At 32.7% G+C, this 69,308-nt stretch overlaps 2 protein-coding genes and 1 long non-coding RNA gene across 3 annotated transcripts; 1 reads left to right on the forward strand and 2 right to left on the reverse strand.

Moving 5' to 3' along the window:
• Positions 1-753: 753 nt before the first annotated feature.
• On the forward strand, positions 754-15,177 carry LOC127709382 (integrator complex subunit 15-like). Its single transcript, XM_052214888.1, has 7 exons — positions 754-867; positions 7,477-7,700; positions 8,287-8,496; positions 10,026-10,194; positions 11,857-12,306; positions 13,688-13,739; positions 14,842-15,177. Exons 2-7 carry the CDS (start codon positions 7,500-7,502, stop codon positions 14,912-14,914), a joined length of 1,155 nt encoding a protein of 384 aa, XP_052070848.1. The 5' UTR covers positions 754-867; positions 7,477-7,499; the 3' UTR covers positions 14,915-15,177.
• A 5,552-nt stretch (positions 15,178-20,729) lies between these two features.
• Positions 20,730-53,583, reverse strand: LOC127709383 (ribosomal RNA-processing protein 7 homolog A-like). Its single transcript, XM_052214889.1, has 8 exons — positions 53,433-53,583; positions 33,507-33,646; positions 32,592-32,714; positions 30,243-30,366; positions 28,673-28,770; positions 24,230-24,382; positions 23,459-23,507; positions 20,730-20,846 (listed from the first exon to the last, which is right to left on the reverse strand). The coding sequence occupies exons 1-8, from the start codon at positions 53,488-53,490 to the stop codon at positions 20,761-20,763; spliced, it is 831 nt and encodes a 276-aa protein (XP_052070849.1). The 5' UTR covers positions 53,491-53,583; the 3' UTR covers positions 20,730-20,760.
• Positions 25,345-26,727, reverse strand: LOC127709387 (uncharacterized). Its single transcript, XR_007985624.1, has 2 exons — positions 26,325-26,727; positions 25,345-25,801 (listed from the first exon to the last, which is right to left on the reverse strand). It is a non-coding gene; the product is annotated as an uncharacterized LOC127709387 (long non-coding RNA).
• Positions 53,584-69,308: the final 15,725 nt, after the last annotated feature.

Consider the following 69,308-nt stretch of genomic DNA (forward strand, 5'->3'; position numbering starts at 1 on the left):
TATATCTAGAGCTTACTGACTGGGGATCACTATTCCGCAATATTATTAATGGGCTGGGACGTGTGGGGTTAAACATGTTTTCGTAGGTAAATAATATTGCTGTGGAAAATTTTTTTTTCATGAGAGTGTAATAGAGTATTACTTTCTGTTGGGTGGAATTGTGAAATAGAAGTCAATACGTTCTTGCTCGATACTTTGTCGCTTTGAAGGCGTCATGCTTGTCATCCTCAGCCTAAGCAATGTGTTACTGTAATTTGAATTTCAAAATGACTGAGTGACGATTTTTTCGACGTACTGGTCAACTCCACCGTAGCGAATCACATGACTTTGACATAATCAATAATATATTACAGTAAATACGAGCGAAAAATATCTTTATAAGTAAAGAATTATCGCATAAAAATTAAATACACTGGAAATGGCAAAGTTCGCGAAGTCTAGTCTGATTAATCATTTTACAAAAAAAAAAAAAAAGTGCAGGCAAAGGGGGGGCGTACGCCCTCTACGCCCCCCTCTGGATCCGCCACTGGAGTTGGCAGACCTGAAATTATATATTCATCTAGGTTTACATTATTTCATTAAGTGGGGCGAGTTGGCAGGAGAAAAATTAACGGGATTTAATTAACCCTTTTCACAAGTGGGGCGATTTTTTTAAAAGTGGGGCGAGTTGGTAAACCAGTTTGGGGCGATTTTTTAAAAGTGGGGCGATTTGGTGTGGGGCGATTTTCCAGTGGGGCGATTTGTCCTGCTTCCCAAGCATGTCATTCACGGGACCAGTTTAATTGTGCTGGAAAATTATATCTGACTGTAGCCAGTAGAAATAGTTCTTAACGAAAGGACACAGTATTACAAGACTGTCATCGATGAGTATGTTTGGGGGAAGTGTCCCTTTGCATTTAATTTTCATATACATGTAAGAGCAACTCTGAATGGATTCGCTGTTACTGTTAGCATCAGCAATCTTACCCAATCTCTTTTTCAAGTTTTATGATTATAACAGCAACTTGCACTTGTAAAATAAAACCAACCTAAATGTATGATTACATTTATCTAGCACAAGGGTCTATCACATGAACAGGATACAAGACAATGTCTTCATAGACCACAATGAAATACTATTTGTGCTATGTGTGTGGTCGTTTATTTAAGGTTCATGTGGAACCTTTGGCTAAAATGACTGGTTTACACCACAAAATTGAGATTCACTTGTTGTCGAGTATCGAGTTGCGAGTAACAAAAGTTGAGTTGCGAGTTATGAAAGTCGAATTGCGAGTAACGCAGGGCGAGTTACGAGTTACGAAAGTCGAGTAGCGAGTTACAAAAAAAGATTTGCGTGAAAATGGGGAAAACTATTTTAATTTTTTGGTGTACCTCTTTAAAATTTTTGAATGGTGATTGTTTATAGAATTGTATACAGTATTGTTGATTCTTTTTGTTGTTTGGACTTCATCTGAGTCTTGTGTAAAAAAAAATGAATGGATTGCTTACATAATCACTACGCAAAGTATGGTTATTTTCTGCACCGTCATATTACACGTAAAGGAAGATAGAAACTAAACTATAGTACATACATGTATATGTAAAAGACCCCTTCTGCGGATTCCGTTAAGAGTGGGCTCTTTGGGGCAGCTGCAGAGGCAATATTTGTTAGGGACCCTAAAATTTATTCTTTGGCAGTGACACTCAAAACTGTAGACGTTTAAGTTATATATGTCTACATTGGCTTGAGGTGAAGGGGGAAGTTTGAGTTCTCATAGTCATAAAACCTGTTTAACCCCCGCCGCATTTTTGCGTCTGTCCTAAGTCAGAAACCTCTAGCCTTTGTTAGTCTTGTTTATATTTTAATTTTGGTTCATCAATATGTTTCGGAGCATAGAATGGCGTCCATTTTATTGATCTAGTGTACATTGTGTTTCGGGGCCTGCCTCTGGGTGTGGGATTTTTCGCTGTGTTGGACCCATTGGTGGCCTTGGGTTGACTTGTATATTTTGGTTGGGTTGTTGTCTCTTTGACACATTCCCCGTTTCCGTTCTTTATGCTATACATGTAGCTGTCAAAAATACTTTTGTAAAAGAGCCAAAAGAGGCAGTTTTGGAATATGTAACTTCTTTCTAAAAATTGGGTTAATCATACGAAAATGTACAATACCCAGCTGATATCTGAAACGACAACATTTGTATCAAGGCTGCGTGCAGGTAGAAAAGTAAACTTGTGACACAACATGGACAAGGCTTTTATTTTTTGTAACAGCGGTATATATAGCTTATTATCATGATTATAGAATAACGTCTTTCCAAATTAAAATAAAATGCTCCGCAGGGCGCAGCTTGATACGACCGCAGAGGTCGAACCCTGAACAGTTGGGGCAAGTATGGACACAACATTCAAGCTTGATACAGCTTTGCATTTGGATTGTGATTAAATATTTGACACAGCATAGGTTTCTGACACAGAATGAATGTGGTCTAAGAACTTAAAAATTTTAAATTGGACATTCACCTATTATGGTCCAATATCCAAAATCTAAATACATGGTTAGATTCAGCATATCAAAGAACCCCAAGAATTCAATTTTTGATGAAATCAAACAAAGTTTAATTTTGGACCCTTTTGACCTCAATGTGGACAAAGTTGATAACGGGGACCAAAAATCAAAAATCTAAATACATGGTTGGATTAAGCATATTAAAGAACCCCATATATTCAATTTATGTTGAAATCAAACAAAGTTTAATTTTGGACCCCGATTTGGACCAACTTGAAACTGGGCCCATAATCAAAAATCTAAATACATGTTTAGATTCAGCATATCAAAGAACCCTAAGAATTCAATTTTTGTTAAAATCAAACTAAGTTTAATTTTGGACCCTTTGGACCTTAATGTAGACCAATTTGAAAACGGAACCAAAAATTAAGAATCTAAATACACAGTAAGATTCAGCATATCAAAGAACCCCAATAATTCAATTTTTGATGAAATCAAACAAAGTTTAATTTTGGACCCTTTGGACCTCAATGTGGACCAATTTAAAAACGGGGCCCAAAATCCAAAAACTAAATACACAGTTAGATTCAGCATATTAAAGAACCCCAAGAATTCAAGAATAAAACCCCATTGAAATTGGTCAAGAAATAAGCAATTTATACGAAGTATCTTCTTTTGCACAATACTGTGCAATAAAATATTTCTTGCTATTGCGCAATACTGTACAATTGACAATTTCTTGCTATTGCGCAATATTGTGCTATTGGATATTTCTTGCTATTGCTCAATACTGTGCAATTGAAGATTTCTTGCTATTGCGCAATACTGTGCAATTGAAGATTTCTTGATATTGTGCAATACTGTGCAATTGAAAATTTCTTGCTATTGCACAATACTTATTATATAATAATTTACACCTCCTGTTTGGTGGGTATCTCCTACCATATCATTATTATTTGCTTCTAAGTATAAATCAGAAATAACCAACTTAAAATGGAAAATTTTAAAAGAAAAAAAAAGGAAAAAAAAAGGAAAAAAAAAATCTCCCCCCCCAAATTTTTTGAACCCCCTTATGATTCATCACCCCCAAACTCAATCCCAGCCTTCCCTTTGTGGTATGGTACCTTGCAGTACAATTTCAGAGAGATCCATACACTTGAACACAAGTTATTGTCTGGAAACTAGAAAAATGTGTTTTTTGGCCCCAAATTCCTAAACGTTTAGGGCAATTACCCCCAAACTCAAACCCAGCTTTCCTTTTGTGATATGGAACCTTGTAGTACAATTTCAGAAAGATCCATACACTTACACACAAGTTATTGTCCTGAAACTAGAAAAATGCTTGTTTTTTGCCCCTTTTTTGCCCCTAATTCCTAAAATATTGAGGCAATTACCCCCATCATCAATCCCAGCCTTCCCTTTGTGGTATGGTACCTTGCAGGACAATTTCAGAGAGATCCATACACTTGAACACAAGTTATTGTCTGGAAACTAGAAAAATGTGTTTTTTGGCCCCTTTTTGGCCCCCAATTCCTAAACATTTCGGCAATTACCCCCAAACTCAATTCCAGCTTTCCCTTTGTGATATGGAACCTTGTATTACAATTTCAGAAAGATCCATACACTTAGACACAAAAGTTATTGTCATGAAACTAGAAAAATGCTTGTTTTTTGCCCCTTTTTTGGCCCCTAATTCCTAAAATTTTGAGGCAATTACCCCCAAAATCAATCCCAGCATTCCTTTTGTGATATGGAACCTTGTGGTACAATGTCAGAGAGATCCATACACTAACACACAAGTTATGTCTGGAAGTTACAAAAATGCTTATTTTTGGCCCCTTTTTGGCCCCTAATTCCTTTACTGTTGGTACCAAAACCCCCAAAATCAATCCCAACCTTCCTTTTGTGGTATTGAACCTTGTGGTAAAATTTCATAGAGATCCATTCACTTAAACTAAGTGTCTTCGGACGACGCAGGACGACGACACCAACGTCATACCAATATACGACCACAAAAATTTATTTGAGGTCGTATAGAAAAATCCACATTATGATCTCCTATGCCAGGAAGTTACCATAATGCCATAGAAACACATCTATAGCATGCTTATTTTTATACGACCGCAAAAAATTTTGCAGTCGTATATTGGTATCACGTCGTCAGCGTCGTCCGAAGACATTTGGTTTCCGGACAATAACTTAAGTAAATGTGAATAGAAATCTATGAAATTTAAACACAAGGTTAATAATAACAAAAGGAAGGTTGGGATTGATTTTGGGGGTTATAGTCCTAACAGTTTAGGAATAAGGGGCCAAAAAGGGGTCCAAATAAGCATTTTTCTAGTTTCCAGACAATAACTTGTGGAAAGGTGTATGGATCTCTCTGAAATTATACCACAAGTTTCCATACCACAAAGGGATGGCTAGGATTGGCTTTTTAGGGGTTATGGCTCAAACTGTTTAGGAATTAGGGGGAAAACAAGTGTTTCCTGGTTAATGGACAATTAAAAGAAAGTAAAATGTTATGTTTGGATTACCTCCCTTACACTGCATTTAAATAATGTATAAAGAAATGTTGTACTGTCTTGAGGTGATTAGCTGTCAATTTATTTTTAGAAGTTACTATTTAAAAATGATGATTAAGGAATATTAATTTTAGCCATGATTATGTATGTCATTTTCTATTTTAAGACTTTTATGATGTATTTAAATGGGTAATTATGGTTGCAAACTCCATTGGAAAATTGAATTGAGATTATGACCATATCTTGAGGGAAAGTTCGGTTTTTTTTGGAAAAAGGGGGGGGGGGGGGTGAGGTGAAAAAAAATTGGAAGGGGGGGTTAAAAAGAAATTGTGAGGGGGGGACAATTTTTTCTCATTTCAGATTTCAGAAAAATGGGGGGGTTAAATTTTATTTTTTGGGGGGGGGGGGGGGGGGGGGGAGTCAATTCGCAACAGCATAGTGTATTGCACAAAAGCAAAAAAAAAGGGGGGTAAATTTTTTTTTGGGGGGGGGGGGGGGGGGGTCAATAGCAACAGCATAGTGTATTGCACAAAAGCAAAAATTGAATATAAATTCAAATCATATAACCAATTCTAAGTTCTTTGACTACAGTTATTCTGTGTCAGAAACCTATTATGTGTCAAATATTTAATTACGATCCAAATTCAGACCTGTATCAAGCGTGAATATTGTGTCTATTTTTGCCCCAACTGTTCAGGGTTGGACCTCTGCTGTCGTATCCAGCTGTGCTCAGTGAAGCAATTTATTGCATTGTAGTATTCAGATATACATACATTGAACAACTCGATTATTAACTATTTGGTATATATATATATGCACTCTCCGCTTGGGGTGGAATCACAAAGTTAACAAAGTTCTAAATTATTTAATTTATCACATAAAGCACATAGCATATCACATTTCTGACTAATTCATGAGATATTTTCCTAAGTTAAATGTGCAATTGTACCTATATCACCCTATTCCCTAAACCTTTGCGAAAGACGAAAAGCTAGCACTTGGTATGCTAATGAATATCCTTTATTCATTCGTCACTGATGAGTCTTGTATAGACGAAACGCGCATCTGGGGTAGAAAATATTATAAGCCTGGTACCTTTGACTATTTACTTTAGGCCTAACACAGTGCCATATTCTGTGAGATGTCTAGAATTTGCAAGTATATTTCATTTGTCTACTTGATTTATTTTCTTATGCTTGATTTGTTCAGTACGGTATACATTTTGTCTTATATCTACAGTATATCCTGTTTTATTTTAGAAAATGAACAATGTCGCTCTCTTGAAAGAAATTTAAGCGTGCCTGACTTTGCAACATATAGACTCTTATAAATAAGTATCACATAACTCTTTCAAATCCTGCAATCAAAATACAGGGACCCTTCCTCATGCAGTGTATAACTAAGTTCGGGTACATGTATGCTTTGTTTATTAAATGCAAAGTAAACCTGAAAAATTCTGTTTCAAAAATCAGACGACATGACTATTTATATATGTGACCGTTTATAGATATATAAATCTTAAGAAATTAGAGAAACATAATATTTTTGTAACTCGCAACTCGACTTTGTAACTTGCAACTCAGCCTTTTCAACTCGCAACTTGCAACTCAACGATAAGAAACCATCCACAAAATTAACTCGGAATGCAGACAAACCTGTGCATCTTGAAACATTTTAATGCATTTTAGTGCATAGGTTTGTTTGCACTTAGTAAATTTTGTGGTGTAAAGAGTCATTTTAGCCAAAAGATCCACCTCATGTGGACCCTGTGACTCAAAAGGCTGTGTTGACATATAAAAATTTACTCTGAGTACAGACAAACCTGCATCTGGAATAGTTTGAAGGCAAACGTGCATGCCCTATATAAATAAAATTTAAATGCATTTTAAGTTTTAGAAAATCAAACTGGATTTTACTGTGCACTTGTTTTCACACCAATACAGACCCTGTGCATGCTGTGACTGTGTCCATGGTTTGCTTACAAGGATTTGACAAGTCTCTGTTTTACTTTCTGTAATAAAGACTTATCAGGATCCTCTGGTTTTGTTGTAATGAATGATAAACACACCTTAAAAATCATAAGCAGGAATGTCATAAGCTGATCAGATGTCACGTGATAATTACAAAAACAGACTGGAGTGTTGTTAGATCCTTGGATGCAGGACCTGTATTTTAATCAGATTCATTCCCCACTTTGAGGTTTGAAAGTTGATAGCTTTACCATGTGTTCACAGCTGATTACATTTATTTTTCAATAGTTTCAGTTCCATCAAAACATCCAATCTTTATTTAAGATAGGCTATGATTAATCAAATTCCAGTTTTGGTCTTGTAATGAGTTGAAGATACAAATTAAAGTGGCTGTTGATATTCGGGGTAAATCTAAGTCCGAGAGGTTTTTTAATAGACATATGTATCTTTAGCTGTTTAGCAGAACTATAAATGCATTCTTTCAATTCTTTTTCAGATAAAGGAATGTAACAGCAAAAGATGACAACCAAAATTTTACAGAAGTTAAGACCTCTTGACTTTCCAGAATGCTCCAAGCAGGCTATCAACTATCTAGTTTCCTGTATCTCATCAGATGACCATGGATCTTTACCTGGGTTATCAGGGACACCAGAAAATTTGGCACAGGACGTTGCTAAAGATTATATTTTATTTACATCTCAGAACCAAAGAGGCCATAGAGTAAGCTGTACACACATATATATATATATATATATAGCTCATTCTCGCTGTCACATGACAATGCATGACATTTAATTCATCTAAGATGCAATTTGTTTATCATGATTCATGTAAATTTTAGTCTACTGCAAAAAATTTTTTTTTTGATTTATTAGAGAGGTGGATTAAAAAGGAGGAGGGGGCAGTCCTCCCTTTGAAACTTTGAAACATAATTTACTGTTATAGTATGGATTTTGAATGTCTAAGGTTTGTGTCATGTTTTAAAATTGCAAATCATAAAGGGAATGTTGTATTATTGTTATTGGGAATACTATCCATAAAGATAAACACCACCAGGAACAAAATGTTTCTGCTTGTCTGCAATCCTCTTTGAGGGTTCTTGTATATTCCTGAGGCCTGACCCCAAATATGCTTCGATATAAAACATAGTCAAAAGGTATAAAATTTATAGTATAAATGTACATGTAAAACAAAAAACTGAAAATCCATTTAGCAAAACTTGAAAAGCATGTATAGAGCATTTTCCTAAGTTTCAAATAATCAAATGTACATGTAGTTTACATAAAAGTGTTTATGTGTATTTCAGAGATTAAATGCCATTCAAGAATTACATATGTTAGAGATGTTATGTACAGCTATTGATGAAATCTCACAGGGATCCAGATATAAATTATTTAATGTTATATTTGGTGGTAAACATGAACCTGTCAAGACAAGTTTACTGACAAAATTAGTATCATTAGCTCTGTCTATCAGATGTGGAGCTGTGCTTGACTGTGCTGCCCTCTGGATGCAGGTAATTTACTTACAAAATTAGTATCATTAGCTCTTTCTGTCAGATGTGGAGCGGATGCAAGTAATTTACTGACAAAATTAGTTTCATTAGCTCTGTCTGTCAGATGTGGAGCTGTCCTTGACTGTGCTGCCCTCTGGATGCAGGTAATTTACTGACAAAATTAGTATCATTAATTTAGGTCTGTCTGTCAGATGTGGAGCCATCCTTGACTGTGCTACCCTCTAGATGCAGGTAATTTACTGACAAAATTTGTATCATTAATTTAGCTCTCTCTGTCAGATGTGGAGCCGTCCTTGACTGTGCTGCCCTCTGGATGTAGGTAATTTACTGACAAAATTAGTATCATTAATTTAGCTCTTTCTGTCAGATGTGGAGCCGTCCTTGACTGTGCTGCCCTCTGGATGTAGGTAATTTACTGACAAAATTAGTATCATTAATTTAGCTCTATCTGTCAGATGTGGAGCCATCCTTGACTGTACTGCCCTCTGGATGTAGGTAATTTACTGACAAAATTAGTATCATTAATTTAGCTCTCTCTGTCAGATGTGGAGCCGTCCTTGACTGTGCTGCCCTCTGGATGTAGGTAATTTACTGACAAAATTAGTGTCATTAATTTAGCTCTCTCTGTCAGATGTGGAGCCGTCCTTGACTGTGCTGCCCTCTGGATGTAGGTAATTTACTGACAAAATTAGTATCATTAATTTAGCTCTCTCTGTCAGATGTGGAGCCGTCATTGACTGTGCTGCCCTCTGGATGTAGGTAATTTACTGACAAAATTATTATCATTAATTTAGCTCTCTCTGTCAGATGTGGAGCCGTCCTTGACTGTGCTGCCCTCTGGATGTAGGTAATTTACTGACAAAATTAGTATCATTAATTTAGCTCTCTCTGTCAGATGTGGAGCCGTCCTTGACTGTGCTGCCCTCTGGATGTAGGTAATTTACCAATAGAAGAGTCATTTACTAACAGTGTAGCATCATAATCACTGATTCATCCTCAAAATCCATGAAATATTTGCTACTGAATGTAATGTAAATACCAATCAATCAACCTATCATTTGCAAAGATAAAAAAGCCTCCTGTTTTGAAAACAAACTGACAATGCTATGGCCAAAAATAACAAAAAAGGCAAACAATAGTCTACAAAACACAACATAGAAAACAAAAGACTGAGCATCACAAACTCAATTAAAATCTGGGAGTGATCTCAGGTGCTCAGGAAGGGTAAGAAGATCCTGTATTGGTCATGTAAGTACAAACCATTTTCATTGGTGAATCAAAATTAGAAGGGGAGAAATTGATAATTTTGGGAATTCTGCAAAATTTAGAAAGAATTCTTGTTGGGGTTTAGTCCCTTTACCAGACTCTAAGGATTGCTAGTGAAATTCTTACCAGAAGCTGATATGTGTTTGACAAATATTGCAATAGTTCTGTAATCAACAGCTTTATTTCTATCATTGTTCATAGTAAAATAGTTAATTGCAGGGTAAAATATGATGTGCTAAACAATATCATTTTCTATTTATTAGGAGCAAGGTTGTCATAGTGATGGAGTGTGTAAACTTGCCCATAGTTTGGTAGAAGAATATTGTATGTTGTACCCCAGTGTCAGTGAAGCTTTCCATGGTCTACCCAAAGTGTCTCCATTGTTTACATGTAATTTTATATCAGCAGCCGTCACCATATTTTACTTCAATGGTAAGTTATATCCCAGTGAACCTTAAACTAAGTGTCTCCATATAAAAATAAGAAGATGTGATATGATTGCCATGAGACAACTCTCTACCAGAGACCAAATGACATAAAAGATAGTAACTATAGGTCACCATATGGCCATCAACAATGAGCAGAACACATACAGTATGCATAGTTTACGTGTAATTTTATATCAGCAGCAGTCACCTCCTTTTGACCATGTTTATCATTTTTGCCTATTAACTTTAAAACTAACACAGAAAGAAACTTTAAAAAACAGAAATATGATTAGCAATACAAGATCAACAATTACCGGTAAGTCTCATTACAAATACTGCCAATAGACTGTTTTTATTATGTATTGCCCTTTAATGACTATTTAAAATATATTAAAAGCAATCTTCAACTTTGATTAAACTGATAAAAAACCTAACTTCACATAAAGAATTAAAAAAAAGTGTGAGATGTGGTATGATTGCCATTAGACGACTATCAACTAAAGACCAAAGGAACAAGGCTGTAAACATCTACAAAGCATGTAACCCCCTTCAACAATGAGCAGGCGACATACTGTACAGTAAGCTGTAAAATGTCCTTGAATAACAAAATGTGAAACAATTCAGTAGAAATTCGCAGGAAACTAGCGGTATGAATCGATTTAGTTTAACATTATCAAACGTCAAACAATTATAGCAGATAGGAAAAAATATAAATTTGGTTGTACATGTTGTACTTAAACCCCGAAGTACACCGCTTTTTGATCAGTTTGGTGATGAAGAAAGTCACTGTATGGTTTCTCTTTATCTATGAACCATATATTTGACAACAAGAAGCTGATGACTTGCAGATGCCTAGCCTTTTTATACTTTTGTTACAAATATTTGAAATGTCATTAGGTAAAGAATGTATAATGAAGGTCAGAATTTTTACAATTTTTAATGTTTCCATATCTTTACATGTAACTTCATTTCAATTGATCATGTTGATTTGTAATCAAAATTCATGACAGGTTGTAATGCTATGGTATAAGAAAATTCAGGAATAAGAAAGGAAATTTATAAAGGGTTTTGGAAGATAATGGACAATTTACATGATTTAGGGGTATGGTATACTGAGGAGTACTTGGATAGAAAGAAAAATATAGGTGGTGAATGGGTAGTTTATCACAGATTGGAAATTATGCCAAAATGTGTTTTGGATTTAGCTAGATCCAAATATTCGTATCCTAAAGACATTTCATACATTGGACATCAGTGGGAATGATGTAACAAAAACAAATCATTATGTGTGAATATCCAGTGCATATGTCTATTTTGATAATAAAACTTATTTCTCTAAAACTAAGGTCATTGTCTTTTCTCAGTTTTACTGTTATCAGATGTGAAACCACAACCTGAACTGTTCGGCAATTAAATCTGTCACAAGATGATAACATACTGAAGCTGTTACAGATCATACAAATTCAGTCCGGACTGAAGATTTTCGGGGTTTAAAGATAATCAATAAATTAGTGGTATGATTTAGACTAATGTACATACCGATACGTTTAATTTCAATTGATTGACATATGAAGTATTTTGCTTTATTAAATACAGTTTAGCATTTTAGATAAGTTTTAATACGTTTTGGCAAAGGAGACAGTTAACTTATCTTTCTATTTTATAGATAATCACAACATCCCACCATTGGGACTATTAGATGCCATAACAGATTGGATCTCATCAGATTCTTGTTTGTGTTTTGAATCAGTCAGACTTGTCAGAATCCAGTCAAGTTTCTCTTGTCCAGTTTTTGGTTTATTCCGCTGGTGCATTCTGGGACACTTAGTGACTGCTTGTAACCATGACAAAAAAGTTGACATGGAAACATCAACAAAGACATTTGCCTTACTCTCTAAACTTCATTTGTGTATTCTGCAGAATTTACAGTCTTACAAAAGCATGGAACTGAATCAGATTTTGTTTCATTTACAAGACTTTATTAGCATTGCCACTGCTGTGAGACAATGTTGCCAGAACTGGAAAATAAGTGAAGAGAACTTTTACATGTTAATAGAAAGAATTGGTCAAGTTTTACAGGTTGCCATAGTAACAGAAAGTTTAAAAATAGATCAAGGTAATTTTTATTAAAAGATGAGTGATTTTGTTAAATTCAAATTTTGTCTTGCCTTGACGGAGTCAAAAAGCGAGACATAGGTATGCTGTTTACGGCGGCGGCGTCGTCGTCAAAAATGTATTAGTTTGTGATTAGGTCTAGTTCATGATGAACCACTAGTGGTAGGTCAATGATATTTGGTATGCAGTTGTATTAGCATTGGCACATCTCATTACCATGGAGATTATTTGGCCCCGCCCCCTCAGTCAAGGTCTATTGACTTTGAAACTTTTCATAGTTTACATGTATTAGTTTGTGATCATGTCAATTTATGGGGAACCACTAGTGGTAGGTCAATGATATTTGGTATGCAATTGTATAAGCATTGGCATATCTCATTTCCATGGAGATTATTTGGCTCCACCCCCTTAGTCATGGTCTATAGACTTTGAAAATTTTGCTAAGTTAACATGTATTAGTTTGTGATTAGGTCAGTTCAAGGGGAACCATTAGTGGTAGGCCAATGTTAATTTGTGTTCAGTTGTATAAGCATTAGCACATCTCATTTCCATGGAGAATATTTGGCCCCCCCCCTCAGTCATGGTCTATTGACTTTGAAACTTTTGCTTAGTTTACATGTATTAGTTTGTGATTAGATCAGTTTAAGATGAACTGCTAATGTTAAGTCAATGATATTTGGTATGCAAATGTATTGGCATTTGCAAGTATAGTTTCCATGGAGATTATATAGCCCCACCCCTGATCATGGTTCATTGACTTTGAAACTTTTACATAGTTTACAAGTTAATGGTTGTTTTTAGGTTTGTTTAAAGGGAACTACTTATAATAAGTCAATGGTATTTGGTATGCAGTTGTATTAGCATTGGCACATCTCATTCCAAGGAGATTGTTTAGCCATGTACCTTCAGTCATGGTTCATCGACTTTGAATATTTGCATAACTTACATGATGAAATATTGCTATTTTAATTTCAAAATTTGCATTATCAAAATTTCAAAAAGGCGAGACATATCTCTGTGATAACAGTTTATTTATTGTCTTTTTTAATCAGCCTGTTTCTATTGTTTTTTATTGTGTACATATCCTTCCTAGCATAATGTCATTTGCATGTCAAGAAGCATAATAATGGTAGCAAGTCTTCTTCTGGATTCGTAAAATATTGTTATGAACTCAAATGTATGAGAAGTTTTAGAATTTCTTCTATGGATGGGTATCAGATTTTCACGATACAATCAAGTTTACATGCTTATTTGGAACAGCGATTAAAAAAGGGTTAATAACTCAATTGCTCTAAAAGGTTAAGACCACTCATGGTCTTCTTATATTCATTATATATATACTCTCAGAATTTAAGGTAAATATTTGTTATATTTTTTTTCAGTGACGGGAACAGAAGGTTTAAAAGAATTATGCAGCATACTTCCACCAAATAGGTATTTATAGTATTGTATTATTATAAAACAGACACACATAAATATACGGCAGTCAGTAGAAATCTTGTTTTTGTGCATGTTTGCATCATTTTAGTGTCTAAATTACAAAACTCTTAATCTCATTTATTCAAGAAAATGAAAGCTGAACAAAAAGAAAAAAATCACTAAACAAGAGAAACATTGGCTAATTATATATTTAATGTGAATTGTTTATAAGGAGAAGGTTTGATGGGGAGGATCAAAATTTTGTGGTAGATACTGTTTTGATCCGACATTAAAAAAAGTTTATTTCCAAGTTTCATAATATTCAATGACGGTTTGACAAAACAATTGTATTTTATTTACTTCTTAGTATTGCTCTGCACTGCATTGGACCAGTATTTATACTAGATATAAAACATCCCAACAAGGGGAATATTTTGTATTCAATAGTAATTTTAAAACTGAATTGTTTCTAAGAAGTGAGTTTCATGAAAGTCCCTTATCATTCAATTTATTTATCAGTAAAAACTACATAATTTTGAAAGGATTGAGAAATTTAAATATTTTTGCAATATCAGGGTCAAAATAATTGGTCTAATCCTTCAGACAAAGCATAAGGAAAAAAATTCAGAGCTCATTTCGCCCATTTTGATTCCTGCCAATCATACTGAAGATTTTAAAATCTGTTTTTGCTGTTTCTTTGACACATGAGATGGAAAGAGCAAACACCTGGCTAGGAATTAAAATGAAAATAGGTCCAGAAAGTGTTATATATATAAATTTGTAAGCTAGCACATTGAAAATCTGTAATATGTTGGTACATTGTAGTATTTGATGTTTAATATTAGATATTGATCATGATCACAAACTCAATTTTGCCTATTACCGTAAAGAAAAAAGATAGAGCACAACTTATTTTTATATCTTGCCTGATGATCATTTATCATTGTTTACTGTCCCTGTCAAATGATCTTGTATTGCTGATTATTTTTGCTATTTATTAACCAACAATACAAGATCATATGACTGAAACAGTAAACAACAAATATGATCAAAAGTTATGATATAAAAATAAGTCATGTTTTAATAATTGATAAATTATTTAAATTTTGTTTTTCAGACTACTCAAAATAATATACAACCACCATTCACAGAGAGGAAATCAACATTTTCAACCTATGGACACATCATGAACAATACAAACATACATTTATACTTTGGTGCTTTTATCTTGTGAAGAACGAATAGAATTGAAAGTAAAACAATGTTTATGTATGATCAGACTGATTTTTGTCAAAAAAATTGAGGTATTGATGACTTGTCAAGATTGGATTATAGATCTTGTGATTCAATTGTCAAAATAAGTAAAGAAAATTTCTTTGTTTTATCTGAAAATATCAGTGAATATTCAAAAGTGCATAATAAACAAATAAATAAAAGATGCTACAACATTAAATATGAGTTCCCTGTAATTTCATTCAAATAAACTCTCCCTAGATACCAGGATTAAAATTTTGTATGCCAGACCAGCATTTGGTCTACAAAAGACTCATCAGTGTGACACTTGAATCAAAAAAGTTAAAAAGGTCAAATACGGTACGAAGAAAATAGAATTGCTATGATTGGATATCCCTGCACTGCAGTAAAAAGTTTTTTTTTTTTTTTTGGCTTTGTGCATTTCGTGAGTAAAGGTGAAGCTTGAATTCAAATGTTTAACTTAAGGAGGCTCGAGGGTACAAAAATTTCATAAAAAATTTAAACATTATTTTTTTCATTACAAATTTTATTTATTACACTATTAGTTGTTACTTTATGATATGGTACAAAAATCAACCACAAAAATCAATTCGTTTTGGCCCCAGATGACTTTTAAAATGTTTATATCATTGAAAAAGCTCCAAATTATCTCCCTTAGATGCAAAAACACCATTTTTTGGCATTAAAATTGAAATAACTTTTTAAACTCATCGGTGACCTATATTTTTTATTATTTTTTTTAAATAAGCTGTATCTAAACTAAACAATTGTAAAATTTAAGTGATTTCTGTAATTTAGTTTTTTTTTTTTTTCGATATTACCTCTATTTCTCCTATTAGTTCAACAGAAAAAAAGCACCTTAACAAAAATGCATGCTTCTTTCAAAGGTTGATTGTGAGCTTAAATGAACGGTGACACCATTTTTTTATTTTATTTTTCTATTAAGTATATGATAAAGATAATTTATAGAAAAAAATGGGGAAATCCTATATTTAAAAAAAAAATGGATTTATACCTGCAAGCCCCCTTAATACAAATTTTCCATAGAATTGTTTGCAGAATATTTAAAAACCACAAAATCAAATATCCACGAAAAAACAACCCATGAAAGTTGGTTCCAATGGAAAAAAAAACCGAATTCAGATTTATTGTCAAGCCTGCGACTTCTGTCGCAGAAAGCTTGACATATGGATAGTGATCTGGCTACGGCGGCGTTAACAAACTTCTTAAAAGCTTAATATTTCAGAAGGTAGAGGACCGGGATCCTTATGTTATGAAGTTTCCGTCTGTCATATGTCCATTGTCCTCAAATAGTTAAGATTTTTAGTATTCTTGATTTCTCTCTTATTATGGGTAATAGGATAACTATATTTGGTATGTGCATACCTTGCAAGGTCCTCATGCCAGTCAGACAGTTTTACTGTATTTGGTGTATGGAATGATTGCAAGGTGAATATGTCTGTCTGGCAATTATCATCTAACCTTGACCTCATTTTCATGATTTATTGGTCAATCTTAAGGTTTCCTGGTTAAGTTTGTTTCTTATATACTATATGCAATAGGTCAACTATATTTAAAGCATGTAATGATTGTAAGGTGTACATGTCTGTCTGGCAGGGTTCATCTGACCTTGACCTCATTTTCATGGTTCTTTGATCTATGTTAAGTTTGTTTCTTAGATACTATGAGCAATAGGTTATCTATATTTAAAGCATATTTGGTGTATGGAATGACTGTATGGTGTACATGTACTTCCAGTTTGGTTTATCTGACCCTGATCTCATTTTCTTGGATCATGTTAAGTTTAGTAAGGACTATCCACATAAAATCAATGGTCAGTAAAGGAAAGGCGAGACATTTCAACGTTTGCACTCTTGTATTTTGTATTACTTAGCTTGTACTTGTGTTTTTTGTCATTTATTATACTGGTTTTATAGAGTTGTGCTTTCACTGTACAGGTATTAATTGTACAATCTTATATTTTACTTTTTTATTCCTTTGATCAAAATTGAAAGTGGGTGGTTGAGTTCAAAAAACAATAGTTAAACCTTGCCACATGTTTGTGTATCTGTCTGGAAACAGGAACCTGCACAGTGGTTAATGTTGTCCTTTGTTATAATAACATTATTTATACTGTAACTGTGCTATTTCCAGTCAAATTGCATTGACCTTATATTCATTTGTGGTCAAGTCACCGACCATCTTTTGGTAATACAAGTCTCTATACATGTACTGTGGATTCATTTATTTTTGTGGATTAAGGCAAACTTACATGTTCGTGGATATTTAATTTTGTGGTTTTGCTGAGGTCTGCATACAAGCCTATAGAAATTTGTTATTCATTGAACATTTAATTTCGTGGTTCACCTGTACCCACGATATCCACGAAATCTGGTATCCAACGAATAATAATGAATCCACAGTATTTGCCATCTGTGACTTTTGCCTCTGTCTCTGACCACTTCTGATAAAGAGCAATCTAGAAATTTGCATTTACGGCAGAATTTTATATCTGTACTTTCAATTATTGCTCACCACTAACAGCTAAAATATGGATTCATTCTTGCTTCACATTTAAAAATCGCATTGGAAAATTTTGTTTACATTGTTAGAAATTAAAGATGTTTATATCCTTTTATGGTACATGTCTAGATCTCTTAACAACATTATCTATAGTTGAATGATCTGATATCTAACGCCATTCTATCATCAGAATGGTATGTTGCTCTACAGTATACAACAGATGCTGCATCAGGCCCCTCCTATATAATGTAGGCTGGACCAATATAATTTATTCCAAAAGGTTAATGTTGCGACTTCAATTTTTATAGCCTAATAATGGTTAATAAAAGCATAAAAGACATGGCTATTCTTTGCTTTATTAAGAGGTATAAATCTAGATAGACTAAAGTAAAGTCTTGGAAACATGATGTGATTCTGTGTTTAGTGGTCCTGAACAACATTTCCAAATTTCAAATGATTTGTGCAAGGCATTTATCTTCAGGAAACCAAAAATTGACAATGTTTTTTTCTACCAAGGGGCATTACTCCAGAGAGACATAAGTTACAACTACTAATTGGAAATGGATTTGTGTTAATTAGTCCATAACAAAATTTAAAAAGTTAATTGATTTGGTCAAGAAACCATTGGATATTTTATGTTTTACCAAGGGATATAACACTATCTGGAAAGACAAGTGAAATCAAACAAATTCTGTGTTTAGTTGTCTTGTCAATATTTCCAAATTTCAAATGATTAAGTGGTTTATTACACAAGTAATTGTGCTTTTAACTATGGAAAGACAACAGGGAAATTGATTTAATTTGAAATTTGAACTGTTTACAGTTTAGTGGTCCCTGACATTTCCAATCTCCAATTATTTAGTGGAGGGTTGACTCAAGTAATTGTGCTGGAAACTTATTTCAGAATGCATGTGTGTATGTGTCATGAATGGATACCCCATATCTTTTCTTTTCTATTATGTACAAGAGTAACCAATAAAAAAAATATTCCCAAATCGACAATGAAGGTGTTTTTAACAACCTTGCCAAACCATGAGGGTCATGCACGGTCGGTGTTTCCAAAATCAAATCCTTAAATGATGAGAATGTTCTAGTTTTATATCCTTTTTTAGATCTCATTATCATCATATATATGTTGGACTCAAATCTATGGTGGGTTCCAGATCTATGGCAGATTCCGAATCTATGGTAAATATGACGTCATGCCATCCCAAATCTATGGCAGATTTTTTAAAATCCTAATCTGGCAAGTTTTTGTTATTTCCTAATCTATGGCGGATTTTTGTTGTTTTCAAATTTATGGCAGATTTTGTACAAATGGAGATCAAGGCAGAAAATATACGATCAATGACTTGTCTTAAACAAGTCGAAATGTACGACAACATGAGCATGTCTATAAACATTTGTGAAATAAACATTCCATAATGTTCAACCAAATCGTGATTGCAACCATAAAATGTCCTATTAAGTGTAGCAGTGATATACCATAATACAGACTTCGGGATTGAAATGATGTGCCCCATAAAAATAAGTATTTTCTAATCTGTGCATGGTACCTGTTAAACCCATTCATTAAACCAACTAGTAAAAATGGAAGTCCCTTAACAAACAAGAAAGCATTTTTTTATAAAAAGAATTAAACAGTTTGACTTTTCACATTTATATTTATTTGAGCATTAATCAATCTTTTTTAACTTATGACGATTTAAGTCAAAGTGGTATATCCTGTAATTTCATCTCTCACTTTATATACTTTGCCAGCCATAGATGCTAACATATTTACTATAACTCCTTTCCTAAAATATCCACTACTAAAACAGCAGTGCCTTTCTTTATCGCGGGATACGGACGATACAGCACATATTGTCCCTCCTCTGAATAAAAGGTCACACCATCGGCAAATTGTTCTAGAGGGAAAGCGGAAAGTGTTTCCCTATGTATTTGTTTGTAAAAATATGTGAGCCCGTGTTAAATATTTGTTTTTGATTTACATTCTACATATAAAAAAAAATCTATATAAAATGATGTTCAAATCTATGGGTTACGCAATCGTTAGCGGTGGCGACGATGCAATATGGCGTTATTTAATTGTGACGTTATATGTAAGTCTTTTTCCCGGAAAATTACAAGATCTGCTATAGATTTGGAGAAAACAAAAAACTGCCTTAGATTTGATTTGTTTGGCGTTTGTAACGTCATATTTGCCATAGATTAGGAATCTGCCATAGATTTGGAACCCGCCATAGATTTGAGTCCTACATATATATATACACAAGTCTAAATTGAAAACAGCGTTCAAACCTATGATTGTGTTGGATAAAAACTTCAATTTTTATATGTGTACATGCAAAACAAATTTCTTGGTAGAGGGGTCTAAATACAGCACAAACAACATTTTCCAGAAGACCAAAAAAGTGTAAAGTATATTTTAACAAAACGCATTTGACTAGCAGGATGAACAACAGATGTTCTTAAACCCAATATATATATATATAGACAATAACTTTTTAGTGTCTTTAAATATCAGCTGTATTTTTACGAGGCTAAGAAACAGGTGTAATGTGAGCTTCAGCGAGCTAATACTTCTGTTTCAAGCCAAGTGTTTGATTTGTCCTATGCTTCGAACTGTCCGTGCATTCACTGATTATTGACATTATTGCATGGTTGATTTTGTGTGTTACACATTTAAGTTTTGAACTTGAAGATTGGTACCGTAGAAAACGGAGTTAATCCTGATATTCGTGTTTGTCTATGAGCAGAAAGTGGGTTGGGGATCGGAGACTGGAACATTCACAGACGGAGCAATGCGTCATTGAAATGCGATTGCAATACACATTCTGAGGTTACAAAAGTTCATACAACACTCGTCAACAGTAATACACAAAAATAGTCTGGCAGTGGGCGGAGCTTTAAAGCGATATCTGTATAGTATACAAATACAGGCTAGTGATATCTGTTGGGCTGTTGATGTATCATAAGACACCCAATTGCAGGATAAATAGTTATATACCAATCTGATTAAAATACAGATCTTGTGTCCAAGCTTTGCTTACAAGGATCTAACGAAACTCCATTTTATTTTCCGTTCTGGTAAGTATTACATTAGCCAATGATATTTCAGAAAGTAGAACGGAGCGTTTTCAGATCTTTGTATGCTGAGCTTGGACACAGGATCTGTATATAAATTAGATTGCATCTACACTATTGGAAATGGAAAATAACAGTGAATTACTAATAATTATTTTATTAAAATAATATGTCAGTAAGGTTTAAATTTCCGAGCTGCCTTCATCAGAGATATCCTCTGTTTATCTTCTTCAAACTTTTTCCGTAACGTTGCTATTTCTGAAAACATAAAGGAGTACAAGATAATTGAAAAGTGACATAAAAATATTAAAAAAAACAGTCCATCGATAAAATTGTTTCCTCCTTTCCTTTTATTCAGCCTGTTTTATTTGAAAAATGGCTGTACAAAGGACCATGGCAATATTTTTGACTCATCATTAATGTTCTACATTACAGTATAAATATTTGAAGGTAGACCAGTAAAAATATGAGCAAATATCAAATTTTTATTTTACAAAGAATTCTACATGATAATGAAATATTTGATTATCTTATAATTAGATATATTTTTCTTATGCAAACTTATAGTATACTTTTACTATGAACCACTAAATCTCCCTATTTGTAAAATTAACTTTTGAAAGTAACTTTCAATATGACTTCTTTTGTTTGAATGCACATATATATATAGTAACTGTGGATCTCTCTATTTTGTAGAAACTGTACACATTTTCATAGATAGAAGAAAAATTGTATTTTCAATATAAACAAGAACATGTGGTATGCTTGCCAATGAGACAACTCTCCACAAGAGACCAAATGACACAGAAATTAACAAGTATAGGTCACCATACGGCCTTCAACAATGAGCAAAGCCCATACTCAAGGATATTTGATATCTGTTTAACACACAATATTTCTTCCAATCAAAGTGCTTGTAAGCACTGCATGGTAAAGATTGCTTTAATTTATCATAGGGAAGTAAAATCAAATATTGCATTGTATAAAGCATTGGTTGTAGTTGATTCAACTACAATTCTGGATAAAGGAAGATAACTCCAATTTTTAAAGATGACTTTAACAATGACATCATTGATATTTCTAGAACAGATATTAGATTCCTGCACCTTGCAAAAGTTATGTAATTTTCTTGACAAGTGTAGCATTTTGTGACTTGAATATCTGAGCATATATTACTTTGATAAATTTCTGGAAATGTTCATGGATAGGAGGATTTATCGGCAATTTGTACATTTTCTCTTTGATCTTACTGCCTAATATTTTTAAGATCACGGACAGGACTTGATACTCGAAAATATTAAGGCAATGACGTCGTGTATCAGTGCAGCAACTTCGCGTGGTTAAGTCCATCCGTGTCAATTTATTAATGAAATGCATGCGACTTCATTCAAACAAACTAACAACTATCCCAACGTTTTGTACACGTAAGTAGTTTTACTAACTATTTCATTTTACTTCATATTCTCAACAACAAAAAATACAGTTATGACAAATTGCTGATAAACAGAATAATAGCATTTTATTTTCTGATACTGACTTCATCAGCTTGAATATCAGCTCCCTCTAGTGGACTGGCTTGATATTCTTGCTGTTAAAGTCAGTATCAAAAATAAAAATGCCATTATTCTATATGTATAGAATGTTATGATCAATGCACTATATTTTGTGTATATCAAAGGTTGTGATAAACCTTGGAAGATTTAGATATCAAGTGAGTATCATAGGGTTTTGATTGCATTTCATGCAATCTTAACCCAAAAAAATTACATTGTTTACCTTTTACAAACAGAATTAACAAGCTTTATTAGCATTAGTTTTGACAGTAGAGTGATTGTTATTTATCAATTTAAATTAAATAAAATGCTTTGCTGAGCTCAGCTGGATACGACCGCAGAGGACCAACCCTGAACAGTTGGGGTGAAAATGGACACAATAATCGCGCTTGATACAGGTCTGAATTTGGATTGTAATTAAATATTTGACACATAATAGGTTTCTGACACTGAATAACTGTAGTCAAAGAACTTAGAATTGGTTATATGATTTGAATTTATATTCAATTTTTTGCTTTTGTGCAATACACTATGCTGTTGCGCATTAACTCTTTTGCAAAAAAAAAAATGCAAAAAAAAAAAAATTTTTGAAGAAATTTTCTTTTTAAATCTGAAATGAAAAAAAAATTGCCCCCCACAATTTCTTTTTTATCCTCGATTCACCCCCCCCCCTTTTTCCAAAAAAAAAAATTCTTTCCCTTAAGATATGGTCATAATCTCAATTCAAATTTCCAATAGAGTTTGCAACCATAATTACCAATTTAAATACATCATAAAAGTCTTAAATAGATAATTTAATAGCAGTGTAATGGAGGTAATCCAACATTGTACAACATTGTACAATTTTGTTTATGGATTACCTCCCTTACACTGCTTTTAAATTGTCCATTAACCAGGAAACCCTTGTTTTTTCCCCTTTTTTCCCCCTAATTCTTAACGGTTTGAGCCATAACCCCCCAAAGCCAATCCTAACCATCCCTTTGTGGTATGGAAACTTATGGTATAATTTCAAAGAGATCCATACACTTAAACACAAGTTATAGTCTGGAAGTTACAAAAATTCTTATTTTTGGCCCCTAATTCCTTAACTGTTGGTACCATAACCCCCAAAATCAATCCCAATCTTCCTTTTGTGGTATTGGACCTTATGGTAAAATTTCATAGAGATCCATTCACTTAAACTAAAGTTATTGTGTGAAAACCAATGTGTCTTCGGACGACGACGACACCAACGTCATACCAATATACAGCCACGAATAATAAGACATCAAAATACTTATGATCCATAAATCAGATTAATTATTCATATAAACTTACCATTTCTTTTGGTTTCTCTAGATTGAAAGGTGTAAAAATTCTTGAGTTCCTGCAAAAGAGACAAATGCACCTATTGTATCAATTTACTTAATCACATGCAATGTAAAATAACTATAATGAAATCAGTGTCAAAATCCTTTTTATGATTTACCACTATTTGGCTTGTGCATATAGGTTTATCCATATTAAGTCTTCCCTTATCTAACATACAACAGCCATCTAGACTTTTTATTGGACCTGTAAATATTCTTGCTGATTTTTAGTATTTTATAATATTGAAAGACTTACAGATTAATTTTTATAAAAAAATCAAAAGATGACAAGAGGTCAACATAAAATCTTTAACAAAAGACAAGTAAACTCAAATTGACCTATTTATAATTAGAAAATTTGTAAATAAATGTGAGAGAACAGAGAACTATCAAATATCTGCCAAAAACAGATAAAATGAAAATTAAACTATAAAAGAGACATCATCTGACAAGGTCATAGACAAGCACATATATTTTGCTCCTGTTGGTTTTCTTTTGACGATATTACAGAAATTAAAGAAAAATATCTGATAAACTTTTCTACTTTGTTTGACGTTAATTTGCCATTCACCACACATTTCTTTTTATTCATTATGAACAATTAGACTGGCACATTGACAGTAAAGCTAGAAAAAAGTAATGGCTCTTACTGATTACCAATTGAAACAAAACACATGATTGCATAGTTGCTTTAAATACATGTCAATGTAGAAAGTACAAATGAAGCTTGAATTCTTACCATATTTTGCTTTTTCTTCCTCTCTATCTCTGTAAGTTTGGACTCCATTGCTTCAGTTCGAGGAACAGCTTTGTTTTTCTTGCTGTGTCTGGTGACAGTAACCCATCCATCTTCATCAGGTACACCCTCCTGCTCCAGAGCCTTTTTCTTGTCCTATAATAGAAAATATCTGAGCTCTATATTGTCTGAGGAATATTAGTATGAGGTATAACATACTGTGGATTCATTATCAATCCTGGGATATTAATTTTCATTGATTTCATTAAAATATGTAAAGTACAAATTTAACTTTATATAAATATATCTTGCTTACAAAGGGTATTTGTCAAATTTCCAGAGCCGTTAGGCAAGTGAAATTTGTTTACATTGAAACCGGTATTTTTGGCAAATACCCCTTGTAAGCATTATATAATTGTTTAATTCCAACGAATGTTCTTTGTATCTATCTCAACAAAAAGTCTAGAGGTCTTCGGATGTCGCGCTATTTTTAGACATGGTATTTCCCATCCGCCGTAGTATTTGCTAGCAAATACCCTGGCACATTGAATTCCCTAATGACAAATAAGCCGGCAGAGTAAAAAAAAAATCTCAACAAGTAGAAAATTTGTAAAAATACAATTTCTCTCATTCAATCAAATACAGCATATTTACATGCGGTGGAATTATTTAACAAATCCAAAAGTTCCAATATATATCAAGAATGAAAAAAATTTTGAAAAAATAACCCTTTTTTTATAATCAATCAACAAAAATCAGTACAAAAATAAATGAATACACACTTCCTTCCTCCTTTTGCCTATATGATATACAATCTCTATATTGTCTGTGTCATCAGTCTGCAATGTTAACATGTCTTACTTGTAAAATTTTTGGTTATCTAATCACAACAAATATTTCAGTAATACTGAGGCCTGCATATTGTTTGAGGCTTCAGTACAAGGTGTCACATTATGGTTATAAGGTATACTACCTTTATACAATGTTAAATACTACTCCTTCAAAATAAAATATATCTTTACTAAAGTCAGACACACACTCTCTGTATACCGTAAATCTGGATGTACATGTATGTCTTAATACTCTGTTGTATAATGATGAAGGGGACAAAATGTAGATAGATAGATACATACTTTATTCTCTAATAAAATGCTTCGCTGGGCGCAGCTTGATACGACCGCAGAGGTCGAACCCTGAACAGTTGGGGCAAGTATGGACACAACATTCAAGCTTGATACAGCTCTGAATTTGGATTGTGATTAAATATTTGACACAGCATAGGTTTCTGACACAGAAAGAATGTGGTCTAAGAACTTAAATTTTTCTAATTTACCTATTATGGTCCAATGTCCAAAATCAAAATACATGGTTAGATTCAGCATATCAAAGAACCCCATATATTCAATTTTTGTTGAAATCAAACAAAGTTTTATTTTGGACCCCAACTTGGACAAACTTGAAAACTGGTCCCATAATCAAAAATCTAAACACATGTTTAGATTCAGCATATCAAAGTACCCCAAGAATTCATTTTTTGTTAAAATCAAACTAAGTTTAATTTTGGACCCTTTGGACCTTAATGTAGACCAATTTAAAAAACAGGACCCAAAATTAAAAATCTAAATACACGGTTAGATTTGGCATATCAAAGAACCCCAATAATTAAATTTTTGATGAAATCAAACAAAGTTTAATTTTGGACCCTTTTGACCTCAATATGAACCAATTTGATAGCGGGCCCACAAATAAAAAATCTAAATACATGGTAAGATTCAGCATATCAAAGAACCCCATATATTCAATTTTTGTTGAAATCAAACAAAGTTTAATTTTGGACCCCAGTTTGGACCAACTTGAAAACTGGGCCAAAAATCTAAAATCTAAATACATGTTTAGATTCAGCATATCAAAGAACCCCATATATTCAATTTTTGTTGAAATCAAACAAAGTTTAATTTTGGACCCCAACTTGGACAAACTTGAAAACTGGGCCCATAATCAAAAATCTAAACACATGTTTAGATTCAGCATATCAAAGAAACCCAAGAATTCAATTCTTGTTAAAATCAAACTAAGTTTAATTTTGGACCCATTGGACCTTAATGTAGACCAATTTAAAAAACGGGACCCAAAATTAAAAATCTAAATACACGGTTAGATTTGGCATATCAAAGAACCCCAATAATTCAATTTTTGATGAAATCAAACAAAGTTTAATTTTGGACCCTTTTGACCTCAATATGAACCAATTTGATAGCGGGGTCCACAAATAAAAAATCTAAATACATGGTTAGATTCAGCATATCAAAGAACCCCATATATTCAATTTTTGTTGAAATCAAACAAAGTTTAATTTTGGACCCCAATTTGGACCAACTTGAAAACTGGGCCAAAAATCAAAAATCTAAATACATGTTTAGATTCAGCATATCAAAGAACCCCATATATTCAATTTTTGTTAAAATCAAACAAATTTTAATTTTGGACCCTTTTGACCTTAATGTAGACCAATTTGAAAACTGGATCCAAAATTAAAAACCTAAATACATCGTTAGATTCGGCATAACAAATAAATAAATGTGGTCAAAGATTTTACAAATCTAATGCGCCATACTGTGCAATTAAAGATTACTTCTTGAAATTTTTCAATATTTGAAATTTGAAAAAAAAATAATATTTGAAGAATAATTCTTTTTAATTTCTGAAATCTGAAATGAGAAAAAATTGACCCCCCACAATTTCTTTTTGACTCCCCCCCCCCATTTTTTCCCCCAAACCATAATTACCCATTTAAATTTACCATAGTGCTAACTTAATCTATTTTATAATAGAATTTAAAATATAGTGTCAAATCTTTCATATGGATTTTTTTGTAAAAAAAAAAGATGCAACATTTGCAGATATTTTTTATGGTCTTCCTTTATAAATATGCATTTCTTTAAACATAATTTAAAAGCAGTGTAAGGGAAGTAACCAAAACGTTGTATTTGGATTACCTCCCTTACACTGCTTTTAAATTATCTTAATTGTTCATTAACCATTACTTTATACATAATTTAAAAGCAGTGTAAGGGAGATAATTTCAATGATGTATTTGATTTATCTCCCTTACACTGCTTTAAATTATGTTTTGTACTAAAGTATTTGTCCATTAACCAGGACAACCTTGTTTTTCCCCCTTTTTTGCCCCTAATTCTTAAACGGTTTGAGCCATAACCCCTCAAAGCAAATCCTAACCATCCCTTTGTCGTATGGAAACTTGTAGTATAATTTCAGAGAGATCCATACACCGTTCCACAGTTATTGTCTGGAAACTAGAAAATGCTTATTTTTGGCCCCTTTTTGGCCCCTAATTCCTTAACTGTTGGTACCATAACCCCCAAAATCAATCCCCACCTTCCTTTTGTTGTATTGAACCTTATGGTAAAATTTCATAGAGATCCATTCACTTAAACTAAAGTTAGAGTGCGAAAACTAATGCGTCTTCGGACGACGACGACGACGACGACGCCAACGTCATACCAATATACGACCACAAAAATTTTTTTGCGGTCGTATAAAAACTAAACACAAGTTTACAGAGAAACATACAATATAAATACAAATACAATAGTTGAGGTAAACAAATTCAGTACGATATTGTAAAATGAAGTACAAAATTATGATGGCATACATGTTAAGTAACATGTATAATAAAAGGTTAAACTGAACAGAAAGAAATCAGCACGATGTTTATGTGTTTACAATTACATGGAGGGACTAACTTTTTTATCAATACACTTAATAAATAAACACAGTTTTCTTAAATCTGATTGCTTTTAGTATTAAACAGTGAACAAATTTATATTATATTTGAACTATGTAAAAATTTAGTTTGTAGAAATAATTTTCGTTTGTTCTTCAATTGCGAACTGCAAAACAAATAATGAAATTTGTCGCCTATATCACAAGAACTCTTACTTGATTTATATCACATGACTGGGTGGAGTTTAACCCGTTCGCTTATTATAGACCAGTCCATCTATAGATAGGTGTTTTGGGATAAACTCATCAATGAAGTGTTGAGTTATGGTCATTGATCCAGTTAATATATGTAAACACTATATGTGTATTCGCAAAATAAATAATGAGACACAGCCGTTGATTTTCTTGTAAAGCAGAAATTAAAAACATGTAAAAATTGTCACATTTTGGAATTTGTGGATATGAAAGTAAAACTATAACGACAGCAGTTGCAAAATCTGCATACGTCGTTATGTCGTTATTCTTTAATGTTTTGGTGACACTGATAGGTGATCAGTTATAATTATAACAGCAATCATCCTTATCACACACATCTTCAAATAGACTGTCCTTATGAAAATTGAAATGTAAGCTCCGCCCGATCAGTTGAAAACACATTGGTAATACATAACACATTCACTACTTAAAATGATGTACACATACCGCCTCCACAAGTTTATCATAAGACTGCATGTAGGTGTCTATTTCATCCTGTAACTGTTTCACATCAACTCTGCTCTTCTCGTATTCGTCACACCATTCTATAAATAAAACAACAAAATACATGTAAGCAATTGACTTATTCCAGAATTAACAATCATTTTTTGTGAACTGAGCAACTATCATCAGCAAGTGTGAAATTAACATTCAATCGGCAAATCCTCCTTCAACCCCACCCCCAACCCCTAAAAAATCAAATAGTCGTCACCTATTTTAACATGTTTCTTTTAATAAAATAGCAATATTTGAGTTTTTGACATTTAAATTGAAAGTTAATTCATGATCTCATTATAATCATTTTAATTCGATAAATGTTTCTTCCTTAAATATTCATAACAAAATTCATGTTCTGAATATCCACTATTATGTTCACTTAACAGCACACAATGCCTACATTTATAGTTGACTGCATACAAATAATCAAAACCTAATTCAAACTATAAGTAACACTGATTTTTATCCAAGGGAATGTACATGTGTTGTCTTGTTTGGTTTAAGTGTTGAGGACACCAAAACAACACCAAATTTTGCTGAATGTAAGCACAGCCTTACTGTTAACACCTGTTCACACTGGGTAGATTTAACTTGAACACTTGTTGACACTGGGTAGACTTAACTTTAACACCTGTTGACAATGGACAGACTTGACTTTAACACCTGTTGACACTGGGTAGACTTAACTGTAACACCTGTTGACACTGGGTAGACTTAACTTTAACACCTGTTGACACTGGGTAGACTTAACTTTAACACCTGTTGACACTGGGTAGACTTAACTTTAACACCTGTTGACAATGGATAGACTTGACTTTAACACCTGTTGACACTGGGTAGACTTAACTTTAACACCTGTTGACAATGGATAGACTTCACTTTAACACCTGTTGACACTGGGTAGACTTAACTTCAACACCTGTTGACACTGGGTAGACTTAACTTCAACACCTGTTCACACTGGGTAGATTTAACTTGAACACTTGTTGACACTGGGTAGACTTAACTTTAACACCTGTTGACAATGGACAGACTTGACTTTAACACCTGTTGACACTGGGTAGACTTAACTGTAACACCTGTTGACACTGGGTAGACTTAACTTTAACACCTGTTGACACTGGGTAGACTTAACTTTAACACCTGTTGACACTGGGTAGACTTAACTTTAACACCTGTTAACAATGGATAGACTTGACTTTAACACCTGTTGACACTGGGTAGACTTAACTTTAACACCTGTTGACAATGGATAGACTTCACTTTAACACCTGTTGACACTGGGTAGACTTAACTTTAACACCTGTTGACAATGGATAGACATAACTTTAACACCTGTTGACACTGGGTAGACTTAACTTTACCACCTGTTGACAATGGATAGACTTGACTTTAAACACCTGTTGATAATGGATAGACTTGACTTTAACACCTGTTGATACTGAGTAGACTTAACTTTAACACTTGTTCACACTTGGTAGACTTGTGTTTAATACCTATTGCTACTGGCTTGACTTACTTTCAACACCTGTTAACACAGGGTTTTTAGTTGTAGAAATAACCAGAGGTGTATCAAATGGAAGTTGTTTAACTGTTTCTACAGAGGCTGGTTTTCTAAAAACAATATATCCTACTTTAAATCCCTGAAAAAAAGAACAATAAAACATTAAGGGTAGATATTAATACATGTAGCTTCTTAACCTACCATTACAGTGGAATCAGGATGGTAACATGTTAATGTGAACTGAATCAATCCTGCTTTGTACAATGTAGTACAATATTTCATTTGAATTTTAACATGCTACCTCTCAAGATAACTTTCTACCATGATACTATGACACAATATTCTGACCCCAACCGTTCTAAAAGGACTTTCATTTAATTAAGGATCCCGGAATAACTATTATATTAAGAATTGGCGCACCAATCGACCAGAATTAGTTAATCCGGGTTAAATCTAGGTAGTCTGAATGCCTTATCCCGAGTTGACCCATATTAAAATTACCCCTCATTTTAGGTGGAGCAAACCCCGGTTGATTACCTTGCCTTCTAAATGTGAATGTAAAGTGGAGTTAATGTGAGTTTGTTGCTATGGTGAGACATGACATTTGCTTACGTCATACAAAATTACAGCAGTCAGATCATGGGAGAAACACATGAATCAATCTTTAGCAGGTAAAACGGTGGTCTAACATGGAACAAAGAGAAGTATTTAGCTATCTATATTGTGGACAAAAGCATGTTGCAGAAGGAGTCTTACTCTTTCCCATGGAATACCCGTTTAATGTGGTAGTACCCATATTTAAACTATTTTGACAATTTTTAATTGTTAACATGTCTAATCGGATTTTTTTTCTAACATGCAAGATAGTGAAATTAATTCAACTTTAATTTTGAATTCATACTGAATGAGAGAAAATGGTTGTGACAAACATCCCAAAGAGGAAAGTATATGAAATGAGTTTCACACATGCTTAAGGTTTACACATATGAAACGTCGAGTTTCTGATGTTTTATTTTAATATCTTCACACTCTTAGAAGAATTTGACATTATTGAATGCTTTTTATCCCTTTTTTTTATAAGTAATGAATGCTTTAATTGCCTATTTCAAAAGTCGTATTATTGTCGACGTCGCACGCGATTTGACGTAAATTTTACTTCTTCAAGAACTGGAATCTTTATCTGTTGATTTAATGTGATACTTTTGTGTATATTAAAGTGTATTTAGCTATGTTGAAAAATCTGCATAATGACAATTGATGAATATACAAATTGTTTAATCTCAGGCTTAGAGATCCTTAAAGATTTTCATTATTTTTTTTGGTTGCAAAATGGGTACAATTTGGGTACTGTGACAATATTCGCAAACACAATCAGGAAAGTGGTTGATGCGGATTTCCTCTAAAGCGGCCAGGAGTACGGAAAAGAATTTCAGACTTTGAAATAACGCAGCTATGGTGCAAAGAATGTAAACAAGTACAGTGGACAGTTTGAGGTTACAATTTTGGTGCATACATTTCTATTTTTGTGTAGAGGGAAAATCCCATAGTGGGTTAATTGTTAATAAGTGTGAACTGGGGTAATTGATTTGGATTAACTATCCCGGGTTAGACCCGGAGCAGATTCCATAGTGTGACCACGGTATTAGACTTACTTTAGCATATTAAGTTTTTTCTTCAACTTAAGTGTAAGGCCTGCAAGTATTAAATTTCATTACTGTTACCCCATTATTATGTTTAATGAACTTTAAGATAGAAAGAAAGATCATCTGCAATGGCACATTCAGACAGGTAAACCATGAATTTGATCCCCTTTATATATATGTCAAATCAAAATCTTCTTTAGAATTTCATTATTCTATGTACTATGAGAAGTAACTGGTAATCTGTAAAAGACTAAGTTCTAAAGTTCTGGAAAAATGGAGAAAAATTCCTCGTAACAATTAAGCAGATGCACAACTTCAACATGATTACATCCATGTGAAATCCTTCTATGAAGTTTCGAGAATCAAGGAAATAAACTGTGGGAAGAGTTGATTATCCAAATTGGTTACCAAATTTCCTTGATTGCCTGCCTTCACATGCTTTAAGTTGGTTATTGGACTTTGTCCAACCCAATCAAGTAAAAAACCAAAATACCTTCAACATAATTTTTATGACTTACATGTATGCACAGAAAAATGTAGGTGAATACTTATGCCCATGCAGTGTAGATGGTTGACTATGTCATCAGTTTTACTGATTTTGAGGCATTACCATGATTACAGGAAACAACTCAATTCTGTTGGTGGTAACCAAAAATAAGAATGCATTAACTTCCCCCCACCCATATTTTTTTCTGGCATAGCCCTTAACATATACATTTACCTTTTTAAGCTGCACATCAGGAAAAAACTGTGATTTATTGATGAGGAGATCTTTTGTTGGTTTGTCTTGAAGATGGATATGTAAAATTTTGCCAAATCGTGAAAATATATGTCTTAAACTCTCCTGGAAAAAACGCAAATAATAGAATCAGTGTTAACTATGATTTTATTACTTAAATGGATTTCATTCCTGGGCATGTTCTGGAACCCTTGAAATTTTAAATTTTTCACACATACGTATACTGTAAACAAGGAAATTTTCACAGCAGTTTTATTTCTGCAGTAAGAGTTGGAACACGAAAAATACAACTATCGCGAATATTTCAAAGGATACATGCAAGGGTATGCATGAACATATACCAATAGGATTATGTAGACGAGCATATAACAATGGTTTAACCAAGTTTACAGAAAAAAGATCTTTACCACAAATTATAACTTATTTCTAAATATAAGGTACAAAATGTACTGTTTGAAATTAAAACTTTAACTCATGACAATCTAATTGAAAGGATACACATGTACATTTTGTACATCTCAATCTGATTACTGACTTCACTAGTTCTAGCACATGAAACATTTGATTGCAGACTATGTTAGTTTTACATATGTACATACATGTACAAGTTTTGTTGTCTTCCATGAAGTTAAATGCATAGTCAATTTTTAGACTTCTGATAATCATAATGTACGATTGCAGACAAGGTTAGTTTTAATATATATGTGTACTTTGATAACAGAATACCAGTATTTGTTTTAATACATGTACATTTGATTGCAAAGTGAAACTATTTTAGTTATTTTAAAAACGGACAATGACTCCACCATGTCCACATGTAAAGTGTCATAGCTTTGAAGACTCTGTGTTGATATATCAGTAAAGACATGTACAGTACTGGTACTCCTTAATTATTACCTTTGTGCAGTAAGGTGGTATATTAACTACAAATAATGTTCTCTCCGGAGGTCTTCTTGCATCCTGGTCTTTCGCTGCATGTTCCTTTACATATAAATAATGTCCAGTCTTAGATTGATCTGTGAATCTTGTCTGTAACACTAAAATATAAACAAATTTACGTGTAGTCTGTATAATATAATGTTAAACACTAACTAATACATGTACAAACAAATCTATGTGTAGTGAATAAGTTTGTAACCCTTAAACATAAACAAATCTATGTGTAGTACTAGTCTGTAACATTAAAACATAACCAAATCTATGTGCAGTGAATAAGTTTGAACATGCAACATTAAAACTTAAACAAATCTATGTGTATTGAAGAAGTCTACATTAAAACATTTAACAAATCTATGTGTAGTGAATAAGTCTCCGTCTGTAGCATTAAAACATAAACAATCTATAGTAGTGAATAAGTTTTTGCAATTTCCTAAAGGTTTTTTCAATGTTCAGCCCCTTGTTGAAGCTGTTGATGTACAAATGTAGGGTATCTCAAAAGTTACTGATTGTTTTTTAAATTTTAAATGACAGTTTTCAATTTCTTGTCAGACTGATGTGTGCAGTGTAAATACAATTTCTCTTTCTTTTATTTTTTATTTCAGGTTAATTAAAGGGAAAATTCGCGATTTTTATCTTTTCATCTTATTATGTTCATAATACCATAAAAAACATATTTACCAAGTTTTATCTGGATATGAACACTAATAAAGAAGAAAATTGGGAACTAACAATTTAATTTATTCCAACTTCCTGACTTATGTGACGTAGTTTAAGTCTTTTTGCATGCCGGGAGTGAATAAATCTCGTTGTAAGTCTTGTTCGTTAATCATCTAATAACGCGATTTAAAGCGCATCGACGACTTTTGGCGTAGCTATTAACCAACTAATAATTAAGAAAGTAAAGTGATCCGCCGTGCAACTTTCAAAATTAAAATGTACGATTTATATTTAAAGGATTTCTGATATGATTATAGTAATAAAAGTAAATCATACAATAGAATATATTTTTATGAATTTTTTTTCCGACGGATATTTTGAACAAACATATATAACTGATATTGTTTTACAAATGCATGTTTGTATTCTCACCTGAAGGCTTTTACTTCAGTCTAGCAAACATTTCCCACTAGTACTGTGTAAATACAATGTGTATTGTACTGTGACACTAAGTGACCACCTGTTGAATGCGTGGTTAAATTCAAGGTAATTAAAAGATTAACATTCTGTAATTCTATTCTTTTGATCTTCACTCAGTGAATTTTAGCCAACACGGTTCACCGTTACAGGTGTGAACAACATTTCGTATGAATGATAAAAACATTAATTATTTGGGGAGGAATATGGTGGCAAAATACCTGAATCGCCGTTATATACATGTATATCTTTTATATTTTGCGTAAGCTTAATTTTAAAATAGATAGGTGAGTATTTTGTTGTAACATCGAAATTCTGAATTACTTTCAATTAAATAATTTTATAAATAAAAATGGCCCACGAAAACGAGCGTATAAACCAAACACTGTACTTACTTTTTTCAAATTATCATGGGTATTAACCTTGAATATTTCAATGTTTAGAGAAAATTATCGCGGTTACATGGTTAATATAGCTTGGTCCGTCCACAGCGATCTACATTTACCTAATCGGGAATGCCCTTATTAAAATATTTAAAATCTCACAACGTATACATACTTTAGCTATTAGACCAACGATGTTTAAAAAGAATAACAGAATCAATTTAACGTCAACTTTCCTTTTTTGAATGGAGACAGACCGGCGGAATCAATTTTCAATGTGCTTTATATCTTGTACCTTTGTAAGACTTATCATTCATTCATAAACCCACTATATACCAGAGACATATATGTCAGTCTTAACTGACAAGAATACACCTAAAGCGGACAAGCAGTATATTCTTTAAGTTTCTGTGATTTAATACCAAGAAAGAAATCAAAGCACCAAAGGCGCTATAGGCAGTTAATTAAATAAATCAAAGGTAAACTTGGCAGAAGTTAAGATGAATATAGTGGAAGAATGGATGAAAATATTTTTCTCTAATTCTTCGTCAATTTATCCCTTTCTGCACCCATTGTATAAAAAAAATTTAATCAACGTGTGGTTCATTTGATCTCAGTTCTTCATTGGTTAAAATCCGATTATGACGTCGAATTTACTTGCTTTCCTCTGAATTTCCTATTGTGACGGCATGAAAAAAGGCGACCATGCCTGATGACGTCACATAGAAAGAACACATCTTTTTACAGATCATTCGAAAAGACGGAATAAGTTTGCCTGCATATTGTTTGAAAATCATAAGAGAAACAGATTCCACCACCAAATCTCGTGTAATACGATATTTATCCACTCTCGACAGTTAAATTTTAAATATTTAAAACGCTCGGCGAGCCTCGCGTTTTAAATTTGAAAATTTAACTGTCTCGAGTGGATAAATATCGTATCACACTCGATGCAGTGGTAGAATCTATATATCTCAGCTATTTCTCAAGTATCAAATAATGTTTGTACCGTAATGTTTCTGCTATCCAATCCTACCACTTTCAAAAGTTATTTCCAATTTATTTTTTAAAGATTTAATGTCTGAGATTATGCACATACACTGTCCCATGTTAGGGGAGAGTTTTGTGCCAGCTAACATGTTTAACCCGCCACATTCTGTATGTACCTGTCCATAGTGAGGACCCAGTAATTTGGTGATTGTTGATTGTTGCTGTATATCATATTTATTTTTCATAATTGTTTTGTACATAAATCAGGCTGCTTTAGTTTTATTGTTTTACATTTGTCATTTCGTGGTCGTTTATATCTTACTATGCAGTATAGGTTTTGCTAATTGTTGCAGGCTGCATGGAGGAATATTCTTTTCAGAATAATAATTTCAATTATGGTGTCCAACAGTGGTGTATGGTTTAATTCCACTATGTACTAGAGTTTGAATATGCCATATTAGCGCTTTTAGTTGGATCAGCTGGTGCCACTATGCACAATTATCAAATCATACCTGAAACTATCTGAAATGGTGTAATTTTCTTGTATACTAGTATTACAAGAAATGCTGATGTTGTTATAATGGCCTAGCAATGATGCAACATATATTTTTGAAGGCTGTACGGTTGCCTGTAATTGCTTACATCCACTTCATTTGAATTTTGGTGGATAGTTGTCTCATTGGCAATCATACCACATCTCCTTATTTTTATAATAATTACATATCTAATCTATAATAAGCTATTAACACAACGTAATGTTTTGCCTATTTGTTATTTTGATAATGCAAATGTTACACTTAAAATAGTAATACTTTAACATGTAAGTGATATTCAAAGTCAATGAACCATGACTGAAGGTACAAGGCTCAACAATCTCTATGGAAATGAAAGGTGCCAATGCTTGTTCAACTGCAAACCAAATACCATTGACTTTTCATAAGTCGTTCCCTTTAAACAAACCTTAACACAAATTCAATTTCTAAGTCAATGAACCATAATGAGGGGGTGGGGTTATATAATATCCATGGAAATGAAACTTTTGAATACAAATACGTTCGCATACCAAATAGCTTTGACTTAAGATTACTGGTAATTTTAAACTGACATAATCATAATAATCACAAACTCATTCATGTAAACTAAGTAAAAGTTTCAAAGTCAATAGATCATGCATATGACTGAGGGGTGAGGACCAAATATCCTCTATGGAAATGAGACGTACTAATGCTTCTACACCTACATGCCAATTATCATTGACCTACCACTATTGGTTTCCCTAATACTAACCTAATCGAAAACTAATAAATGAAATTTCAAAGTAACATAAGTTTCCAAGTAAAAAGAGCATGATTGAGGGGTGGGGCCAAATAATCTCAATGGAAATTAGAAATGAAAAAGTTTATACAACTGCACACCAAATATCATTGACCTACCACTAGTGGTTCCCCCTAAACTGACCTAATCACAAACATATACATGTAAACTATGCAAAGTTTCAAAGTCAATAGACCATGACTAAGGGGGTGGGGCCAAATATTCTCTATGGTAATGAGATGTGCCTATGCTAACACAACTACTTACAAAATGTCATTGACCTACCAGAAACCAGACCTTATCACAAAATCACAAACTAATACATTGTTGATTCCGCCAAAACAGCATGCCTATATATATATATATGTCTCACTTTTTGACTCTGTCAAGGCAAGACAAAAATTGCAACAAATTTAATACAAATATTTTGTCCATCTTTTTAATATTCTTCATTTCTTAGATATATCAATGCTGCGTTCACACATAATTCGAATTCAATTCACATTATTAACTGATTTGAATTAGTTTAATACGCATTCGAAACGTTTAATGTGCAAAAGTAAATTCTACTTGGAATTGCAATACACGTCAAAATCGCTTTACTGTGAATGCAGGGGTTAAAATTAACATTTGGTACAGGACAGTCCAGGACCTTTGACACTCCAAACTGAAAGGTCCACAACCTAAATTCCAGGTCCTGCTTTTACTTGAAATAGTTCATAACTCAGTAAGATAATTTAATGTGCTTTTGGTGTTAAGTTAGCTTGTTTCATTGTCAGTGTCACTGTCGTTTAACATGTTTAATAATAAATGTAATTGTCTTGTATATTAATTTATGAATTCAAATAATCTTTTTTTTTTGTATTAGGAAGGCTGAGGGAGGCTGAGGGTATCACTGTGGGTGGGTGTGTTGTCTCAACAATTGATTATTTATTACTAATTATACCATTATATTAAACAGTTCAAATTCAAAACTGTTTAAGTGTATCATATCTAGTTGCACTATATATTATATTAGCTAGTTCCTCTGTGAAAATAAAGTAAGAAACTTCCAGATTTGTATAGGCCCTTCAAAATTGAGAAGAAATTACCTCATGTAATTGTAGTAATATGTTAAAACAATAAAAACATCTACATGTAATATCAATATTTATTAATGATAAGGAAAATACTGTCACATTTTATTGGTTTTTGACATGAAAATTTGTGAACTAAAAGTAATTTTGAGTTTCTGTATAAAATATTTCCTGCTTTTTCTTTCTTTTCAATATATCTTTGGTTTTCAATTCTAGAGTTTATATTTCATCATGATAGATGTATTTTGTCTCATGCCTGGAATTATTATATTTTTATTGTATTTGATCGGCAAACCCGGAATTACCCTTATCCGCCCCCGGAATTAGATCCGGTATTATAATTGTCTTCATTTCCGGTTTATGGCATCCATTGTTTTTCAATGTTGTTTTTGTCAGTCAGATACGATTTACTCGGATTTACACATAACATGTTGGCGATTTTCGGTATAAAGCTAGCGGTTGAACAAAATGATTATTATCAGAAATCACCAAATTTAAAACGTCCTTGATTTACGTTTTGTCGATGAAGTTAAAATTACCGCCAACTGAGACTTCAACTCCGTGTCATATTAGTCACAGCCGTTATACAATATTCCTGCGCTTTGTGCCATTTGGCAACTGTAAACGACTTGTAATTAGAGATTTTCGGCGATGAAATAATTCATGCAATTGTTCTTTGACATCTTGGCCAAAAGCACAGGGGATAATAAACTACATAAGGATTTCTATTGAGCACTACTTCCTATGTGCAACTTGAAAACTTTTGGGTGGTTCGACGATCATTTAAGGTTTTTCTGGTCATATTTTTTGTATTCCAGAATTAAAAGTATGAAAAAAGTGTTCAATTAGTTATAAATAACATAATAGCCAGCCAGATAATAACAATGGCACATATTTCAGCATTTATTGGGTAGAACACAAATCTAGGGTGCTCGCATAAAGCAGCTTAACTGCTTAAAAAATCCCAAAATTAATTTGTTACTTTGATACTCAATATTTTTCCTGGAAAATATTCACATCCTCGGATCGTTTGGTCTGAAAATAAGATAAGAATTTGGTTTACAGAACATGCAGAAGTGTGAATGTCATAAAACCTTGTTATATCAGAAACCATTATAAATGTGAACCTGTATACGTAAGACCTCATGGGACGTCACCTAACCACATACAGGTAATATACAAGTAGCTCTGTTATACCCGGAAATGTCAAGGTAAATCACTACCGATACAGAATGTACCAATGCAAAGAAAATTCTGATGATTGTGAAGCATGACCATTCATGATTTTAGAGGAGTCTTAGGTGGAAATTGCCGGTACGATTTAAATTCTGACTAGATTTTTTTCTCTCAATTTAAATCACTGAACTTGAAAAAAAAGAAACCTACGCCCAAGATCAGAATTCTTCATGTAAATTCATAAATACAACGTTCTTATTTTGTAACTTTCGATATACTTCACCTCCAACCACCGCCCCCTCCCAACCTGGGAACAGTATATCTAATATTACAATGTTTGAGTACCTGCCCAAATAAAAAAAAAAGATGAAAAAAGAAAGAGATGAACAGTAAGTCACGTCAGATTCAAATATTTATATGGTTGATTGTCGTTAACTAGAGATGTAAAGTTACATGTCTCTGCGTTAACTTATAAGAATGACAGGAAAGTATATACTTGAAATAGATTTATGATGAATAATATGCAACTGCAGCACCCCTTTTTATAAAAGTGTACATGCATGTATTTTAATGACTGTCCGTTATTTCGATTAAGAATGACAATTGTACGTGAAATTCTATAGTTGCCAGTGAGACTTTTTTTTACCAGATATGCGACTTTTCGTATTCATATTTTCTCTTATATTACTCTCATATAATATTTTATGCATAAGTGCAATATTAGGAATGGTTTATCCCCCCTCCCTTTTAAGCTAACTAAATAAATTAATCAAGCCGACCAGACGTTAATACATCTACTATCAGGCTATTCGGAGTGAAGTTTCTTTATTTCTTCAAATAATCTTTTTGGGGATCATTAGTGTACGTCCAGTGGCATATATATTACATGCATGTCGGAACAGGAAAGTTGACATGAGGTACTACCCGTGTTAGAACCATGTTCACATTGTTACATTATTATATATAATACACAACCATTGAGATGATGACGACTTTCTTAAACTGTTCAAAATAATCTAATGGAAATAAAAATCTGTGATTTTACTATGTGCATAACTTCGATGAACCAAAGCAAGTTAGATATAAAATAAATAAAATAAATAAAATAAATAAAATAAATAAAATAAATAAATAATAATTTTATTATAGTGTCACATATTTGATCAAACAATATATATATACAACAATTCATAATAAAAACAGAGATCAAATATCCAGCCTCAGAATAGACTTATGAGACACTTAGATATCGACCTGTATTTAAATCAGATTGGTTTTGGATATTTCTCTCGTATATTCAATATACATGTATATATTCTAAATTGCTACTATCTATAGTTCCGTAACCTTCTATCTAGGCGTATAATCCAATGATCGACAAGTGCGTACATTTTGTTAAATCAATATTTGTACGTTTCAAAATGTCCATAATTATTGACAACAAGTAATTACTTACATTTTCCCCAATTTACGTTTGGAAAATATGTAAATATATTTTTATTTTATCAAATCTTTTTTTTGGAATTATTTAGATTTTCATAAATATTCTTTACACCATAAATGCTATTTATAAACAAGCGTATGAGTTTATTCATATATATAATGGCTATTATATCTATGGTTTAGTAAAGACTAGCATATCACTATCGGACACGCAAGACAAAGATGTATATTCACCTGATAGTTTCAAAATGGAAAGTTACAAGTTATCGGCCGTGTACACTTCTCAATACCCTCAGAGGTGAAGTGATGCACGAACTTGCTTTATGTAATTGTGTAATAAGAGTTTTAAAGCCCGACAGGAAATCGCTTGAATACCTGGACGTGTCAACTCACAATACCTCTGGGAACAATTCCTTTAGCCATGCTGGTGATCAGATAAGGGAAGGTCCGAATTTATTTAAATAAGATTATTACATAAATGAATTATGAACACACTAGATTTTCGAAAACACTTTTACACGGAACACTTAATTTATCTCTTTGAACTTTTTAACTAATTTCCATTAAAATGTCTTGTTTCATAAACTTAGTGAAAAAAAACAGTTTTAAAACGACAGACCATAGTACTAGTTATTCAAAAAAAATTATATATAATTACATTTTCCGTATCAAGTTAGTTAGGAAAGGTTGCATGCACAACCATGTCTATTATAATCTTTTTTTGTGACCCGGGAAACTGTTTAGGCTTTCCTTGTCGGGTAAAACAACCGTATGCTTGACAAGATATCGACACTCAATTACAGCTACGTTAGCATGGTTAGGTTACTGCTTGTTTTGGTCCTTTGTGGTTTATAGATATATCGTGGTTTCTATTCAGGGATGATGTCAAAATGGCCGCACGCGGAGAAGTGATACTCTAAATTTAAAATCGATGGTGATCTCTTATCTAGCAGAATTAAACTTTAATATTTATGAATTTGTGGTTTTTTATACATAATCAACATAATATCAATTTTTCATTTTTTTGTGAAGTATCATATATATAATGGCAGTCAGCAGGGTTTAAGAACATCAGTTGTTTGACCTGCTAGTCAAATGCGTTTTGTTAAAATATACTTTTTCATTCATTTGGTCTTTTGGAAAATGTTGTTTGTGCTGTATTTAGACCCCTCTACCAAGAAATTTGTTTTGCATGCACACGTATAAAAATTGCGGTTTTTATCCAAATGCAATCATAGGTTTGAACGTTGTTTTCAATTTAGACTTGTTTATATTTTTTCGTTTGGGCTTGTATGATATTTGCCTTCGGGTTAATATGATCCGTTCATCATGTTCATCCTATTATGACTCTTTCAAAATTCAAGAGTCTATCCTAAATTGACAGATTGAGGTAAATTATATGGCCTTCCAAATATCGTTTTGATTTCTAACATCACTGAAGAGACATTAATTGTTGAAATCCGGATATGGTGTACAAATTTTTGCACCTCATGTTTGCGGTATACCATCTTTTCCGCAAGTTTATTGTTTTCTGTTTGATAATAAATTAATGATAAGATCTATTTTGTTACATCTTGTGATCCATTTATTTGGCAATCGCCAATGGCAGTCAGCAGGGTTTAAGAACATCAGTTGTTCAACCTGCTAGTCAAATGCGTTTGGTTTAAAATATACTTTTTCACTCATTTGGTCTTTTGGAAAATGTTGTTTGTGCTGTATTTAAACCCCTCTACCAAGAAATTTGTTTTGCATGCACACGTATAAAAATTGCGATTTTTATCCAACCCAATCATAGGTTTGAACGTTGTTTTCAATTTAGACTTGTTGATATTTATCGTTTGGGCTTGTATGATATTTGCCTTCGGGATATATGATCCGTTCATCCTATTTTGACTCTTTCAAAATTCAAGAGTCCTTTCTAAATTGAGGTAAATCATATGGCCTTCCAAACATGCCAAATACCTTTTGATTCCTAACATCACTGAAGAGACATTAATTGTCGAAATCCGGATATGGTGTACAAATTTTTGCACCTCATGTTTGCGGTATACCATCTTTTCCGCAAGTTTATTGTTTTCTGTTTGGTAATAAATTAATGATAAGATCTATTTTGTTACAACTTGTGATCTGTTTATTTGGCAATCGCCAATGGCAGTCAGCAGGGTTTAAGAACATCAGTTGTTTGACCTGCTAGTCAAATGCGTTTTGTTAAAATATATTTTTTCACTCATTTGGTCTTTTGGAAAATGTTGTTTGTGCTGTATTTAAACCCCTCTACCAAGAAATTTGTTTTGCATGCACACGTATAAAAATTGCGGTTTTGATCCAATGCAATCATAGGTTTGAACGTTGTTTTCAATTTAGACTTGTATATATATATATATAGATATAAATAAATTTCATCATGGTAATTTATTTTCAAAAATAAATGCATATATATTTATGTTTTGAAAGGATATTTTTTTTTCTTTCTGTGACACCTTCCTACGACGTCACAATGCTGAAGCCATTTTTTCCATCTTGAAGTAAATAATTACAAGTATTACCCCTGACTGCAATAGTACCCCAATCTCAAAACAAAAATAAATGAAAACTAGAGGTAATCAAGTTACTGTGAAGAAAACACAAGGATTAGTTAATCCATCGTATGAATTAATACGATTAATGTGTTAAAGGTCAATACATAAAAAATAAAAATGACAAAAAACAGGTATCGGAAGTTTTTATAAAATTTAGGTCCTTTCTCATCTCCAATCAAGAAACTTCCTGTATGCACATTTTATCAAATGGTAGGCAATTACGTATACACATAGTACTTACAAACTTACTTTCAGTGTTGTATGAAGCATTGATTGTAGGTGATTCAACAAATGTTATGAAATGGTTAACATTATAATCACCCATATGGTTCGAAGTGGTGTATATTATAATCTTCTATATCGTACGAAATGGTTTACATTAGTATGGTACAAAATGGCTATGATAAGAAATGACTATGATTCTAAATTTCAAGATAAAAACAATATATATACATTGTTGGAAAATATATAATTTGAGCTCGCTATGACATGTACTAAAAAGGAGAAAAGCTCTGTGAGCTTCCCTTTTCTTCCTGTTTCTAACATTCTAAAGCTCATACAAATATTTTTTTAATTTTCCGACAATGTACATATATTGTATATATATATAGACTAGTTGCGACCCTGCAAAAATTATAGGGTGAATATCCTGTGCATGTGCATGCCATAATCATGATAATGATAAAAGAAGATAAAGGGTTTTTTTTTATGTCCTTATTAGCAAAATGTTAAAATAATTGATAACATCAGTGCAATTTACTCACGACTAATATATTGTTAGTGTAATAAATCTGGATTTTGCAATAGTTTAAGGTTCATCTATACACTTTAACAATAAAATGCTCCGCAGGGCGCAGCTTGATACGACCGCAGAGGTCGAACCCTGAACAGTTGGGGCAAGTATGGACACAACATTCAAGCTTGATACAGCTCTGAATTTGGATTGTGATTAAATATTTGACACAGCATAGGTTTCTGACACAGAATGAATGTGGTCTAAGAACTTAAAAATTTTAAATTGGACATTCACCTATTATGGTCCAATATCCAAAATCTAAATACATGGTTAGATTCAGCATATCAAAGAACCCCAAGAATTCAATTTTTGATGAAATCAAACAAAGTTTAATTTTGGACCCTTTTGATCTCAATGTGGACAAAAATGATAACAGGGCCCAAAAATCAAAAATCTAAATACATGGTTAGATTCAGCATATCAAAGAACCCCATATATTCAATTTTTGTTGAAATCAAACAAAGTTTAATTTTGGACCCTGATTTGGACCAACTTGAAAACTGGGCCCATAATCAATAAAATGCTTCGCTGGGGCGCAGCTTGATACGACCGCAGAGGTCGAACCCTGAACAGTTGGGGCAAGTATGGACACAACATTCAAGCTTGATACAGCTCTGAATTTGGATTGTAATTAAATATTTGACACAGCATAGGTTTCTGACACAGAAAGAATGTGGTTTAAGAACTTGAATTTTTTTAATTTACCTATTATGGTCCAATGTCCAAAATCAAAATACATGGTTAGATTCAGCATATCAAAGAACCCCATATATTCAATTTTTGTTAAAATCAAACAAAGTTTAATTTTGGACCCCAACTTGGACAAACTTGAAAACTGGGCCCATAATCAAAAATCTAAACACATGTTTAGATTCAGCATATCAAAGAACCCCAAGAATTCAATTTTTGCTAAAATCAAACTAAGTTTAATTTTGGACCCTTTGGACCTTAATGTAGACCAATTTAAAAAACGGGACTTAAAATTAAAAATCTAAATACACGGTTAGATTTGGAATATCAAAGAACCCCAATAATTCAATTATTGATGAAATCAAACAAAGTTTAATTTTGGACCCTTTTGACCTCAATATGAACCAATTTGATAGCGGGGCCCACAAATAAAAAATCTAAATTCATGGTTAGATTCAGCATATCAAAGAACCCCATATATTCAATTTTTGTTGAAATAAAAAAAAGTATAATTTTGGACCCCAACTTGGACCAACTTGAAAACTGGGCCCATAATCAAAAATCTAAACACATGTTTAGATTCAGCATATCAAAGAACCCCAAGAATTCAATTTTTGTTAAAATCAAACTAAGTTTAATTTTGGACCCTTTGGACCTCAATGAAGACCAATTTAAAAAACGGGACCCAAATTAAAAATCTAAAAACACAGTTAGATTTGGCATATCAAAGAACCCCAATAATTCAATTTTCGATGAAATCAAACAAAGTTTAATTTTGGACCCTTTTGACCTCAATATGAACCAATTTGATAGCGGGGCCTACAAATAAAAAATCTAAATACATGGTTAGATTCAGCATATCAAAGAACCTCATATATTCAATTTTTGTTGAAATCAAACAAAGTTTAATTTTGGACCCCAATTTGGACCAACTTGAAAACTGGGCCCATAATCAAAAATCTAAATACATGGTTAGATTCAGCATATCAAAGAACCCCATATATTCAATTTTTGTTGAAATCAAACAACGTTTAAATACTGGACCCTATCTTGGACCAACTTGAAAACTGGGCCCATAATCAAAAATCTAAACACATGTTTAGATTCAGCAAATCAAAGAACCCCAAGAATTCAATTTTTGTTAAAATCAAACTAAGTTTAATTTGGACCCTTTGGACCTCAATGTAGACCAATTTAAAAAACAGGACCCAAAATTAAAAACCTAAATACACGGTTAGATTTGGAATATCAAAGAACCCCAATAATTCAATTTTAGATGAAATCAAACAAAGTTTAATTTTGGACCCTTTTGACCTCAATATGAACCAATTAGATAACGGGGTCCACAAATAAAAAATCTAAATACATGGTTAGATTCAGCATATCAAAGAACCCCATATATTCAATTTTTGTTGAAATCAAACAAAGTTTAATTTTGGACCCCAATTTGGACCAACTTGAAAACTGGGCCAAAAATCAAAAATCTAAATACATGTTTAGATTCAGCATATCAAAGAACCTCATATATTCAATTTTTGCTAAAATCAAACAAAGTTTAATTTTGGACCCTTTGGACATTAATGTAGACCAATTTGAAAACTGGACCCAAAATTAAAAATCTAAATACACGGTTAGATTCGGCATAACAAATAAATAAATGTGATCAAAGATTTTACAAATCTAATGCGCCATACTGTGCAATTAAAGATTACTTCTTGAAATTTTTCAATATTTGAAATTTGAAAAAAAATTAATATTTGAAGAATAATTCTTTTTAATTTCTGAAATCTGAAATGAGAAAAAATTGGCCCCCCACAATTTCTTTTTATCCCCCCCCCCTTTTTCCCCCAAAAAAATTCTTTCCCTCAAGATATGGTCATAATCTCAATTCAAATTTCCAATGGAGTTGGCAACCATAATTACCCATTTAAATTTACCATAGTGCTAACTTAATCTATTTTATAATAGACTTAATAAAAATATAGTGTCAAATCTTTCATATGGATTTTTTTGTAAAAAAAAAAGATGAAAACATTTGCAGATATTTTTACTGGTCTTCCTTTATAAATATGCATTTCTTTAAACATAATTTAAAAGCAGTGTAAGGGAAGTAACCAAAACGTTGTATTTGGATTACCTCCCTTACACTGTTTTAGATTATCTTTATTGTTCATTAACCATTACTTTATACATAATTTAAAAGCAGTGTAAGGGAGATAATTTCAATGATGTATTTGATTTATCTCCCTTACACTGCTTTAAATTATGTTTTGTACTAAAGTATTTGTCCATTAACCAGGACAACCTTGTTTTTCCCCCTTTTTTGCCCCTAATTCCTAAACGGATTGAGCCATAACCCCCCAAAGCAAATCCTAACCATCCCTTTGTGGTATGGAAACTTGTAGTATAATTTCAGAGAGATCCATACACCGTTCCACAGTTATTGTCTGGAAACTAGAAAATGCTCATTTTTGGCCCCTTTTTGGCCCCTAATTCCTTAACTGTTGGTACCATAACCCCCAAAATCAATCCCAACCTTCCTTTTGTGGTATTTAACCTTATGGTCAAATTTCAAAAAGATCCATTCACTTAAACTAAAGTTAGAGTGCGAAAACCAATATGTATTCGGACGACGACGCCGGACGACGACGACGCCGGACGACGACGACGACGACGACGACGCCAACGTCATACCAATATACGACCACAAAATTTTTTTGCGGTCGTATAAAAATCTAAATACATGTTTAGATTCAGCATATCAAAGAACCCTAAAAAATTCAATTTTTGTTAAAATCAAACTAAGTTTAATTTTGGACCCTTTGGACCTTTATGTAGACCAATTTGAAAACGGAACCAAAAATTAAGAATCTAAATACACAGTTAGATTCGGCATATCAAAGAACCCCAATAATTCAATTTTTGATGAAATCAAACAAAGTTAAATTTTGGACCCTTTGGACTTCAATGTGGACCAATTTAAAAACAGGGCCCAAAATCCAAAAACTTAATACACGGTTAGATTCAGCATATTAGAGAACCCCATATATTCCATTTTTGTTGAAATCAAACAAAGTTTAATTTTGGACCCCGATTTGGACCAACTTGAAAACTGGGCCCATAATCAAAAATCTAAATACATGGTTAGATTCAGCATATCAAAGAACCCCATATATTCAATTTTTGTTGAAATCAAACAAAGTTTAATTTTGGACCCCGATTTGGACCAACTTGAAAACTGGGCCCATAATCAAAAATCTAAATACATGGTTAGATTCAGCATATCAAAGAACCCCATATATTCAATTTTTGATGAAATCAAACAAAGTTTAATTTTGGACCCTTTTGATCTCAATGTGGACAAAGTTGATAACGGGGCCCAACAATAAAAAATCTAAATACATGGTTAGATTCAGCATATCAAAGAACCCCATATATTCAATTTTTGTTGAAATCAAACAAAGTTTAATTTTGGACCCCGATTTGGACCAACTTGAAAACTGGGCCCATAATCAAAAATCTAAATACATGGTTAGATTCAGCATATCAAAGAACCCCATATATTCAATTTTTGTTGAAATCAAACAAAGTTTAATTTTGGACCCCAATTTGGACCAACTCGAAAACTGGGCCCATAATCAAAAATCTAAATACATGGTTAGATTCAGCATATCAAAGAACCCCATATATTCAATTTTTGATGAAATCAAACAAAGTTTAATTTTGGACCCTTTTGATCTCAATGTGGACAAAGTTGATAACGGGGCCCAACAATCAAAAATCTAAATACATGGTTAGATTCAGCATATCAAAGAACCCCATATATTCAATTTTTGTTGAAATCAAACAAAGTTTAATTTTGGACCCCGATTTGGACCAACTTGAAAACTGGGCCCATAATCAAAAATCTAAATACATGGTTAGATTCAGCATATCAAAGAACCCCATATATTCAATTTTTGTTGAAATCAAACAAAGTTTAATTTTGGACCCCGATTTGGACCAACTCGAAAACTGGGCCCATAATCAAAAATCTAAATACATGGTTAGATTCAGCATATCAAAAAACCCCATATATTCAATTTTTGTTGAAATCAAACTAAGTTTAATTTTGGACCCTTTGGACCTTTATGTAGACCAATTTGAAAACAGAACCAAAAATTAAGAATCTAAATACACGGTTAGATTCGGCATATCAAAGAACCCCAATAATTCAATTTTTGATGAAATCAAACAAAGTAAAATTTTGGACCCTTTGGACCTCAATGTGGACCAATTTAAAAACGGGGCCCAAAATCTAAAAACTTAATACACGGTTAGATTCAGCATATTAAAGAACCCCAAGAATTCAAGAATAAAACCCCATTGAAATTGATCAAGAAATAAGCAATTTATACGAAGTATCTTCTTTTGCACAATACTGTGCAATTGATTATTTCTTGCTATTGCGCAATACTGTACAATTGACAATTTCTTGCTATTGCGCAATATTGTGCTATTGGATATTTCTTGCTATTGCGCAATACTGCGCAATTGAAGATTTCTTGCTATTGCGCAATACTGTGCAATTGAAGATTTCTTGCTATTGTGCAATACTGTGCAATTGAAAATTTCTTGCTATTGCACAATACTTATTATATAATAATTTACACATCCTGTTTGGTGTGTATCTCCTACCATATCATTATTATTTGCTTTTAAATATAAATCAGAAATAACCAACTTAAAATGGAAAATTTTAAAAGAAAAAAAAAAAGGAAAAAAAGAAAAAAAAAAGAAAAAAAAAAAAATCCCCCCCCCCCCCAAATTTTTTGAACCCCCTTATGATTCATCACCCCCAAACTCAATCTCAGCCTTCCCTTTGTGGTATGGTACCTTGCAGTACAATTTCAGAGAGATCCATACACTTGAACACAAGTTATTGTCTGGAAACTAGAAAAATGCTTATTTTTGGCCCCTTTTTGGCCCCCAATTCCTAAACGTTTCGGGCAATTACCCCCAAACTCAATTCCAGCTTTCCCTTTGTGATATGGAACCTTGTAGTACAATTTCAGAAATATCCAAACACTTACACACAAGTTATTGTCATGAAACTAGAAAAATGCTTGTTTTTTGCCCCTTTTTTGGCCCCTAATTCCTAACATTTTGAGGCAATTACCCCCAAAATCAATTACAGCCTTCCCTTTGTGATATGGAACCTTGTGGTACAATGTCAGAGAGATCCATACACTTACACACAAGTTATTGTCTGGAAGTTACAAAAATGCTTATTGTTGGCCCCTTTTTGGCCCCTAATTCCTTAACTGTTGGTACCATAACCCCCAAAATCAATCCCAACCTTCCTTTCATGGTATTGAACCTTATGGTAAAATTTCATGGAGATCCATTCACTTAAACTAAAGTTAGAGTGCGAAAACCAATGTGTCTTCGGACGACGCCAGACGACGCCGGACGACGACGACGACGACGACGACGACGACAACGACGACGACGACGACGACGACGACGACGCCAACGTCATACCAATATACGACCAAAAAATTTTCAATTTTTGCGGTCGTATAAAAATGGCTGTGTTTACACAATGAAATTTTCTCTGAGTACAGACAAAACTGTGTAATTTTAAAAGTTTTAATGCCTGGCAGCACCTTAAATAAATTAATGTTACATCCAATTTATGTTCTAAAAAGTTAAAACACTTTAAGGATTTTGATGAACATTTTCTTTCCTTGCCACAGAAGATGGTGAAATAAACAAACACCTGAGTTTTCTTTGATACAGTCCACTCATTTACACTATTTAAATCACCTTTGTTGTGAGTAGATTTGTATTGTCCCTCTATTGTCAATATCAATCAATATGATACAACCATCTCAAAGATTTCACATGACTGTTTAGCACATACTTACAACTTCTCGTCCAATCAAATTGCTTATATTTGCCTTCTAATTTTCATAGTACATACTTTTCCTGTGTACTAAGTAACTACGTATGAATGACCACAAGGGTAAGATTTCATTGTATCGTAATCAAGATATTTAAAACAAAAATTGCCACTGGCTATTTTGAAATAAAATGCTGTGTTCCAAATTAAATTAAATAGTTTGTAATTAGTTTTCACATTGATTTTTAAATATCCTGCTATTAAAATCTTTGGATCTAAAAAATGTTTTTGACAATTGCAAATTTTATCATTTAAATAAAGGGTAATACATATGGTTCTTTATACCTTGATTAGAGTACAACGATATCTTAAAATTATGATAATGTATCTTTCATGCAACTACTTTGTACACAGAAAAGTGTGTACTATGAAACCTTGTGAAGGAAAATTAAAGCAACTTTGTGATAATTTTTTAAACTTTCTTAAGGAAAGTGATCTATTTCGTCATGAATTGATTGATTTATTGAATATTGGTTGCTTAATGTCCAGTGGCAAATATTTCATGCATGTTCAGGACGATGTCATGAATTGAAAAACTGTGATTATGTCTGAAGATAATGTGCCACCTATATATATATATATAAAGATATTCTGGTAAATCTTTTAGTTTTTATGTTGAACTAATAAAAAAAAAAACACAAAACCTATAATCTCTGATCTATTTGTAGTTGCCTTTTAATGCCTATCTGCTAGACTATATCTTTGGGGACAAACTATCTATATGTTTCAAATTTATTATAGCTTTAGTTTTACTTTGAAATTAAAAAATGTTTTCAAAACATGTAAAGCTTCCACTGCAATTTATTTATTGCCTGCTTTTGGTCAATTTATTTTATCATCTTACCTTGTAAGAAGAACATGTATAGTAAAACACCGCTTTATATCAGTATACATACTTACACCAGCAGCTACATTTTGTACCATCTTTTCTTTCTGGAGTGAAGGGCCTTTTGAAATCACATATTTTACAATGATACTAGTGAGTAGATTTACAAAATTAATGAGCTCCGTTTTACAAACACATGTGATACAAGTAATCAGCCAAAATAAACTATCAATAGACCAATTAAAAGATTACTCGAGTTGTAAATATGGTATCGGGTCCGTTCGCGCCCAATACACGTTCGCACCCTACTCGTTCGCACCCACACGTTCGCCCCCTGGGTCCGTTCGCACCCTTTTTTTTAATTCAAAAACCCGATGAATTATAAGATGTTTTTAAAGATATTTATCTCAAAATAAAGAAAAATTCGGCAATTTTTGAATTTTTTAAATGAAATATTGTTTTAAATTGATTTGATGATTAATTATTTATGATTACTGTTAATTATATATGGTGTTTACACAGCTAAACTTGATGTAAATTCTGCATGTAGTTATATTAGCATGTATTTAACTTGGTATGAGTAAAAACAATTAAGATTCAAAATGTTATTGTTGTTGAGTTTAAAGCGGTTTGGTATCTTAACATTTAAATAATATTCAACACAAAAAACCTTTTTTAGAAAGTCACTTTATTTTGAAACAATGAAAAAAAAAAATACAGCAATACACTTACCAAAACACGATTAAAAAGATATTCAACACAAAAAACGTCACTTTATTTTGCATGTTTTGAAACAATGAAAAAAAACTTATTTATAGCAATACAATAACCAAAACACGATTAAAAAATTATTCAACACAAAAATCGTTTTTAGAAAGTCACTTCATTTTAAAACAATGAACAAACAAAATATTTATAGCAATACACTAACCAAAATACGATTGAAAAATTATTTGAGACAAAATCAATAAAAAGGGTGCGAACGTGTAGGGTGCGAACGGACCCGGGGAGCGAACGTGAAAGGGGGCGAACGTGAATGGGCGCGAACGGACCCGGATTCTGTAAATATGTGCTAAATTGGATAGTATATGGAAAGGTATATACTATGAAATTAAGAGCTCGGGGCAAGCCCCTCGCTCTAAATTTCATAGTATATACCTTTCCATAGACTAACCTAGACTTATTTTTACACCACCTGTGGCAAGGAAAGAAAATGTTTAGCAAAATCCACAAAAGTTTTTTCTTTTTAAAACACAAAATGAATACAACTTGTATATATCTAGGTGCTGCCAGGATTTAAAACTATCAGAATTGCACAGTTTTGTCTGCATTCAGAGAAAATTTCATCGTGTAAACACAGCCATTTTTGTGGTAGTGTATAGATGAACCTTAAATTTATCAAAATTGACAAAATGGATATGTTAAAAAATTATACGGACTTCGTCCTCTTTCACAGATATATTTACAACTCCAGCCTCGATAAATACAGTGTCAAGGATTTAATCAAAAAGAGATATGCTGCTACAATATTACCAGTAAATCCATTGATGACCATGTGGTTTTTAGAGTCAGTTTTATTATCCTGTTCCATGTTTATTTGTTATCCAATTTTGCTCTGTGTCGCTGTAGTGTTTATTTGCTTCAGAACACATTTCGGTCCACAATTATCTCGGCCTTAGAGAACTGTCTTAACACCAACATATAAAAAGTACTTGTAAAGTGAGAAACGGTACGAAACAAAACAAAACAAAACGAAACGAAACAGTGAAACGAAATTTGCCAAAACGAAACGAAATATGTCGAAACGAAACGAAAGTGTTTATTTTAAATAGCTGATATGAAAAAATAAAAGAGGCAACATATTGGAGTTTATAAATATGTTGCATATGTAGATGTTAACAATATATTTTTGAAACATTCGCAGAACAATAATTTATGTGTTCAATCTAGTCATCATACGGTAAAACATATTAAAAAACATGATGTACACATTCTGTTGAAATAAAGCTAATACTAAAAGTATAATGCCGAAATTAACTTTGGCCCAAGAGGACCAAGGAGCCGGCTAGTGTATATGCAGAAGGCATACAGAGTTGGTGACTTATGGAGAAAGTATGTCTCAGATATCAACAACTACCCAAGATTTTATAATTGCATTAATGTGACAAGAGAGTCTGAAAAGGAGAAGGCATGAATTCTGTTCCTTGCACGTTTTTCTGTGCCAATTTATGCCATAATCTAGCTTCACTGCCGAGGTGAATTTCCTGACTAAATACAAATTATATACAATCTGTTCAAATTAAACAACAGAAACGGAACTCTCTTTAATCTCTGTGTTATAGTAGTCTCAGCTTTAATACACTCGGTTAAAAAATTATCACCCGCGAATTCGTCATGGGTTATAATTTTTTCCCTCGTGTGTTAATTTACTCTAACACCTTCATCAAGGGATGTATGTTTATAATGTAACGTTAGTTTACCATATACATATTAAATATATATATAATAATGGATCTCCAACTAAAGACACACATATAGTTATATTACAACTGATTAGAATATGTGCAAATCATCATATTGTAGATACATAATTATAAATTTCATTTGAACAAACATCTACGGAAACTATATGTCCCCATTCAAATGCATTGATCGTAAAAAAAAAAAAGGTGGTTCCAATCCGGATGCCCCCTCCCACCCTGGATCCGCCACGGATCTCTGTCCCTTCAACAGTTTAAGTTTCCCCAAGTACCTCCCGAAAGATTAAGTTTCGTCTCAAATTTAGCCCAACAATGTAAGATCTGTATTTTTTTCTCCCCTCAGCGAGATTCGAACCCCTGCATCTGAGACATCGTGGCTAAATCGCCTGCGCTATGTCCAGCGCCCTAGACCACTCAACCATCTCGACTAAAACTCTTTCAAATCATCCAGAGCTTTCGACTGGTAATGCCGGTCTTCCTCATGTAAATCGAGTCGTTAATTTTCTCTTTTAAATTAGGTCTTTTATACTTAGCTATATATGGTGTGTTTAACTCATTGTTGCAATTGAAGGCGCTACGGGTAACTGCTAGTAGTCTGTTGTTATTTATGTATTATTGTCATTTTGTTTATTTTCTTTTGTTTCCTATTCTGACATCGGACTCGGACTTCTCTTAAACTGAGTTTTACTGTGCGTACTGTTGTACGTTTGTTTTTTCTACATTGGCTAGAGGTATAGGGGGAGGGTTGAGATCTCAAAAAACATGTTTAACTCCGCCGCATTTTTGCGCCTGTCCCAATATCTGTAACAAACATAAACTATTAGCTACTTCTTTACAAGCAGAACCAAATACAATGAAAGTAGCAACTATGTACTGGCTTCCGAAGCTACACAAATCACCTTACAAATATAGATTTATTTCGTCTTCAAGTCATTGTTCCACTACTAAATAGTCTATTCTACATACTAGTACACTTGGTACAATCAATCTGATAATAAATTGTTCAAATAAGGTCTTTGAAAATAGTGGAATTAACTACTTTTGGAGTGTCAAAAACTCGTTGGAAGTACTTGATAAATTGCATGCATGTATTGGTGATTTTGAACCTGTTCAAAGTTTTGATTTTTCTACCCTATATACCACTTTGTCTCATATTCTTATTAAGAAAAAATTCACACACCTAATTAGATGGGCATTTAAAAAGTCGGAATGCGAATACATATGTTCAAACTCTTTTAGGTCATTTTTTAGTAGCAACAAACAAAAGAGCTATGTCAATTGGACATGCTTTGATACTATATCTGCCCTTGAAATTTTACTTGATAACATTTTTGTTCGCTTTGGAGATTCCGTATATCGTCAAGTTATCGGAATTCCAATGGGGACTAACTGTGCACCACTTATTACGGACCTGTTTTTGTATTGTTATGAGTTACAATTTATGACTAAAATCAGCAAAGACCCATCGAAACAACATCTGATACAAAAATTTAACAATACTTTTAGATATTTGGATGATATATTGGCTCTTAATAATGACGACTTCAGTATGTATACTTAAGAAATTTATCCTGTTGAACTTACTTTAAATAAACTAATACTAGCAATGACCACTGTTCTTTCCTCGATCTTGATATCTATATCATTAACGGGAAGCTTAATACAAAAATTTATGATAAAAGAGATTATTTTTCATTTCCTATCGTTAATTATCCATTTTTAGATGGTGACGTTCCCTTGTCACCATCTTATGGTGTTTATATATCTCAACTTGTACGATTCGCTCGTGTATGTAACAACGTATTAGATTTTAGCGAAAGAAATTTATGTATTACTGAAAAATTATTACACCAGGGTTTTCGATATCATAAACTAGTCAAAACATTACTAAATTTTATCATCGGTATACGGACATCATTCGTAAATATAACTCAACATGCAGACATCTTATACGTTCGGGTATTTCACATCCAATCTTTTATGGTAATATTCTTTACAAAGCACACAAATGTCAGTATTCACCTCAAAAGCTAACAAAACCTTTAAACAGACTTATACGGAAAGAATATAGTTACGATACTGTTGTCAGGTCATTAAAGATTGCATATTTTGGCTTTAATATTGATTCACTTATAGGGTCTTTGCATCGGAATTAAACATATTTATTCTAAAACCAGTTGTTGGCATGACACGGGTTATGTTCGTCTCATATATTTTATGATGGTATAATACTAAACCCCTAACAGGAGGGATTGTGCCTGATATTCATATGATGAAGACATAATCTTTCAATCAGTTTAATTGAGGTCTGGAGCTGGCATGTCAGTAACTGATAGTAGTCTGTTGTTATTTATGTATTATTGTCATTTTGTTTATTTTCTTTTGTTTCCTATTCTGACATCGGACTCGGACTTCTCTTAAACTGAGTTTTACTGTGCGTACTGTTGTACGTTTGTTTTTTCTACATTGGCTAGAGGTATAGGAGGGGGGTTGAGATCTCAAAAAACATGTTTAACCCCGCCGCATTTTTGCGCCTGTCCCAAGACAGGAGCCTCTGGCCTTTGTTAGTCTTGTATCATTTTTAATTTTAGTTTCTTGTGTATAATTTGGAGTTTAGTATGACGTCCATTATCACTGAACTAGTATACATATTTGTTTAGGGGCCAGCTGAAGGACGCCTCCGGGTGCGGGAGTTTCTCGCTGCATTGAAGACCCATTGGTGGCCTTCGGCTGTTGTCTGCTCTAAGGTCGGGTTGTTGTCTGTTTGACACATTCCCCATTTCCATTCTCAATTTTATTAGTTGTTTACATCAATGTACTTTGGATTTTGCTTGACAGTAACGTTGTCTGACTCTCACTGGCAATCATACCATTTCTCTCTAGTTTAGCCTGTGTGACAATATTCATAGCAATATATACATACGTCTTTCCTGACCTTGACCTCGTTTCACGGTTTAGTGGAGAATGTTAAATTTTCAGGATTATTTCCATTTCTCAGATAATATGACGTTAAAGAGGCAAACGATACGATAGGGGTACTAGTATTCAAAAACCAATAAGTTGAAGAGAAACCGACAACGCCATCCATGGCAAAAACGAAAAACGTCTAATGACCATCGAAAATCTACAACATTAACAAAACACCACGTATTCGGTAACGGTCAACCAATTTGTGAAGGTGACATTAAAACTTTCGGAGGAATGACTTCTATAAGGAATAGATTAGCTATAATTATATTCGGTATAAAACATTATTGTATAATAAATTTATGGTGTTCATGTTTGTCTGAGAGTGTTCATCTTACATTGACCATCATTTACGTCTTACGGTTAAGTCTCATATACTAAACTCATAGGTCAGCTATATTTGCAATGGATCATTCATTATTTAAAGTTTCTGTTTTAATTTTAGTAACATTTTGATCAGTAAGACTTCAAGCATAAAATTCAATCCTAACAAGTAAAGAAGGAAAGACATGTTTGGTCTTGTTAAATCACTAATCATGCTAAACAATACACTTAAATTTACATTACAATATTAAGCACTAATATCAAAAAACGTAACTCACTAATAAAGTTTCTTGGTGAATGTAATTTCTAAATTTCTTCCATAAACCACTACAAATTATATTTTTTCACAGTTATATATAAGCAAGGTTAAAGTCAAGTATATTTTCCTTTATACTTTTTTGTAAAATATTAAAAAATATTTATATACCTTTAGATATATTTTTCTGTCATGACACAGGAGATATGCCCATATTGTTTGCGTAAAGTCACAATGAAAAGCCTTATATCTATTGGACATTGCTTAAAATCAAGTAAAACAGATCAACAAATGGTAATACTCTAGTGATTTATAATGATAATTTGTGTACTATAACAGTTTGTGACAGTTTGACTAAATATGAATTCGCATGGGGTTCATTATAAAAAAACCATGCAAAACTATGTTATTTAGGTCTTATTAAGTCACAGACATGAACATATATCAAAATAACACTTGTATATGTTAGATATGAATGTTTTGTGATACACTATATACAGTTTACAGTTTGAAATGTTATGAAAATATCCTTAAAGTTTTCTTAAACCCTTGGATATAGCCAGAATTTACTGTTATTTTCTAGTAAAATAGTTTTCAGACCTAAAATAGGACTATCATTCATATCATTTGTTATTAGGATTTATCACTATTTAATGCATTTTGATACATACAAACATTTTTTAATGATTTGGGAGGTGTGTGTTTGTTTTATAATAAAAATTTTCAACAAAAAGAAGAGACTCATTTTTTTTAAGTCACTGGTGTAACCAAAAGACAAATTGGTTGGGAAAGAGTTATCTTTCTCAAGATTTCAGCATTAACAATAGTTTCTCCCTTAGCAATGTTAACTGTAAGCATTTTATGCAAAAGAAAAAATAAATCAATGTTGAAAATTTAGTGAAAAATTCTTAAAAGTAAGTAAAAGCTATAAATGAAAATAGTGTCCATGGTGTACCCTTATAAAATCATTTTCCGAAAGATTTCCTGAACTTTGATTTATGAAAAGATATTGATTGTAGAAACATGCACCAGGAACACATATGAAATAGGGGAATGGAACACTTATTTTGTAACTAAATCTAAAAATACATTTGTAAATCATTGGTGTTACTGTCAATGGTGAGACCACTTTAATAAAATAACACCACTGACCAGTTAAGTAACACCACTGAATATATTATGACAATCAGCATTTTTTTGTGTTTCTTTCATGTTTAACAAGCGAAAAATCATATCATTTATGAAATATAATACTTATTTAACAATGTTTTAACAATATAACACCAATGACACTATTTAGTAAAACTATTGACATTTTTAGTTATTGATGTTATGTTATGTTATATAATTTGAGATTTTTTTAGCCTAAGAATTGATTTTTTTTTCTTTTTCTTTTGCTCAGTTTTCTTTGTTTTTTGTGTTCAGTACTTAACAAAAGTACAATTTGAAATGTGTTGTCAATGGTGATACTTTTGTGTCATTGTAGTTACTGAAGGGTCAGTGGTGTAACTATATAAAAATGCAATATTTTTTATAGTTTATTAACAAATGAAAGTGTTTTTATGCCGTATACGAAGGATTAGGCATTATCTAATCATTCAGTCTTACACATTTTACATATATTCAGTTTAAGTGTATTTTTTAATATTAACAACGGCCATAATTAGGACAGCCAACTTTTTTACAACAATTTACTCTGACATTTATGTTTAAATAGAATGCATACATATAAAAATAATGCCAATAAGTAGTAATTTTAACCTTAACAACAAATTGGAACAGTTGTTTGATATTTAACAATATTTTTTAGTAACTAAATGCATGTTTTATATTGGTAACACCATTGACATGGTTCTATCAGAGGATGACCTAAATTTGTTAAAATTGAAGGAACTCTTAATTTTTCCCATTGCATATTTCTGAATATAGTTGCTGCCATATTATAGAATAGGAGGACACATTTAAATTTTTAAAACAATGACATCATTTTTCCAAATTTTCCCTCATCGAAATTTGCATGTTTTTTGATAATGACCCATGGTGGTGTACAGGCATGCCATAAGGGAACAACCATTTAACGTCAAAAGGAGGGGGTATGGTTTTTTGTCCAAGTAATTTTTTTTTAGTTTTTCGACGTTTACAATCAAATTATTTTTTATCAACATTTTATTTATAACACTATAGGGTATGGGGAAAATCTGGATTCAAAATTTTTTTTTTTGTCATCTATTTGACCACAAATTTATTTCTTCATCAAATTGGGGATCAGAATATTTTCTTAGGAAAACCCATAGCCCCTTTGAAGTTAAATGGTTGGTCCCTAAAGGGAGGACAGGAAAGCGTTTCCATTCAAAATTAGAGAAGAACATTAATCTACATATCATGGAACTTCAAAACAAAATCTTATTTCTGAATGTTATAAAAGCGAGTTTTTTTTTATTTTAGTCGAACAAATTAATTGTGTTTCAAGAAAACATGCCCCCACAAAAGATGAATGGTCGGTGCCTTAGTATAAAAATGACCGACCACGGCTATGATTTATGACCTCTTTAAGTTTTCCCAAGATACTTAACTTTATTCCTTTCTAGCGTTTTAGAAACATTAACTGTGACTGTCCATTGTAATCAGCAATATTGGAAATATTTAACTAGTTAGTTTAAAAGGTATATTCCTCGACGGACCTCTTTGTTAAAAGTAAAAAAAATGGGCTTTCTACCAATAAAATGAGAAAAGATAGATAAGGGTCCTTCATTTCAGAATTCTTTAATATTTCATATAATTTTTCTCTATTCTTTATACTTTCTGCCCATTATTCCCTATTCTTTATACTTTTTGGACCTCATTATTCTTTACTAATTCTTTATTTTTTTGTCCATTTTTCTCTTTATTTTTTTTTCACAATTATTCTCTATTCTGTAAACTCCCATCCACACCCTTATGGATTTTGTCAGTATACGGTCATCATTTACATCGGACTTACCTCAAAACTGATGTATAAAAAGTCCATCTTTCATCATTCCTACATTATTTTGTATGACCCACTTCTGTTTCTATGTGCTCGTCATTGGCGTGCCGTAAATACTGTGTTTTGCTGTGTGTTTGTTTATTCTATATTACAATTGGCTAGAGATATAGGAGAGGATTGAGATCTCACACAACATATTTAATAAAGGCAACAATAGTATACAGGTGTTCAAAGGTCATAAATCGATTGAAAGAAAACAAATTGGGGTTACAAACTAAAACCGAGGGTACATAATCAACTATAGGAGGAAAACAAATGAACAACAGGATAACTGAAGCGCAAAAAAAAAAATCAAAAAAAAATCCACGCCAACATACAATGATATATATAGAAACGAACTACTAGTATAACAACTGTCATATTCCTAACTTAGTATAGGACATTTTAAGAAAAATTTGCAAGGGTTCAGCGGAACCCAGTGTCTCGCCTACTTTATGAAGCTAATAAATGTTTTAGGAACTTTAACTGCAGATTGTATGTAATGTTAACTGGAAGAAAACTACGTACGTAGAGACAACAACCCGACCATAGAGCAGACAACAGCCGAAGGCCACCAATGGGTCTTCAATGCAGCGAGAAACTCCCGCACCCGGAGGCGTCCTTCAGCTGGCCCCTAAACAAATATGTATACTAGTTCAGTGATAATGGACGTCATACTAAACTCCAAATTATACACAAGAAACTAAAATTAAAAATGATACAAGACTAACAAAGGCCAGAGGCTCCTGACTTGGGACAGGCGCAAAAATGCGGCGGGGTTAAACATGTTTTTTGAGATCTCAACCCTTCCCCTATACCTCCAGCCAATGTAGAAAAAACAAACAAAAGAGTGAATGTTATGTTAACTGACAGGAAAACTAAGTCCATTTATAAGTAAAATACGGATAAACAGGATTTTTTTTACAAAATTTATTTCTGGATACTTTCTTATGATCATAAACAAGCTTCTGTCCAAGTTTGGAAGAAATCCAGGATAGTTTAAGAAAGTTATTAAAATTTTAAAAACTTTAACCACAGAGTGAATGTAATGTTAACTGGCAGAAAAAACTAATAAAGTCAATTATAAGTAAAATACGGATAAACAGGATTTTTTTTTACAAAATTTATTTCTGGATACTATCTTGATATGATCATAAACAAGTTTCTGTCCAAGTTTGGTAGAAATCCAGGATAGTTTAAGAAAGTTATTAAAAATTTCAAAAACTTTAACCACAGAGTGAATATTTGTGGACGCCGCCGCCGACGACGACGACGACGACGACGGAATGTAAGATCGCTATGTCTCGCTTTTCCGACAAAAGTCGAAGGCTCGACAAAAATGGTGGGTTGAACCTGGTTTAATGGCTAGCCAAACCTTTATGACAATGTTAAAAAACATCGCTGAAATGACACTACGTGACAGAAATACAACACAATCACACGCAAGAACATTCATCACAGAGAAACGCATACACAAATAATATAATAGTCGACACAACATGCAAACTGGTGAACAGCAACGAACATATTCCATCAACGGCAAACTCCACAGGATACAAAAAACAGAGACGCGCTTTCGTAAATAACATGCAGCCCCGCAGCATTTTTGCGCCTGTCCCAAGTCAGGAACATATGGTCTTGTATGTTTTTTAAATTCGGTTCATTTATACGTTTCGGAGTTAAGTGTGACGTCCATTTTCTATTAACTATACACATTTTGTTTCGGGGCCAGCTGAAATCCGTCTTCGGATGCTGTACTTCTCGCTGTGTTGAGGACCATTTGGTGGACTTGGACTGTTTTCTGCTCCTTGGTTGGGTTGTTGTCTCTTTACTTTGACACATTCTCCGTTTTCATTCTCAATTTTATGCATAAAGACTTTGCTTATGTCGAACTGTCCTGTCGAAATGCAATGTCCATGAACTAAATTAATGTTCATGGTTCAAATACCGCTTACAATTGTGATAATATATAGGACATTTATATTTCTTGTACTAGTATACTAGTACATACTATTAGGTTCATAATATGTTATTATTGTCAGTTATGCAGAGTTCACGTCTCCTTGACCTTTAGTTCAGTAATCAACATTTATAAGGTTATAAGGTTTTGAGAGTTTTTCAATTTTCCTGGTTCTATAAGGAAAAGTCAACAACAAAGGTGTATAGAATATGAGTGTAGGGTAAACATGAACGTCTGACAGGAATACTGTGACCTTATTTGCATGCACCAGCAAAACTGTGAATACATATTGTACAATAGTTAGTGACAATTCTGATGTCAAATTTTTTAAATTTACAAGATTTAGATACATGTAAGGAAATGTAGAAAAACAGACCAAAACGCAAAAACTCAACTTGAACCGCTGAACCATGAAAATGAGGTCAATGTCAGATCATACCTGCCAGTTGGACAGCAGGTGGAAGAAAGGTCCGCTGATGTAGGGCATGAGGTATCAGGTGCCCTCAGGTATCCGGGGGAATTTGTCATCGATTAATTCGCACGAAAATATAGTTCCCTATTTGGATCAATCTTAATACCAAATTTTAATGTGACTTAATACCAAAGAGCAAAGTAGACTCATTTCTTCATTTTAAATGTAGGATTTCATGGACGTTGCACTGTTTATGTTATGTATTTGTTAAGGTGAACTGAGTTTATTGAAGATGAATTGGTTGTAGTTTGTGGGTTTTTGGGGTGACATCGTAATTAAAGAATAGATAATACTATGCTATGGTATATAATTATGCTGCAATAAAGTAATTCCTCATTCTAAATGTAGGACTTCATGGACATGATAGACATTATAATTGAGAATGGAAATGGGGAATGTGTCAAAGAGACAACAACCCGACCATAGAGCAGACAACAGCCGAAAGCCACCAATGGGTCTTCAATGCAGCGAGAAACTCCCGCACCCGTAGGCGTCATTGCATAGTTTATGTCATATACTTTTAAGATAACTTGAGTTAAATGGGTTATATTTATTGGGTTTTTTTTTGGTTGACCTCAGGTACCCTTGTAATGAAAGAATAATAGATACAATGCTAGGGTATAACATTATTCTGTAATAGATTAATTTCTTCATTTTAAATGTAGGACTTCGTAGACGTTGTATTGTTTATGTAATGTACTTGTTAAGGTGATCTGAGTTAACTTGAATTAAATGGGCTATATTTGTTTTTTTGTTGTTGTTGTTTTTTTTGGGGGGGGGGGGGGGGGGTGACCTCAGGTACCCCTGTAATGAAAGATAAATAGATACGATGCTAAGGTATACAATAATGCTAAAATAAACTCATTTCTTGATTTTAAATGTAGAACTTCATGGACGTTGTATTGTTTATGTAATGTACTTGTTAAGGTAACATGAGTTAATTTGAGTTAAATGGGTTATATTTTTTTGGGGGCGACCTCATGTACCTTTGTAATAAAAGAATAATAGATACGATGATAGGGTATATAATTATGTTGCAATAAACTAATTTCTTCATTCTAAATGTAGGACTTCATAGACATTACATTGTTTATATGATGTATTTGTTAAGGTGACCTGAGTTAACTTGAGTTAAATAGGTTATATTGTTTTGGGTGACCTCAGGTACCCTTGTAATTACAGAATGGAAGTTACTATAATAGGGTAAATAATTATGCTGTAATAAACTAATTTCGTCATTCTAAACGAAGGACTTCGTCAACATAATGGACATTGCATAGTTTATTTCATGTACTGCTAAGGTGACCTGAGTTAACTTGAGTTAAATTGGGTTATATTTGGGGTTTTTTTTTGGGGGGGGGGGGGTGACCTCAGGTACCCCTTTAATGAAAGAATAAAAAATAAAATCCAAGGGTATATAATTATACTGTAAAAAAATAATTCCTAATAACATAAACAATACAACTTCCATAAAGTTCTACATTTAGATTATTACAGCATAAGTATATACACTAGCATTGTATCTATTATTATTTCATTACAGGGGTACCTGAGGTCACCCCCCCCCCCCCCCCCCCCAAAAAAAAAACCCCAAATATAACCCAATTAACTCAAGTTAACTCAGGTCACCTTAACAAATATATGACATAAATTATGCATTGTCCATCATGTCCACGAAGTCCTAAATTTAGAATGAAGAAATTAGTTTATTACAGTATAATTAAATACCTTTTGATTGTATCTTTTATTCTTTCATTACAGGGGTACCTGAGGTCACCCCAAAAAGACAAACAAATATAAACCTTTTAACGCAAGTTAACTCAGGTCACCTAAACAAGTAGTTTACATAAACAATACAACGTCCATGAAGTTCTACATTTAGAAAGAAGAAATTAGTGTATTACAGCATAATTACATACCCTTGGATTGAATCTTTTATTCTTTCATTACAGGGGTACCTGAGGTCGCTCTACCGAAAACCAACAAAATCTAAACCATTTATCTCAAGTTAACCCAGGTCACATTAACAAGTACATTACATAAACAATACAACGTCCTCGAAGACCTACATTCAGAATGAAGAAATTATTTTACTACAGCATAAGTAAATACCCTAGCATTGTATCTATTATTCTTTCATTACAGGGTACCTGAGGTCACCCTACCGAAAACCAACAAAGATTACCCATTTAACGCAAGTTAACTCAGGTCACCTTTACAAATATATGACAAAAACTATGCAATGTCCATCATGTTCACGAAGGGTTACATTTAGAATGAAGAAATAAGTTAATACAGCATAATTATATACTTAGCATAGTATATACTATTCTCTAATTACAGGGGTACCTGAGGTCACCCGAAAATAACCAACAAATATAACCAATTAAACTCAAGTTAACCTTAACAAGTACATTTCATAAACTATTCAATGTCCATCATATAAATGAATTCCTTCATTTAGAATGAAGGAATTAGTTTTATACAGTATAATTATATACCCTTGGGTTGTATCTTTTATTTTTTCATTACAGGGGTACCTAAGGTCACCCCCAAAAAATATAAACTATTAAACTCAAATTCATTCAGGTCACCTTATCAAATGCATGACATATACTATGCAATGTCCATCATGTTCAAGAATTCATACATAATTAGTTTATTACAGTATAATTATATACCCTAGCATTGTTTCTTTTATTTTTCATTACAGGGGTACCTGAGGTCACCCAAAAAAAAACCAACAAAGTTAACCCATTTAACTCAAGTTAAATCAGTTCACTTTATCAAATACATGACAGAAACTATGCAATGTCCATCATGTTCATTAAGTCCTACATTTATAATGAAGATATTAGTTTTATTACAGCATAATTATATACCCTAGCATAGTATCTACCATTCTTTCATTACAGGGGTACATAAGGTCACAAAAAAAAAAACCAAAACATATAACCCATTTAACGAAAGTTATCTCGGTTCACCTTAACAACTACATGACATAAACTATGCAATATCCATCATGTTCACGAATTCCTACATAATTAGTTTATTGATAAAGGCAACAGTAGTATACCGCTATTCGAAATTCATAAATCGATTGAGAAAAAAACAAATCCGGGTAACAAACTAAAACTGAGGGAAACACATCATATATAAGAGGAGAACAACGACACAACAGAAACTCAACACTAAAATGCAACACACATAGAAACGGACTATAATATAACAATGGCTATTTTCCTGACTTGGTACAGGACATTTTAAGAAAAAATGGTGGGTTGAACCTGGTTTTGTGGTTAGCCAAACCTTGCACTTTTATGGCAAAGTTAAATATAACACTAAAATGACACCATTACATGACAGGAATGCAGTACAAATAAATGCAAGGACATTCGGGACAGAGAATTACGCAAATAAACAATACAATATAGTAAATTTCGACAACGAAACAACAGAAACACGAAGTGAACAAAACACAAACGACAATGCAACAGACACAGAAACAAACTATACGATAACAACTGCCATTTTTCTGACTTGGTACAGGACATTTTTTAGAAAAAAATGGTGGGTTGAACCTGGTTTTGTGGCTAGCCAAACCTCACGCTTTTATGGCAATGTTATTACAGCATACTTATATACCCTAGCATTGTATCTTTATTTTTTCATTACAGGGGGACCTTAGGTCACCCAAAAAAACCAACAAATTTTATAAATTTAACTCAAGTTAACTCAGTTCACATTATCAATACATGATATAAACTATGCAATGTCCTTCATGTCCACAAAGTCCTCAATTTTAAATGAAGAAATTAGTTTATTACAGTATAATTATATACCCTTTGATTTTATCTTTTATTCTTTCATTACAGGGGTACCTGAGGTCAGCCCCAAAAAAACCCAGAAAAATATTAAGCATTTAACTCAAGTTAACTCAGGTCACCTTAACAAGTACATTACAAAAACAATACAACGTCCATGAAGTCTTACATTTAAATTGAATACATTAGTGTATTACAGCAAATTGATATACCTTTGGATTGTATCTTTTATTCTTTCATTAGTGAGGTACCTGAGGTCACCCCCCAAAAAAACAAATATAAACCATTTAACTCAAGTTAACTCAGGTCACCTTAACAAGTACATTACAAAAATAATACAACGTCCATGAAGTCCTACATTTAAAATGAAGAAATTAGTTTATTACAGTATCATTGTATACCCTAGCATTGTATCTTTTATTCGTTCATTACAGGTGGACCTGAGGTTACCCCCCCCCCCTAAAAAAAACCTAACAAATAAAACCCATGTAACTCAAGTTAACTCAGTTCACATTATCAATACATGACATAAATTATGCAATGTCCATCATGTCCACGAAGTCCTCATTTTAAAAGGAAGAAATTAGTTTGTTACAGTATAATTATATACCCTTTGATTGTATCTTTTATTCTTTCATTACAGGGGTACCTGAGGTCACCCCCCAAAAAACCAGACAAATATAAAGCATTTAACTCAAGTTAACTCAGGTCACCTTAACAAGTTTATTACAAAAACAATACAACGTCCATGAAGTCTTACATTTCAATTGAATAAGTTAGTGTATTGCAGCATATTTATATACCTTTGGATTGTATCTTTTATTCTTTCATTAGTGAGGTACCTGATGTCACCCAAAAAAAAAAACCACAAATATAAACCATTTAACTCAAGTTAACTCAGGTCACCTTAACAAGTACATTACAAAAACAATAAGTCCTACATTTAAAATGAAGAAATTAGTTTATTACAGTATCATTATAAACCTAGCATTGTATCTCTTTACCTGAGGTCATCCAAAAAAACTAACAAATATAACCCATTTAAGGTAGTTCAGGGGTATAGAAAAAAAAATGACAGAATTTTCTTATACTTTGCCAAAATGAAGATTTTACTATGCTTTTTTCAAAAAAAATATAAAAAGTATGGGTCACCGCGCTATTTTTCAAGGTACGAGTCGTTCAAAATTACCACAATTTGGTTAGAATGTTCATGAAAAAACAGATTTTTGTGCATATAAAGAAATCTACGAGACAGAATTTTGAAATAAAATATCAGAAGATAGGTCTTATAATATATTTTAAGAAAATTAAAAGAAATAAATGTGGATTTTGTCCACATGTGGACACAGATGATGCCCCCGCTTGCATATCATATAGTTATAAAGGAACATAACTGAAGAACGGTAAAAGTGACGCTACCCAAATTTGAACTTTGATCTGAGTTTTGTGGTAATAAGCATTGTGTGTAAGTCTCATAACATTTGGTTGAGGCTAACTTAAGTAGAGAACAGAAACTAAAAATTTTGCTATTTGTAAACACGCATAACTCTAGAACGGTTGTGTATAAGTTTTATAACATTTGGTTGCGACAAATTTAAGTTAGAGAACGGAAACGAAAAATTCAGCAATTTTTATGTTTATAAAGGGACATAACTCAAGAATGTTAAAAGTGACGCCACCAAATTTCTTACTTAATCTGTATTATGTAGTAATAAGCATTGTGTATAAGTTTCATAACATTTGGTTGAGGCAAACTAAAGTTAGAGAACGGAAACACAAAAATTGTACATTATCTTAGTTTTTAGGTAATGAATATTGTGTATAGGTTTCATAATGTTTGGTTAGGGCAAACTGAAGTTACAGAATGGAAACTAAAAATTTTGCAATCTTTCGATTTATAAAGGGGCATAACTCAATAATGGTTAAAGTGACACTACTCAAATTCAACTTGATCTGTGTTTTATCAGTGGAAGGCAAAATTAAACATTGCATTGTATAAAGCATTGATTGTAGTTGATTCAACTATAATCATGGACAAAGGAAGATAACTCCAATTTCAAAAAATACTTGAATAATGACATTGATATTTTTAGAAATTACATTAAGTTAAGACAAACTCAAG

The sequence above is a fragment of the Mytilus californianus genome, unplaced genomic scaffold, assembly GCF_021869535.1.
Source record: "Mytilus californianus isolate M0D057914Y unplaced genomic scaffold, xbMytCali1.0.p SCAF_7, whole genome shotgun sequence".
Lineage (NCBI taxonomy): Eukaryota > Metazoa > Mollusca > Bivalvia > Mytilida > Mytilidae > Mytilus > Mytilus californianus.

Excerpts from the sequence above, each read along its gene's own strand:
- LOC127709382 (XM_052214888.1), top strand. The coding sequence starts at position 7,500 with ATGACAACCAAAATTTTACAGAAGTTAAGACCTCTTGACTTTCCAGAA. Across the intron at positions 7,701-8,286 it reads AGAACCAAAGAGGCCATAGA|AGATTAAATGCCATTCAAGA; the intron begins GTAAGCTGTACA and ends TGTGTATTTCAG. Across the intron at positions 13,740-14,841 it reads AGCATACTTCCACCAAATAG|ACTACTCAAAATAATATACA; the intron begins GTATTTATAGTA and ends TTTGTTTTTCAG.
- LOC127709383 (XM_052214889.1), bottom strand. The coding sequence starts at position 53,490 with ATGGAACAGGATAATAAAACTGACTCTAAAAACCACATGGTCATCAAT. Across the intron at positions 33,647-53,432 it reads GGTCATCAATGGATTTACTG|TGTTACAGACAAGATTCACA; the intron begins GTAATATTGTAG and ends TTTATATTTTAG. Across the intron at positions 20,847-23,458 it reads TAGAGAAACCAAAAGAAATG|AAATAGCAACGTTACGGAAA; the intron begins GTAAGTTTATAT and ends TTATGTTTTCAG.